This window comes from Fulvia fulva, chromosome 8 (genome assembly GCF_020509005.1).
Source record: "Fulvia fulva chromosome 8, complete sequence".
NCBI classification, from domain to species: Eukaryota; Fungi; Ascomycota; class Dothideomycetes; order Mycosphaerellales; family Mycosphaerellaceae; genus Fulvia; species Fulvia fulva.
Genome location: NC_063019.1, coordinates 935,658 through 1,002,934, shown reverse-complemented (window position 1 = coordinate 1,002,934; position 67,277 = coordinate 935,658). Strand labels below are relative to the sequence as shown.

At 50.6% G+C, this 67,277-nt stretch overlaps 23 protein-coding genes across 23 annotated transcripts; 9 read left to right on the top strand and 14 right to left on the bottom strand.

Annotated features, from left to right (window-relative positions):
- Positions 1-14,336: 14,336 nt before the first annotated feature.
- Positions 14,337-15,235, top strand: CLAFUR5_10953 (Aldo-keto reductase yakc [NADP(+)]; the record flags this gene model as incomplete). Its single annotated transcript, XM_047910101.1, has 5 exons — positions 14,337-14,498; positions 14,550-14,628; positions 14,686-14,724; positions 14,776-14,886; positions 14,940-15,235. 5 exons carry the CDS (start codon positions 14,337-14,339, stop codon positions 15,233-15,235), a joined length of 687 nt encoding a protein of 228 aa, XP_047765083.1.
- A 255-nt stretch (positions 15,236-15,490) lies between these two features.
- CLAFUR5_10952 (Choline/ethanolamine kinase) lies at positions 15,491-16,582 on the top strand (the record flags this gene model as incomplete). Its single annotated transcript, XM_047910100.1, has 1 exon — positions 15,491-16,582. The coding sequence occupies one exon, from the start codon at positions 15,491-15,493 to the stop codon at positions 16,580-16,582; it is 1,092 nt and encodes a 363-aa protein (XP_047765084.1).
- A 1,571-nt stretch (positions 16,583-18,153) lies between these two features.
- On the top strand, positions 18,154-18,900 carry CLAFUR5_10951 (Ubiquitin carboxyl-terminal hydrolase isozyme L3; the record flags this gene model as incomplete). Its single annotated transcript, XM_047910099.1, has 1 exon — positions 18,154-18,900. One exon carries the CDS (start codon positions 18,154-18,156, stop codon positions 18,898-18,900), a length of 747 nt encoding a protein of 248 aa, XP_047765081.1.
- A 1,761-nt stretch (positions 18,901-20,661) lies between these two features.
- CLAFUR5_10950 (uncharacterized protein) lies at positions 20,662-22,008 on the top strand (the record flags this gene model as incomplete). The annotated part of the gene is made up of 3 exons (XM_047910098.1): positions 20,662-21,088; positions 21,166-21,788; positions 21,838-22,008. The coding sequence occupies 3 exons, from the start codon at positions 20,662-20,664 to the stop codon at positions 22,006-22,008; spliced, it is 1,221 nt and encodes a 406-aa protein (XP_047765082.1).
- Positions 22,009-22,569: 561 nt separating this feature from the next.
- CLAFUR5_10949 (O-methyltransferase) lies at positions 22,570-23,775 on the bottom strand (the record flags this gene model as incomplete). The annotated part of the gene is made up of 1 exon (XM_047910097.1): positions 22,570-23,775. One exon carries the CDS (start codon positions 23,773-23,775, stop codon positions 22,570-22,572), a length of 1,206 nt encoding a protein of 401 aa, XP_047765555.1.
- Positions 23,776-24,423: 648 nt separating this feature from the next.
- Positions 24,424-24,885, top strand: CLAFUR5_10948 (uncharacterized protein; the record flags this gene model as incomplete). The annotated part of the gene is made up of 3 exons (XM_047910096.1): positions 24,424-24,501; positions 24,555-24,673; positions 24,720-24,885. 3 exons carry the CDS (start codon positions 24,424-24,426, stop codon positions 24,883-24,885), a joined length of 363 nt encoding a protein of 120 aa, XP_047765554.1.
- A 177-nt stretch (positions 24,886-25,062) lies between these two features.
- Positions 25,063-26,461, bottom strand: CLAFUR5_10947 (uncharacterized protein; the record flags this gene model as incomplete). Its single annotated transcript, XM_047910095.1, has 2 exons — positions 25,063-26,087; positions 26,131-26,461. 2 exons carry the CDS (start codon positions 26,459-26,461, stop codon positions 25,063-25,065), a joined length of 1,356 nt encoding a protein of 451 aa, XP_047765547.1.
- Positions 26,462-27,228: 767 nt separating this feature from the next.
- Positions 27,229-28,370, bottom strand: CLAFUR5_10946 (uncharacterized protein; the record flags this gene model as incomplete). The annotated part of the gene is made up of 3 exons (XM_047910094.1): positions 27,229-27,486; positions 27,540-27,671; positions 27,735-28,370. 3 exons carry the CDS (start codon positions 28,368-28,370, stop codon positions 27,229-27,231), a joined length of 1,026 nt encoding a protein of 341 aa, XP_047765546.1.
- A 2,840-nt stretch (positions 28,371-31,210) lies between these two features.
- On the bottom strand, positions 31,211-31,843 carry CLAFUR5_10945 (uncharacterized protein; the record flags this gene model as incomplete). The annotated part of the gene is made up of 1 exon (XM_047910093.1): positions 31,211-31,843. The coding sequence occupies one exon, from the start codon at positions 31,841-31,843 to the stop codon at positions 31,211-31,213; it is 633 nt and encodes a 210-aa protein (XP_047765549.1).
- A 665-nt stretch (positions 31,844-32,508) lies between these two features.
- On the bottom strand, positions 32,509-33,433 carry CLAFUR5_10944 (uncharacterized protein; the record flags this gene model as incomplete). The annotated part of the gene is made up of 2 exons (XM_047910092.1): positions 32,509-33,151; positions 33,204-33,433. The coding sequence occupies 2 exons, from the start codon at positions 33,431-33,433 to the stop codon at positions 32,509-32,511; spliced, it is 873 nt and encodes a 290-aa protein (XP_047765548.1).
- A 144-nt stretch (positions 33,434-33,577) lies between these two features.
- On the bottom strand, positions 33,578-34,438 carry CLAFUR5_10943 (uncharacterized protein; the record flags this gene model as incomplete). The annotated part of the gene is made up of 2 exons (XM_047910091.1): positions 33,578-34,304; positions 34,353-34,438. 2 exons carry the CDS (start codon positions 34,436-34,438, stop codon positions 33,578-33,580), a joined length of 813 nt encoding a protein of 270 aa, XP_047765551.1.
- Positions 34,439-34,738: 300 nt separating this feature from the next.
- On the bottom strand, positions 34,739-35,353 carry CLAFUR5_10942 (DNA polymerase epsilon subunit C; the record flags this gene model as incomplete). Its single annotated transcript, XM_047910090.1, has 2 exons — positions 34,739-35,046; positions 35,107-35,353. 2 exons carry the CDS (start codon positions 35,351-35,353, stop codon positions 34,739-34,741), a joined length of 555 nt encoding a protein of 184 aa, XP_047765550.1.
- Positions 35,354-35,756: 403 nt separating this feature from the next.
- Positions 35,757-39,180, top strand: CLAFUR5_10941 (putative chloride channel protein; the record flags this gene model as incomplete). The annotated part of the gene is made up of 2 exons (XM_047910089.1): positions 35,757-38,224; positions 38,271-39,180. Coding segments are annotated over 2 exons (3,378 nt in total), but the record flags the coding sequence as incomplete, so codon positions are not given.
- A 3,112-nt stretch (positions 39,181-42,292) lies between these two features.
- Positions 42,293-47,925, bottom strand: CLAFUR5_10940 (uncharacterized protein; the record flags this gene model as incomplete). Its single annotated transcript, XM_047910088.1, has 2 exons — positions 42,293-47,658; positions 47,766-47,925. The coding sequence occupies 2 exons, from the start codon at positions 47,923-47,925 to the stop codon at positions 42,293-42,295; spliced, it is 5,526 nt and encodes a 1,841-aa protein (XP_047765552.1).
- A 544-nt stretch (positions 47,926-48,469) lies between these two features.
- CLAFUR5_10939 (DNA-directed RNA polymerase I subunit RPA12) lies at positions 48,470-48,891 on the top strand (the record flags this gene model as incomplete). Its single annotated transcript, XM_047910087.1, has 2 exons — positions 48,470-48,581; positions 48,635-48,891. The coding sequence occupies 2 exons, from the start codon at positions 48,470-48,472 to the stop codon at positions 48,889-48,891; spliced, it is 369 nt and encodes a 122-aa protein (XP_047765182.1).
- Positions 48,892-48,992: 101 nt separating this feature from the next.
- CLAFUR5_10938 (Deoxyhypusine hydroxylase) lies at positions 48,993-50,037 on the bottom strand (the record flags this gene model as incomplete). Its single annotated transcript, XM_047910086.1, has 2 exons — positions 48,993-49,503; positions 49,559-50,037. 2 exons carry the CDS (start codon positions 50,035-50,037, stop codon positions 48,993-48,995), a joined length of 990 nt encoding a protein of 329 aa, XP_047765183.1.
- Positions 50,038-50,277: 240 nt separating this feature from the next.
- CLAFUR5_10937 (Adaptin ear-binding coat-associated protein 2) lies at positions 50,278-51,018 on the top strand (the record flags this gene model as incomplete). Its single annotated transcript, XM_047910085.1, has 1 exon — positions 50,278-51,018. One exon carries the CDS (start codon positions 50,278-50,280, stop codon positions 51,016-51,018), a length of 741 nt encoding a protein of 246 aa, XP_047765174.1.
- A 772-nt stretch (positions 51,019-51,790) lies between these two features.
- On the top strand, positions 51,791-52,103 carry CLAFUR5_20068 (uncharacterized protein; the record flags this gene model as incomplete). Its single annotated transcript, XM_059462913.1, has 2 exons — positions 51,791-51,797; positions 51,850-52,103. 2 exons carry the CDS (start codon positions 51,791-51,793, stop codon positions 52,101-52,103), a joined length of 261 nt encoding a protein of 86 aa, XP_059319076.1.
- Positions 52,104-52,652: 549 nt separating this feature from the next.
- On the bottom strand, positions 52,653-53,105 carry CLAFUR5_10936 (uncharacterized protein; the record flags this gene model as incomplete). Its single annotated transcript, XM_047910084.1, has 1 exon — positions 52,653-53,105. The coding sequence occupies one exon, from the start codon at positions 53,103-53,105 to the stop codon at positions 52,653-52,655; it is 453 nt and encodes a 150-aa protein (XP_047765175.1).
- A 345-nt stretch (positions 53,106-53,450) lies between these two features.
- Positions 53,451-54,147, bottom strand: CLAFUR5_10935 (uncharacterized protein; the record flags this gene model as incomplete). The annotated part of the gene is made up of 2 exons (XM_047910083.1): positions 53,451-53,611; positions 53,667-54,147. The coding sequence occupies 2 exons, from the start codon at positions 54,145-54,147 to the stop codon at positions 53,451-53,453; spliced, it is 642 nt and encodes a 213-aa protein (XP_047765176.1).
- Positions 54,148-54,489: 342 nt separating this feature from the next.
- On the bottom strand, positions 54,490-54,847 carry CLAFUR5_10934 (uncharacterized protein; the record flags this gene model as incomplete). Its single annotated transcript, XM_047910082.1, has 2 exons — positions 54,490-54,656; positions 54,712-54,847. The coding sequence occupies 2 exons, from the start codon at positions 54,845-54,847 to the stop codon at positions 54,490-54,492; spliced, it is 303 nt and encodes a 100-aa protein (XP_047765177.1).
- Positions 54,848-56,559: 1,712 nt separating this feature from the next.
- On the bottom strand, positions 56,560-58,093 carry CLAFUR5_10933 (O-acetyltransferase PaAT-1; the record flags this gene model as incomplete). Its single annotated transcript, XM_047910081.1, has 2 exons — positions 56,560-56,891; positions 56,947-58,093. 2 exons carry the CDS (start codon positions 58,091-58,093, stop codon positions 56,560-56,562), a joined length of 1,479 nt encoding a protein of 492 aa, XP_047765178.1.
- A 1,280-nt stretch (positions 58,094-59,373) lies between these two features.
- Positions 59,374-60,392, bottom strand: CLAFUR5_10932 (uncharacterized protein; the record flags this gene model as incomplete). Its single annotated transcript, XM_047910080.1, has 2 exons — positions 59,374-60,299; positions 60,350-60,392. The coding sequence occupies 2 exons, from the start codon at positions 60,390-60,392 to the stop codon at positions 59,374-59,376; spliced, it is 969 nt and encodes a 322-aa protein (XP_047765179.1).
- Between the last annotated feature and the right edge of the window lie 6,885 nt (positions 60,393-67,277).

Sequence of the window (67,277 nt, the reverse complement as noted above, 5' to 3'; positions counted from 1 at the left end):
CTAGCCTTAGAGTTAGTCTTGTTTCGTAGAATTAGTTTAGCTAACAGTTTGCTATCTAACTACCTAGTTTCACCCTAAAATCCTTGTCTAGTAAACCCGTTGTCTAGACCAAACTTCGAGGAGGAGTACTGTTTATCTACTCGATCTCGGAAATTATTAAGCTATAGTATACTAGTATACTCTCTTAAGAACGTAACGGTACCGCTATAGCTAACACTAAGTCCGAAGATGAGTAGGAGCTATAGTATAGAAGATGTGTACACCTTAGTAAGGGACTACTAAGAAACCTATATAGACTTACTAACAAGAAAGATCCTATTCCTATTCCTTCTAAACACTAGAATTGCAAGGTCTGCTCCCTTATAAACATAAGGAAGTTCAAAGGACCTACTATAGAGAGAAAAGGGGAGAGGCTGGCCCTTATCTCTATTGACATCTATAGGCCTTCTTAGGGCGCAGTCTCTAGGCTAGGATACAAATATTAGCTTAAGATTGTAGACAACTTCTCTAGGAAGAAGTGGGTAATCCCTTTAAAGGCTAGGAGCGACGCTCCTACAGCCCTACGGGATTAGAAGGTCTAGGTAGAACGGTAGTTAAGGTACTTTCTGTCTACGATCCGTAGTAATAGTATAAAGGAAATTCTCGCCTTACTAAAAGAGTAGGAGAAGGAGTTTAGCACTTAGATAGACATAACTAATGCCTATAACTCTCTTTAGAATAGACCTATAGAAAGGTTAATTCAAGCCTCTAAGAATATAGTCCGGGCTATGCTTAAAGACTCTAGTATACTAGTTAAGTTCTAGCTAGAAGCTTTATAAGTACAGACTATAATCAGAAACAGACTGCCTAATAGTCCGATCATTAATAGTATTGCTCTTTCACTAGAAGAAGCCTTTACTAGCCAAGTACTGTCAGTCGACTATTTCCGCGTCTAGGGATATAAAGCTATAGTCTATATAGACCTAAGAGCCTAACCTTAAGGCTTAAGGAGAGACAAGTTGATAAACCGAGGAAAAGAAGCCGTGTTTATAGGCTACTCAGAAAACACTACAAAACAATAGCTGTTCTAGGATCCCGACATAAAAGCTATAAAAGCGTATAGTCACGTCGACTAGTTTAAGAATAAGAAGGGGGGAGATATAGATCTTAGTATTACCTTCACTAACTAGCCGAGTCGAGCGCTATAGCGTAATCCTATTAGGAGGAAGCCCTTTAGGGCGAAATTTTCCGATAGGGGATTATTAGAAACACCGTTACGAAAGCTAGGAGAAAATATTAAGGCGGTTTTAACACTGTCGAAGGCTAATAACGGTGGATCTATATAGAACCTACCCGAGTCATTAACACTATAGTAACCGCTGTCTATATAACTTCCCCCTCCCCTAAAGGACATTAGGGAATACTAGAAGTTTAGAGATTAGGGTACTCTAATAAAAGAAAAAGAAGATGTCGTTTAGTTCGACCTATCTAAACACCTAGCGCCACCTTAGGTTGTAGGTAACAAGAGGTCAAGGGGGGACGGAGATGATAACTCTAAAGAGTATAAGGCTAAACACTATAAGGCTCTTATCGCCTAGATGTTCTATCTAGACCCTATAATAAGCTAGGTAGAGGAGATTCTAAAGGACGTAGAAGAACATACATTTGCTACTATTAGGCAGGCCATAGCCTATCAGTAGGAAGTACTAATCCTAAAGTCCTATAAGGTAGCCGTAGGAGACCCCGAATAGAGACATATATAGAGAGAGGCAATCGAGAACGAACTTATTGCCTTAGTAAGCAACAATACCTAGGAAGCAGTTGTACCGCTAAAGGGTACGAATCTAATTACTTCTAGGTGGGTCTTTGATATAAAAAGAATAATTAGTAGAGCTATTAAGAAGTTCAAGGCAAGACTAGTTATAAGAGGGTTTTTATAGAAATATAGGGTTGACTTCGAAGAGACCTTTATACCTATTGTTAGACATAATACTCTCCGAGTATTTATAGTAGTAGTGTATAAGAGAGATCTCGAGATGTACCTAGTAGATGTGAATAATGCTTTTACCTAAAGTAGCCTCCTTAAAGACATCTATATAATCCCACCTCTAGGAGTTGAAGCACCTCTAAATATAGTATTTAAGGTCCTACGAAGCCTTTATAGGCTTAAGCAAGCAGCTAGAGACTGGAACAAGCTCTATATTACGAAGCTAGAGAAGATTAGATTTACCTAGTCCTAGGTAGATCTATGCCTACTTATCTATACGGATAGAGACCTTATAGTCCTTACCTATATAGATGACATACCTATTATAGCTCCGAAGCTATTAGATATTCAGTGGTTTAAGGCTAAGCTTAGAAAAGTGTTTAAGATTAAAGATCTTAGTGAACCTACGAAGATCCTTAGAATAAGGATTATAAGAGATAGGTCCTAAGGCACTTTAAAGCTTAATTAAGGACACTATGTCCACGCTAACTTAGCTAAGATAAATATGCCTAGAGAGAAGGCTACGCTAACCTACTCACCTATAGAGAGCTACGAGCACTTAGTACCTACGGCACCTATAGATAAGAGGTATAACAAACAGGATTACTAGAGCTATAATAGTACCTAGATGTAGCTAATAATAATGACAAGGCCCGACTTAGCATTCCCCCTTAGAAGAATTAGCTCATATATTACTAATCCCTCGTAGTAGTATATAAAGGCTTTAAAGAAGCTCTCCCGATACCTACGGTCGTACCTAGACCTAGGTCTTATATATAGGAAGGGAGGGGGCAATCTCTAGGGATACTCGGACTCTAACTACGCTATAGACAAAGTGGATAAAGTCTTAATTCTAGGATACGTGTGGTTTCTTTAGAGATCACCTATATCCTAGATAAGTAGAAAGTAGAAGTCTGTTGTAATATTAATAATAGAAGCTGAGTTTATAGCTATAAACGTAGCCGTAAAGCAGTCACAATTTCTTGCTACTGTCCTTAGGGAAATAGGGTGCCTAGAACTAGTAGGAAAGAGCTCTTTCTAGCCGAGTATAAGGGTAAGCAAGGGCACTATTAACGAGCTAAGGCTAGTTAAGCTTATAGGTAACAACTAAGCCGCTTTGACACTTATTAAAGATGCCTATATATATAAAAGGTCAAAGTATATTAATATTATATATAACTATATTAGACATCTCTAGTGGTAGAAGAAGATTTTAGTAGACTACTACTATATAAAGCACATAGCTACTAATAGGTTAATAAAGCCCCTTAATAGCTAGTAGTTCTAAAACTTTGTAAGGTAGCTCTAGCTTACGTAAAGGGATTATAGGAGACTATGTTGTCAGGGCGAGAGCCTAGCCTATAAGATACAAGGGTGAAAGCGAGAATGCAGGTGCGAAGTGCAGATGCAAAAGGGTATGGTATGATTGCTACACAAAACAAAAGACGAAGAAAGCAAGAGAGGCCTAGGGAAGGCCAGATATTTATACGCGACCCTCGCGAGTACGTGTCCCCGTATCAACAGGGCTAACCCGTGCGAAGCCGCGCTTAGCAGCTTTGCTCAAAACCTTATTCCAACCTGCCCTACGTTCCGAGTCTTCCACGTGCTTCAAGGTTTGGTAGAGGGGTGAATTTGGAGGGCTGGGTCCCGTAGTGAATGTTGCGGGGCATGTGATTCTTGGCGCTCACACACCAAGCTGGACTGTCACTTCTTAACGACTTCTGAGCGCTCTGAGGCTCTTCTGTCCCCACCTTCTGTACACTCTGTGGGGAGACCATGACATATGTGGCCTAAGTAGGAGTGTTGAGAACATATAGGCCGTAGGACAAGTATGTAGGTATAGGTGTATTATATAACTAGATCACGTGACTAGGGTTTACTAGCCTATAGGCTAGTAAACATCCGGACACCTAGTATCTACCTATACTAATACCGGCGATACTGTATATACATACACGCTATCCTATTAGGTCCTTCTTCGTCTTTCGTATAATCCGCCGTCTTCTACTACTACGTAACTCGTACCTATTTAATAGATAGATAGATAGATTTGTCATTCCCCTGTTCTAGGACCCTATCCGGCCTATGCAGGTATATATCTATTGTTATGTACAAAGGGAAACCCGAATAGGTGAAAACCCTTCCCGCCCCCGACTACTCCTTATCTAGATTAGCTTTCCCTCTGAACGTACGTAGTCTATGTCACTACCCCGTTAGCCCCCGCTCCTAGCCGGTCTCGTCGCGCTGCGTCGTGTCCTCTCTTCCTGCACTGCTCCTACTAGGCGGTACTGTTCTAGCCAGCCCTTCTCTAGTATCCAGTTCGTAATACGCCGTAGGTCTTCAGCGTTGTTAAGAAGTGCCCTAATCGTCCGGTTCCTCGCCTTTACCATCCACTCCCCCCTTCCTAGCGACCACCTCGGACAGACGAGGAGTACGTGCCGTACGTTCTGGGAGCGATAGCCGTAGGGGCAGCTAGTATTCGTGTATCCTAGGACCTTCCTCCATAATAGGTACCCCTAGAGGCCGATGTGTTCGCTTCGCAGTTGGGTTGCTATGCTACTCTGTGCCCTCGTAAGGCGGTAGTAGATAAGCTTCGGGGGGTGCTTGACCGCGGATTTTGTAGCTGACCATTCCTTAGGTTGTCCCGCTAGCTAAGGGCGTCCACTATGCCCTACAACCTAGTTGTTCCACCTCTCTTTCTATAGTTGCTCTACAAACGATTTCTTACCTTCCTATTGTGTTGCTAGCTATTCGTCCCTTACCCGGTAGTTCGGCTCGTTTCCGGGTCGAATGCCCTTATACGCTAGTACTGATTCGCGGGCCCTTGCGACTACACTGGCGATGACCTTCTATACTAGGTACTGTGCCGACTTGCCTAAGTAGGAGGTCCGTAGTCCCTAGATGTATAGGTCGATCGGCGGTATAGCGGTCTCGTGCTTAAGCATCCTCGTTAGTGTCGACTTATATGCCCCGGTGACCTTCCTTAGGCATTGGTTTTGGATCTTCGCTAGCGGCGCGACGAGTCCCTTCGATAGGCAGGCCCTCTCGCCTAAGGACCACACTTGGCTACTATAGGTAAGGACTGGCCGTACAATAGCCGTATATAGAAGTCGTGACTACCGGAAGTCCGCCCCCTATGTGGACGCAGTGAGCCTCTGGCATGATGCTATATTCTGTTTAGCTTTCCGTAATATTGCCTGTACGTGCTTCCTCCACCGTAGCGCCGGGTCCACCTATAGTCCGAGGATCCTGAGCTGATTTGCCGGGTTAGTCGTATGCCCCTATATCTGGATAGAAGCTTGCATATTGTGGAACCGTGGCCGGCGCGTAAAGTGTATCAGATTGTACTTTTCTAGGGCAAACCGAGCCCCGTGCCTCCTAGCCTAGTCCTCGCAGATCTTGTGCTTCTCTTCTAGTAGCCTACAGTTCTCCTCAGTCGAGGAAGACTACGCTAGGATGTTTGTGTCGTCTACGAAGCCGCTCGCAGCGGTGTTCTGGGATTCTAGGGCTGGGAGCAGCGTCGCTATAAAGAAGAGGAACAGAATAGGTACTAGCGTTAAGCCTTACGGGATTCTAGTGTGGACTGCTTGAAATAGGCTTCTATACTTGCCGACTAGGATCGACGTACTGCGGTTTTGGAGGTAGGACCGTACGAAGTTGACAAGCCACTTAGGGAGTCCTTTCGACCTTAGGATGTAGAGAAGCCGCGGGTATGATACGTAGTCGAAGGCTCCCGATATGTCTAGGCTAAGTAAGGAAGCCACCTTGTCCCTATTCTTATACCAGATGGCCTTTACCTAAGAGGTGATAAGTTCCATCGCGGATAGCGTCGATCGCTGTAGGCGCGCACCTATCTGGGTGTCCGGGAGTAGGGAGTGTTCCTCTGCCGCCTCGGAGAGTCTCGTTACAACCAGCTTCTCAAGCGCCTTCCTAAGAGTGTTAAGGAGCGCAATTGGGCGGTACGACTTCACCTGCGTATAGTCTTCCTTCTACGGCTTGCGTAGGACCACTGTCGTCGATTGTTTAAAAGCTATCGGGTGGTATCCGGTCTGTAGGCAGGCGTTAAAGATCGCTACAACTACTAGGGCTAGCTGATCTCTACACTTCTTTAGTAGCTCGTTTGGGATCCTATCCGGCCCCGGGGCTTTCTTCGCCGGCAACTTCCTTAGCATAGCGGTAACTTCTCCCTCGGACACCTCCTGTTAGACCGCGATGCTAGGGGCTAGGGGAGTAGAGCTGTTTATGTCGCTTAGATCAGCCTCGACTAGGGGTGGGAAGAACTTGCTAGCTAGTAGACGCGCCTTGGCCTCGGGGTCGCTAACCGGGCCACTAGGCGATTATAGCGCTAGGATAGAGAAGGAGGGGCCCTGTGTAGGGTCCTGTCGGGCCTATTTCGCTAGCTTCTACATCCTCTCTAGCTTGCCGGCGATTTCTTCCACTGTGGCCCTCTAGCCGACTGCTTTCTCCCTCCGTATTATAGCTTTCTTCTGTTGGCATGCCTCCCTATATACGTTCTAGGCCTCCTCGCTATAGCTGCTCGTCTACACCCGGCGGGCTCTCCTTGCTTCTCTTACTACCGTAGTGCACTCCGGCGTCCAGTATAGTTTAGACTATGTCGTTGGTTAGGCAAGCGGAACGTGAAGTAAGGTCGCTTTTCTTATTTCGTCTGTCAACCCCTGGACTGCTTCGTCTATCTCGTCTTTACTGTTGTATTGCTGCTACGCGATCTAGACTAGCCTCTTAGAGTCATCGAGGTACGCCTAGATGTTGGCCCAGTGGGCCTTTCCCCAGTTTGGCTTAGGGGTTCTCGCTAGTGTGCGTTGTATCTGTGTCGCAATAGAGGTCCTGACTAGCATGTGGTCTGACGACGCCTCGAGTTCATGTTCGATCCTACAGTAGGTTACCGTATAGTAGTAGCTATCTGAGATCCAGGAGAGGTCGATCGTGCCTTAGAGTCCCCCTCTCTTCCAGGTGCCTAGGTCCTTCGGGGTATTGAGGGCAATTGCGTTGCTCGCCATCAAGTCGATTACTTCGTCGGCTATAGGGTGCGGCTGTATAAGGCTTTCCTAGGAAGGGTGGTGTATGTTGAAGTCTCCTACTACGATGTGGCACCCTTGTCTCTTGAGCGCACTGTCTAGGTGTCTGCAGACCCCTAGGTCGCGGCTAGACCTCGAGGCTAGCGGTTGTATGTATAGGTTGTGTATCCAGGTGCTACCCACGTGGAGGGAGGTAATATCGCCCCCGCCTTCTTCGTCTACGTAGTACACTACCTCCCAGTCGGATTCTAGTATGTCCTTGCTGACATAGAAGCACGTGCGGGGTCTGCCGTCGCCTCGTAGGCATGTCGTGTAGCCTAGTGACTTGCAGGTCGTTGGTCTCTTATAGTGCGGGTTAATCCATAGCTCCTGGATTGCAAGGACGTAGTGGACGCGCGGGTCCGCCTCGTGTAGGAAATGGTTCTAGACTATATCCTTGCTATGGTTAACGTTATACTAGATGATGCTAAGCGTGTCGAGGCTAGTCATCGGCATCGACAATCATTTCCTCTGTATCGTCCTGTGTCCTACTGCCCTGTACGTCCTAGTCTACGCCTATCGGCTGTGTACTAAAGGGGAGCCGGGCCTGGTTAGATTCCCTCGCCGCAGCTAGTAGAGCACGTGGCCTCCCGTACGCCCTAGGCTGCGCATCCTTTACATCGTTCTCGGCCCTAGGGCGCTTGTGCCCGACCGCCGCTAGTTGGTTCCGGTGTGGGCTAGCCTTACGGTCGCCGTAGAATCTTGGGGCGACGGTTCTGTTTGTGATTGCCTTGTTTTTCGCTAGTTTCCGCTATGGGCATTCCGCACTATACGATAGGTGGTGCCCCGGACAGTTCGCGTACCGTCTCGTAGTCGATGTACAGTCCCTAGACATATAGTCTCCTACACAGTTCGAGCAGGCCTACTTGTTTGTGCACGTGTAGGTTTGGTGTCCATACTGTTAGCATTTGAAGCATTAGAGGACACGAAAGGATGAGGAGTGCTTTTCTACTGTCTTGAGGCTATATTGCCAGACCAGGCCTTGTTCTATCGCTAGATCCGCCGCTTTCGCGTCTTGTAGCTATACTATTAGCGCCGAGGCCTTCTTGCCTTCTGGCCATTTCCTATAGAGCCAAGTCGCCTTCTGGATTAGAGAGTTAAGAGTGACCGGGTTGTCCTCTTAGAGAGCGCGTAGGTGACCCTAGTTAGTTAGGTCAAACTCCTTAGGCATATCGTGGACTAGGATCGTGAATTGTTTCGTTAAGACCTTCGCTGATACCGCAACCTTAGATGCCTACTGTGGCTGTGCCTCTAGGTGCCTCCTAGCAGTAGCAGAGCTAGTATAGATCTATAGAGTGCCGTTAGACTGTTAGTTCACTACGACCACCCCTAGTTAGTTAATTCGTTAGGCGAGCTCCTTGTTCGATAGCTTCGTAACTTCGGCCTGGTCTTCCTTTGCTGCAATGCGGATCGTAACTATATCGTGCGTTAGGCGGGGGCCTAGTATCGATGCCGCGACCGATGCCTAGCTATAGGGGTGTTGATTCCGGGTGGCCTTACTAATCGCCTAGGACGTCGTCCTTATTTCTTATTGCCCTCGGTAATACGACAGTACAAGCGCCGTGCGTAGCTAAGTGATCATTACCTGTAGAGACCGGTAAGGGAGCTGATCGTTAGTTTCTATACTTTTTGCGTCCTCTATAAGTTGCTGCCAGTTGTCTTAGGGGGGCTTCGCCTGTAGGGCCGTAGGCGCCGTTAGTACCGTAGCCTAGGCTACTATTACCTAGGAGTTGCCTAATGTAGCTAGGCACCTCCGCGGCGTTTAGAGCTGAAGAAATAGGGTGAAGAGAGCTTCAAGCTGTCCAGATTGAATAGGGTAGAACTCCCTTAGTCCTAGGGGTAGTGGCCTGCTTTTTATATCGTTAGAATGGCCTTGATAAGAGCTTTCGAATGTGTCGTGTTTTGGCGCAGAGATCGATAATTCCGTCAATGACCTTTTTCGATCTGTGTACCTATTTAATAGTATCTATCGATATCTACGGACCCTTCGAAGGTACGATATCTAGACTAGGTTTTAAATACTAGCTAGAGATCGTAGATAACTTCTTAAGAAAGAAGTAGGTGATCCTACTAAAGAAGAGATCTAACGTACCGTAAGTACTACGATAATAGCGGCTAACTATAGAGAAAGTATATAAATATAGCCTAGAAGCGGTACGGAGCGATAGTATATCTAAGCTACTAATAATCCTAAAAGAGTAGGAGAGGAATTCTAGTATCTAGTACGATACGACGGATCCCTATAACTCTCTATAAAACGGAGTAGTAGAAAGGTTAATCTAAGTATCGGAGAATATAATCCGCGTAATACTCGAAGAATCGGGAATACCGGTAGAATTCTAGCCTAAAGTACTAGAGGTATAGATAGTTATACGAAACCTACTAGCGAACGGGCCGCTACTTAACGGCGTCTAACTATCGCCGGAAGAAGCGTTTACTAGGAAGGGACCGACGGTAGATCACCTAAGAGTATAGGGCTATAGGGTAGTCGTTTACGTAGACCCGAAATCGTATCTATAAGGGCTACGAAAGGATAAGTTAATAAACCGGGGTAAAGAAGCTGTTTTTATTAGGTATAGTTAATCGAAATCGACTAAGTAATAGTTATTCTAGGAGCTAGATATACGAGCTATTAGGTAATATAGCTAGGTAGATTAGTTCGAAAACGAGAAGGGGGGAGATCTAGATTTAGGTCTCTCCTTTACGTACTAATCTAGTAAGGTACCTAAACGAAGGCTAGTCGGTAGACTACCGGCGGTCTCGCGGCTACCGGCGACCTAGCGACTAGTAGATATCCTAATAGTAATCTTACGATCCTCGGTTAGTACAATACCTAAACCGGACGAACTATATAATAGTAACGTAAGTAAGATAGGGTATAAAATACCTACTACTAAAACAACCGAGCCTTCTATAATAGAAAGTTAGGGTATAGAAACACCCTAACTTTCTACTACTAAAGTAGCCGAGTCCTCTATAGAAGAACTAACTCGGCTAACCCCCGTTATCTACGTAGAGACCGAACCCGCTACTTCTAAGGACAAAGGACTAACTGTCTTACGGCCGCTCTATATCTAGCTTCCCGGTAGACTAGCTAATATCGCGGACTATAAGAAGATTAAGGAGATCCCGGAACTAATTATCCGGAGGAAGAGGACTAGAGATCCTAATAATAACTACGGCTAGGACCCCGACTATAAGGCTAAGTATTATAAAGCGATAATAGCCCTCTCCTACCGACTACTATAGGTAAATAATAGACTTTCTAATACCGACGAACGTATATTAATAGCTATAGTAGAGGAGCTATTCGACGAAGTCTAAGAACACGCCTTTACCGTATTCGGACCCGGTATCGCCTAGTAATAGGAAGTACCTACCCTAAAGATATATAAGACGGCGGTAGGGGACCCTAAATAGGGCTACTTATAGAAGGATACTATCGATACCGAGTTACTCTCGTTATTAAGTAATAATACCTAGGAAACGGCTATCGCTCTAAGAGGGGCGAACGTAGTTACCTCTAAGTAGGTCTTTAACGTAAAGAGACTTATTAGCGGAGTAATCGAAGAGTTCAAGGCAAGACTTGTCGTAAGAGGGTTTTTATAGAAGTTTAGCGTTAACTTCAAAAAGATATTCGTACCTATAGTACGCTATAACACCCTAAGGGTCTTTATAGTAGTAGTTTACGAGCGGGATCTCGAGATATACTAGGTCGACGTTAACAATACGTTTACCTAAAGCTACCTAGCCGAAGACATCTATATAAAACCCCTACTAGGAGTCGAAACCCTACCGAATACGGTCCTTAAGGTACTCCGGAGTCTCTACGGCCTAAAGTAGGTAGCTAGAGACTAGAATAAGCTCTATATTACTACGTTAGTCAAAATAGGATTCTACTAGTCCGAGGTAGACCTATGTCTCCTAACTTATACTAAGAGAGACATTATACTACTTATCTATATAGACGACATACCTATTATAGTACTAAGGTTAGCCGACATCTAATAGTTTAAGAAGTAGTTTGCGTAACACTTTAAGATTAAGGATCTCGGGGAACCGGAGAGACTACTAGGACTAAAGATCACCCGCGATAGGCGTAACGGTACCCTAAAACTCGACTAGGGCTATTATATCCGTAAGGCCCTTACTAAAATAGATATAGTAAAAGAAAAGGCAAGCCTAATACTCTCGCTAATAGATGGTTACGATGATCTCCGTCCTATAGCCCCGAACGACGAGAGATATAGTAAGGATAACTACTAGAGCAATAATAGGACCTAGATATAGCTAATAACTATAACGAGACCGGACCTAGCCTTCCCGCTCGGGAGAACTAGTATATATATTGCGGATCTAACTAAGCGGTATATAAAAGTACTAAAGAAGGTCTCGAGGTACCTAAGGTCGATCCCCGACCTAGGGTTAATGTTTAGGCGTAGCGGCGGTATCCTAACCGGATACTCGGACTCCGACTACGCGATAGATCGAGTAGATAGAGTCTTAATCCTAGGATATGTCTAGCTAGTATATAGTACCCCTATATCTTAGATAAGTAAGAAGTAGAAGTCTATAGTAACCTCGGCTATAGAAGTAGAGTTTATAGTAATAAACGCTACTATAAAGCAGTCCTAGTTCCTAGCGGCCGTTCTCCGAGAAATAAAATACCTAGACTTAGTAGGAGACTACTCTTTCTAACTAATAGTCTTAGCTAATAAGAGTACCGTCGACGAACTACGGCTAGTACATCTTATAGGGGACAATTAGGTAGCTCTAACCTTAGTTAAGGACGCCTATATCTACGAAAGATCTAAGTATATTAATGTTACCTATAACTATATTAGGCACCTCTAGTAGTAGAGAAAGATTAAAGTAGAGTACTACTATACTAGGGAGATAGTTATAGATAGTTTAACTAAACTACTAGCCGGTCCCTAGTTCTAGACCCTCGTACGATAGCTATAGCTAGTATAGTAGGAACAATTGTTCCCTACCTTACGACCTAAGTAGGAGTATTATAAATATAGGTCGGTAGGTATATCGTATTAGTCGAGACACTAGTGTAGCGTTAGTACGAGACTACTATAGAGATCGTCGTCGTATAGTAAAACGTAGGTAAAACCGCTAAGGCGTTAGGAAAGGAGTAGGGGCTAGAGATCTAGATTCCCCCTATATAGCTATAAGAGACTACGTCTCTAATCCTAGGGAATAAGAGACCTTTATAACGGAAAGCTATTCTACTATATACCGTCGAATACTATATTAGTCCTTGCTCGTTCCCTATTACCTATCCTAACTTCTATACGTATATACACTATACCTATATAATAGTACCTATCCTATTCCTCTTCTTTATAGCGACGCTACTCCTAGCCCTAGAATCCTAGAACACCGCTACGAGCGGCTTCGTAGACGATACGAATATCCTAGCGTAGTCGTCCTCGACTAAGGAGAACTATAGGCTACTAGAAGAGAAGTATAAGATCTACGAGGACTAGGCTAGGAGATATAGGGCTCGGTTTGCCCTAGAAAAGTACAACCTAATACACTCTACGCGCCGGCCACGGTTCTATAATATATAAGCTTCTATCTAGATATAGGAGTATATAACTAACCCGGTAAATTAGCTTAGGGTCCTCGGACTATAGGTAGACCCGGCGCTACGGTAGAGGAAGTACGTATAGGTAATATTACGGAAAGCTAGATAGAATATAGTATTATACTAGAGGCTTACTACGTCTATATAGGGGGCGGACTTTCGGTAGTTACGACTTCTATATACGGCTATTATACGGCTAGTCCTTACCTATAGTAGCTAAGTATAGTCCTTAGGCGAGAGGGCCTACCTATTAAAGGGACTCGTCGCGCCGTTAGCAAAGATCTAAAACTAATACCTAAGAAAGGTTACCGGGGTATATAAGTCGATACTAATAAGGATACTTAAGTATAAGACCGCTATACCGCCGATCGACCTATATATCTAGGGACTACGGACCTCCTACTTAGGCAAGTCGGCATAGTACCTAGTATAGAAGGTCATCGCTAGTATAGTCGTAAGGGCCCGCGAATTAGTACTAGCGTATAAGGGCATTCGACCCGGAAACGAGCCGAACTACCGGGTAAGGGATAAATAGCTAGTAATATAATAAGAAGGTAGGAAATCGTTTATAGAGTAACTATAGAAAGAGAGGTAGAACAACTAGGGTGTAGGGTATAGTAGACGCCCTTAGCTAGCGAGATAACCTAAGGAATAGTTAGCTACGAAATCCGCGGTTAAGCACCCCCCGAAGCCTATCTACTACCGCCTTACGAGGGTATAGAGTAGTATAGTAACCTAACTACGAAGCAAATATATCGGCCTCTAGGGGTACCTATTATAGAGGAAGGTTCCGGAATATATAAATACTAGCTACCCCTACGGCTATTACTCCTAGAATATACGGTATACACTCCTCGTCTGTCCGAGGTAGTCGCTAGGAAGGGGGGAGTAGATAGTAAAGGCGAGAAACCGGACGATTAGGGTACTTCTTAATAACGTTAAGGACCTACGGCGTATTATAAACTAGATACTAGAGAAGGACTAGCTAGAACAGTATCGCCTAGTAGGAGCAGTGTAGGAAGAGAGGATACGGCGTAGCGCGACGAGACCTACTAGGAGCGGGAGCTAACGGGGTAGTGATATAGACTACGTACGTTTAGAGGGAAAGCTAATCTAGATAAGGAGAAGTCGAGGGCGGGAAGGGTTTTCACCTATTCGGGTTTCCCTTTGTACATAACAATAGATATATACCTGCATAGGCCGAATGGGGTCCTAAAACAGGGGAATGACAAATCTATCTATCTATATTTGATCAACTCACAGAACTGTTTAGGAACTCGCCACATTGCTCTTTACATGTCCGCTTCAGTCACCACGTTTCCGAGTTTTCCAAAAGAGGGCATAGTACCGCTTCCGCTACTGAAGGCTCGCTCAGATTGCGAGCCGCAGACCATAGGATCCAGCAACAGATAGCTTGAGATCCTTCTGCCGATGGTCTGAACCGATGAGATTGGCGGCGGCCGCGTGCGGTTTGGTTCTCCACAATGACCGGCGCCACAATAGGCCATCCGCGCGTTCTCCAACAACTCGGCCCTGGGATACACTACGACGCAAGATCATATGTATTGTTGCAGACTTATGATGCCTTCGACGGGGATAGCGGGGTTTGTGATCGGGTCCATACGTATAAGAACAGCAACATAGTCGTGCAATGAAGTGACTGAACAACAGCGATACAGCATAACGAACAGCAAACATGGTCAAGACACTTCTCTTCAGAGACATCGATGTCCCAGTGCCTGGGTTTGGAGCCATGGGTATCTATCTCCTTCGGCCTGGGTACAATTTGAGCCTCGAAAAAGCTGAGCCTGTGCTGCTGAAGGCCATTGAGTTGGGGTGCACCTTTTGGGACACTGCCGTAAGTCAATCAGCACGTAGTGAGAGGATTTCGCGACTGATAGTGGTCTAGGTTGTTTACCAAGCAGGTGTCAATGAGAAGCTCCTGGGTGGATTCATCCGCAGGCACAACGTGAGGGACAAGGTCTTCAGTAAGTTTAATATTATTGCCACCAGGACTCGTAAAATCAAGCTGACTTTGCTGGTAGTTGCATCAAAGTGCGGCTTTAACTGCTTCGGCGATGGCAGTGTGACGAACTCCGCTCCACGAGACAGATGACCTGATCGACGCTGTCAAGGAGCTCGGCGTCGCCTATGTGCATACAGTCCCCTTGGTCACGGCTGGCTCGTCGATGACTTCCCGTTCAAGAGCCCAGATGACTTTGCTCCAGACGACTTTCGTCGCACCGGTAAGCTCAGCCGAATTATCCGCACACCAGAGTACCATCTGATGTCTCCACAGTCCCAAAGTTCCAAGGCGAGAACTTCTACAAGAACAAAGCCATCGTTGACGAGATCAAGAAAATCGCCGCTGCCAAAGGCTGCACATTGATACAAGTCGCGCTCGCGTGGGTCGCTGCACAAGGCATGATTCCGATTCCTGGGACGACGAAGCCACATCGACTCGAGGAGAACTTCGCCTCCCGCAGTGTCGAGCTGACCGAGGAAGAGAAGAAGGAGATGCGAAGAATTCTTGAGAATGCCAAGCCTGTTGGTAATAGGTACTCTGAGAAGGCGCAGGCTATGTTCGGACACTAGGAGGTCAACTCAAGACTTTGCTGTAGTAGGATTCATTGTTCGAATGGACGTGCAAAAGTTCACGACTGTACGAAGTTGCAATGCATCCTTGCGTGGTATACGGAAACATTGGCAGGCTATACGAGGTACCTTCCGCATTAGGATTGAGTTTATGATTCACAGAGTCTATGCAATGACTGTTCCCAGACACCGCCACAGTAGATATGCATAACAGCACGAACAGATGCTCAACTACGAGACTAGTGGTATCCAATCATGGAACTAACAGCATCCTCAGCTCTCGAGCTGGTCTCCTCCTTCGCAACAGAATGGCCACCGACAAAACTCCAGGACGTTCAACTTCGACGAGTCACAGGCGGCCTCGTCAACACTCTCCATCTCCTGACTCGCTCCTCCAAAGCCAAGCATGAGCCCACGTGTGTCCTCATCCGCCACTTCGGCCTCGAGAACTCCCTAGAAGAGCCGCCAGCAAGCAGCACCACTCTGACAGCGACAGAGCAGGCCCTCGTCTACCAAGAAATGGCACGTAAAGGTTGGGGAGCGAGGATCTATGGAACTTTTCCCGGCGGCAGGCTGGAAGAGTATATTGATTCGCGGCCCCTGACCGCTGCAGAGTCAATAGATCCTGACATCCTCAGAGATATAGCGCGGAGCTATGCTCGGCTGCATTCTCTGGATGTTCCGCTTCGTAAGCGGAGCTTGACGCGGATGGTTGGTGAGTCCAAGGCCCTGGTCTCGAAACGTATGTCGAAAGCAGCATTGTCGCTGGCCGCTCTGCCTTCGTCCAATGGAGGCAAGCTGGATGGCATACTTCGCACCTACAATTGGCACCAAGAGCTGGACTGGCTAGCCCTCCTCTTCGAGAGACACCATTGCAGACCATCCATTGCAATAGGAGACTCCAACTACCTCAACGTCCTGATCAAGAACTTTCCAGATCTTGATTGTCAAGTGATGCTGATCGACTACGAGACTGCCACTCACACTTACCGAGGGATCGATATAGGTGGCCATTTCAATGACAGGATGTATAACTGGGGCCATGCCACTTCCGAGCTCACAGGGTATGATGCGCATGGTGAGGAAGAGAGGAGAAGCTTTTGCGAGAGTTATCTGGCGGAGATGAGGGAGCTGGGACAGGATTTGACGGAGTATGATACGGTGGAGCGTCTTTTGCTTGAGGCTGAGATTGGCATGATGTGGCAGATTGTGTTCACGATCTTGATGTGTGTGGTGTTTGATGAGGAGGTGGAGGGCGATGAGTTGTTTTTAGAGGGGTTGGTGCATGTTGCGGAGACGTATGGACGGGTTAAGGGCGAGTTCCTGAAGAGATATGGTGGTGAGTAGAGGCCAGAAGCAGCGGTGTCGGTATGTGATTGAGCCGCGTCGCGCGTCAGAGTAGCATCTCCGGAAAGTGACGCGCTCCCAGGGCTCTCTGACCGCTTGCCGTCTGCTCTTTGGGCTACCGCTCTTTGTCGCAACAAGACACGCTAATGCGCGCGCCGCTTTTTAACACGGTTCCACTTCTCGAAGGCATTCCGTGCTCATACAACGCATTAGTGTATAGCCTATTCTTGCGCGTGTCGCAGAGCGCATACGACGAGGATGTTCTAGCGAAAGCTGGCTCATGTTCGCTGCAATGGATACGGATGCTCAGTCGAAAGAGGGGGTTCGGGGCGACGGGACTGTGGCGAAATGATCGTGAGCACGAGCCCAAGAGATGCCAGACATGGCGGGAGGAGGCTTCTTATCGAACGAGGAATTGCTTGACTGTGGACATGTTTGCTATGATCGGATGCCGACAGGTACATGAACTAATCTTGAGATAAGGTTTCGTGCGCTGAAGTATTGGCCCGGCCAGATGAAGAGCAGCGCAGAAGAATTCCTGGTGGTGTCTCGGGAATGTCGACTGTGGGACGAACCTGCTGGAGGTGGTCATGTGGGCCATACTTGCCTTCCACGCACGTTTTTGTCGATAGAGTCCGATGCTGACGTCGATCAATGGCAGGCGCTTCATGCGTTGCATGTACTCGACCAAAGCATCCCCTCAACAATGCTGCCGGATCGCCACTATGCAGGGACAGTGAGCTCCGGGCGAAGCTATAGCGCCTTCGTCTGGGTCAAGTCGCCCCAGACATAAGAGATAGTTGAGAATGGCGGTGCATCCTTCATATCATATGCGGCAAGGGCGAAGGTAAGACCACGGGCCCCCGTCACATAGTCTTGTCTCAACAGTCTGCTCTGAAACGCTGCATCTGTATACATTTCGTGCTGAAAATGCTGTGCGCTGGTCCTGGCTGTCTCTCCCACCATGTCGCTGCCGAGTGATGTGTGTACGTCAAACGACGCGGTGCTGATCAACGCAGATGAGGCGAGATGTTGGTATGCAGAACATCAGCAGCCCTGCCGGGGGGATGTGCTGTATACGGCACATATCGGGTCCTAGACAGATCATGAGTTCAGTCCACGTGATTCGCAGGATCGACTGGATGTTGTTACTGTGATATGAGTTGGGCAAGATGTCACCCCCGAGGTGAAAGTGGCGGGGGACCGTGCGTTTGCCCGAGGAGTGAGGACGACCTCACCTCAGACATCTTCGTGATACGATCGACAACAGCCAACCTGACTACACCATCCGTCTGCGAAGTAGTCCTATCACGAACTTGAAGTCAAGTGAATGTTCAGAAGCGGCCTGTGACTGGGCAGCACTTCCTGAGAAAGCAGCGTCGGTGCCTGCTTGCATCGTCCTGGAGCTGCCTTGAAGCTCTCCAGAAGTCAGTGTTTGTATCCACTTCTCTCCTCTTACACCTCACTTCAACCACGCACAAGATCAGTGACAACACAGACGGACTACCAGAACTCATCACAACAGACTACACATACCGAGTCATACTTTCAACGACGACACTACCACCGCGATGTCCGTCGAAACCAGCAAGCGCAACAAGCGCTTCATCCCGCTCGAAAACAACCCAGAAGTCATGACATCCCTCCTCCACAAGCTCGGTCTCTCGCTCAACCTCGCCTTCCACGATGTCTTCTCCATCGATGACCCCGACCTTCTCGCCTTCGTACCACGTCCAGCGCATGCCCTTCTGCTGGTCTTCCCCGTCTCAGACACGTACGAGAAGTTCCGCCGCAGTGAAGACCTCAACAAGCAAGAGTACGAAGGACACGGCCCGGCCGAAGACGTGATCTGGTACAAGCAAACCATCGGCAACGCCTGCGGTCTCATCGGTCTTCTCCACGGCGTCAGCAACGGCACGGCACGACCTTACGTACAAGAGGGAACGGACCTGGACAAACTGATCAAGTCGGCAGTGCCACTGAAGCCGGTCGAGAGGGCGGAGCTGTTGGAGGAGACGGAGGAGTTGGAGAAGGCACACCAGGCTGCTGCTGCGACAGGGGACACGGCACCACCACAGGCAGAGGACAGCATTGATTTGCACTACGTTTGTTTTGTGAAGGGTGGGAATGGACATTTGTGGGAGATGGATGGCAGGCGGAAGGGACCGCTGGATCGAGGCGAGATGCCGGCCGATGAGGATGTACTGGGACCTACGGCGCTGGAGAAGGGTGTGAGGGCTTTCTTGAAGCGGGAGGAGGAGGCTGGAGGTGGAGAGTTGAGGTTCAGTCTGATCGTGCTGGCTGAGGCGTTGGATTGAAGATGCCGGGTGTCATATTATCAGATGGTGTGAGTAGACTGATCATGGCCAAGTCCGTTATGAACAAGACCGCACAACGAGACACTGAGCAAGAGCTGCGAACGAACGACATGGGGACTCTGAATCGTGGGCGACGCGCGACTCCCAGGCCGCCAGGACTCTCCCCCTCGGAAGGAGTTGCATTCTCCCTTCGATCGCCGCGGGAGAGATCTCGGCAGATCCCGTTTGAGTGTATACATTGATTTAAATTCTACCCCTCAGCACCTAACAGCGATGGCCCAATGGTTAGGCGTCCGTCCTTCGAGTCGGAATCTTCAGTGCACACCACTGACCTCCGAGTTCGACCCGGATATGCGACCATTGTAGATTGCAAAGCAGTAACAAAGCAAAAAGACCTTCTGACCTCCCTCAATCCGCCTGACCTCCTATTAAGGAATCTTCATGAACGATTGAAACTTCAGACTCTCTTTCTTCCTCCGCGTCCCGCAGAGTTTCTTTTTGCACGTTTCGCGTACTTGTCAACTCTTTTTGCTCAGCCGTTGTGACAAGGCCTTGAGTCTCCCAATGGTGCGACTGCCGAATTGATATCACCAGCTCACACTTCACCTTAGACAGCGGACGTCTGCTCGATGAACCGCGCTTGACGACCGCCAGCTTCCTTTCACTTTTGCTGCACTATAACCTGGCGACATCGTGCAGTATTCTTCTGGACTCTCGTCGCTGACTCCGCACAGATCGAGTCCCGAGTGCTCCTCAGTATGCCGAGCGCCGTAGGGACACGCTGCACGATTGCCATCTGCATCGGGCCTACGACCAAAGGGTCGCATGCCAGATCTGACGGGACTACACAAACAACACGTGCAGGAAGCTGAGCTCACGATGTGGACTGCGACAGTCCATATCACCAATTCCCTTTATCCCTCAGCAGAGTGGACCGTCCACCATACCATGAACCGAGACTCCATAAGATACATTGCAACACTAGTCACGAGCATCCATCGCCATGGGATGGCTTCAGATGATTCTAGTCTACACAGAGATATCTGGATTCTTCAACGACCTGGAACTCACCCTTTGCGCAAGCTTGATTGTCAGCAGAGACTCAACCACTCTTGTAGAACTTTCGCCGCGGTGTAGACTTCACGCATGTCGGCCCGGAGGGCGATGCAGCCATTTCGACAGGCAAGGCAAAAGCAGGCGAGAGTCCTCGCATCGTAGAGTGGCGCTTGAGGTTTGCGGCACAGATGGCAGATATGGATGTTTTGCACAAAGAGCGGTACTCGAGTTGAGGTTCGATGGGCGGCTGTTGCCGAGGGGAAAGTTCGCCACGCTCCGCAACAACTTTCACTTCATCTGCTGCTCTGCTTGTTCTTCTTTGCCAGACCACCTACCTTAGCCACATGACCATGATTGGTGGTCATCTTTCAGATCTAGTTTCATGTCTAAATCATCGCCATTGAAATTATGGCGCGAATCATGCGTGGTACTCGAGCCCACCGACCTGGAAGTCATGCAATCCGCAAAACATGCCGTTAGGAGAAAGAATTGAAGGGCATGCAGGCTGGCACACTTTCAGACGTTTTCTCGAGACCAAGGCCGAGCGCTTCTTGACTCTCAGGCAGTATACGAGATGATTCGAACGGTTGGGTAACGCACTTTCGGGACTTGGTGCGAAGAATGTCCACTGGAGTTTCTGTGCCTTCGGTTGTAGAGAAAGCCTGGACAGTGACATTCATGTAGCAAGTGCTACCAAAGCTCACGATGCCCGTTCTCGATAGGCGAAGTCTGGACAAGAAGTACTCCGTTGGTATATACGGGATCAAAGTGGGAGGACATGCCAAGCATCAATGCCGAGAGAACAGTCCTTCGCCGGACTTCTACTTTGGAGGGACGGGGAAAACCTCCTGCTCAGGATCCTCTCAAGATGATATTGCCCACACCTCACAAGATCGAGTCGCGCGTCCGCCCTTCTCGATCATGGCATCGAAAAATGCAACGGGCCGCCTTGTGGAAGCACTGAATCAGCTCCAGCGTGTTGAGCGCGCCGCTGAAGAGGAACTGGCTGCAGTCAATCTCGCGCGCAGCGCGGATCTCGATGCCATCAAAGAGCGAACCAGGCAGATTGGTCTCGCGTTGGCCGACGAGGCGATCAGTGACGACGCGCTGTACAAGCTCACAAGGCCATATGGTAATTTACTTGCGCCCTCTTCCTGCCTCACTCTCTCGCTATCACATGTATCACATGCACTTCCTAACCTGTCATAGTCCTGCGCAGATTACCCGCGCTCAAAGAGAGCCAAGACATCCCCGATGAGCGGGATGCTCCCACCACTACGACCGCACCAACACCACCAGAGCTTGCGCCTGTGCCGCTTCCCGACAACCTCCCGAAGAGCGCTGTTGTTTCGATCGACCACGCTACGCAGCAAAGCTACCTCACACTCTGCCCGACTTTCGTCAAGTCTCCCGACGAAGAATGGATCGAGCTTCGATGCAGTTTCTGTGGCATAAATGCCAATGATATGACTCGCCAGCTTCTGCGTGGCATAAGGGCATTCCAGATCCATGCTGATCGAGCGCACTCCCACAAAAGGTCACGCAGGGAGCTTTTCAAGACTTTCAAGTACCGAACTGTGCCAGTCGAGGAAGTTCAGGCAATCATTGACAAGGGATACACGGGCATTTACCCCGTTGAGGTTGTCGCTGTGCGGAAGTCCCAGGCTCAAGCGGCTACTAGTGAGCCTCAGAATTCCGTTGCCGGCACTCCTGAGACTGTCCCGTCTAGCTGGGAGGCGGAGAAAAAGCGCCCCACTTACGAAGATGGCTACGAATGCATCGTCAAACATCCCGACGGGTTCTACCACGAGCTAGCATGCTTCGAGTGCAACGTATGGATCCCGGGTCGATCTTCGAAGCACGCTTACTGACGCGCAATAGGGTAATACTAAGAATGATCGCAAGAAGAACAAGACGTTCGTAAAAGGCGTAAAAGGCCTATACGACCACCTTCAGCGGGGCCATCCTGCAGTCGCCATTCCCGAGACACCATTAGAAGTGCTTCTCCGCTGTTCCGTCCGCCAATCATCGGTGCAAGACCTGCTGGACTGAAGGCTGGTGACCCCGATATACCCCAAGGTTAGTCACCCACGCGAAAGCTGCATGTTGCTCTGCAAATTGTTCAGCCCACGAACCGTTTACTCAACACCGGTTCGTGTATCCATTGACATCCGATAAGCTCACATATCCACAGTCAAGCACATCCTCGTTCAGAAGAAGCCTGCTCCTCGCAAGACTGCCGCCTCTCGGGCTCCTGCCCACGATCCTCCCGACACAGTCCCAACAGCCGGGGCAACGGCTCTCGACCCACCCGCTCGCAACGACCCATATGAACGCCAGCCAGCTCGCGCCAGGACAGCTTCGTCGTCTCCGCTCTACAACCCGCGGAAGCGTAGGACGGCGGAAATCAACGCCATGTATGAGCAGGGAACACGCTCGAGAAGTAGGAGCATGTCGGACAGTGAGGCGCGCGTCGGCGCGTCTCGCTTCAACGGGAGGTGATCACCGAGTAAACACACAGTAAGCAGGCGGAGGGCCTAGTAGCGCGTCGACTTTGCGGAATGCTACTCTTACACGAGATAGATGCTGGCTACCTTCGCACATCAGACAGCTTCAGCGTATCCGGCGCACCTCGATCAAGCTTTCTCCACTTTGCTCCAACTGGAAGATGCGTTCGATCTTGAGTCCCGGGACAACTTCCACAAACTCGTGCCATTCCGACCTCGTCCGTTCCTTGCCGGAGAAGCCGTGCAGCATTACCATATCGAAAGAAGCCGCATGATTGGCACACCCGACATCTGGCAAAACAAACTCATTGATCAATAAACGGCAACGTCCAACCTCCATTGCATCGCGCAGGTGTGCCAGAATTATGATGCATTGCTGGTCCGGCCAGTCGTGCAGGACGTATCGCATGTAGTACGCTGCAGCGCGATGGAACTGTTCTGGCTGTGCTTGGAAGAAGTCGTGCTCGTGTGCTTCAAAATCATTCTCCCATTCAGCGGGGACCTGTACGATGACTTCTGGACGTTCTTGCAGGACCAATCGACCTTTAAGACCAATTTGTTGCTGCCGCATCGCAAGCTCGACCAAGTCATGCCCTCTGCCGCCACCAACATCAATGAGCATGATACTCTGGTCATCCGGTTGGCTCAGCTCGTGGACCGGGTACACCTCCAGCCAGGACTTTTTAGCGAATCTGGCGGTTTCCATGAACACATTGAAGGTCTTAGCGGTGTCGGGACGTTTGTTCAAGAACTGCCAGAACGGAACGCCAAGCGCATAAGCACACAGCCCTGCCTCCTCATTGTCAGGCTCGCGATACCCATTGCCTGCGAAGTAATCCGCCATCCTTGCGCTTGTGAGTGCGTAGACGTCGTAGGAGTACGTCAAACATCCCGAAAGTCCAGCACTCTGGCAGATGAGGCTACACAGAGCATTCGAAGTGAAAGTGTCCTGTCCAGTCTCTTTCACGACTCCAATCGATGCTAGGAAGCGGAGAACACGTCTTACGAGCGATGCGTCTGCTCCACACTTCGAAGCTACCTGGTTCACATGAGCACCAGCTGTACCTGCATCATGTAAGGCTCTCAGCCAGCCCGCCCGGATCGCAGTAACTGTTGCCGGAAGATGAAAGGTGGTGAAGTCGAGATCTGCGACCTGGTCCACTGGTGTTTGCAACGTGCGCGTGAGAATCTTCGATTTCCCCACCAGATTCGCTCGATATGTTGCATCGATTGCAAGTTCATCGTGGAGCTCTTCGGCCAGTTGAGCGGCTATTGTGAGCAGTGCGTGCAGTTCCTTCTTTCGAGCTTCCATGGTGACGTTTCTGGGCACGCTCTCGGCTGTATCGTGTTCGTCAAGGAGATGGGATGAGGTTGAACACTACGAGCATGGGTCATTATGCGAGGTGGATACTGATCTTTTCTTAGCATCTCGTGCAGGAGTAGCCGCAGCCATGCTGCCGAATACACAAGCGATATTCTTGGCACGCCAGTACCCTTGCGTCGTAGACTTCACTGCATCATAAGTAGACGACTAGCCATGTCCACCATGCTGTGGCTCCTAAGATAACAACACAGTGAGCATCGAGCAAGATGCCAGTGAGACATAAACGCCAGCGCAGGCACAACACCTTTCACAAGTCGTCCCGTCAGAATGTGCATGATGAGAGAATGTGCACATCTGGATCATGAGCAGCACATGGACATGTCTTCTACTTCGCAGAGCAGTAGCAGCTGCTGTACAGCTCACATTCTCTCTCGTTCCCACTTGCTTCATTGGGCTTCATAGCCGTGATGTCAGTCACGTACCTTCCCCTCCACGGCAAAAGGAATATGGTTCCTTCTCTCCGAATCGGGAAGGAAGCCACATATATACACCACACTTGAGCACCACACAATTTTGACAGCAGAGCAATCACAGTGGAGCTTTCAACAACACCGCTAGACAAACAACAGCAGCATCATGTCTTCAGTTCTCAAGGACCTTGAAAAACCGCACATCGTTGCAATTTTGTATCCAGCTTCTGGCAAGCTTGACAGGGTGAGGATCTACTGCATCACCATATCGAGATGCCAAGCTAACGACCATGATAGCTGAAGGAATTGAGGGTCGACCACATCAACGCGACCCACAAGAATGAGGACTATACACCGCGTTATCTAATGACCGAGCAGCTTGATACAAAGGAGCCAGCGCTGCACATGTTTGAGACGTATCGCCTTCCTTTCCCTTAGCACCATGGTGATCGACGTTGACAGTACCACAGATACACCATCCCGCGACGGCGCAGACAAGCACACCAAAACTGAGAACTTCAAGACGCTAATGTCAGAGTGTGAAAAGGAGGGTGTGATGGGCAAGGAGCCATACCTCGTGTTCACGAAGACTGTTGGTGGCTATGACTGGGACCGTCAGAAGGTCTAGTCGTTGGGCAATGCTGATCGTCTTCTGTAAGTGAAACTTACATGTCATGCAAAACCTGGAAATCCAGCAGCTCGATGTATTCATCGGCTTGTGCGGACGGACAACGTGATCATACTTTGATCTAACTCACCTCCCAAGCCTCTTGCAAGGTCACTCTATCGCTCCACTCCCTCTGATCTACGCAAATCCGCCCAATCCCAGAAGATCCATATAGAAGGGCACCTTCTTCTCACGAGACTTATACTGCTGTGGCTCTTGCTGGTGCGGCCACATGTCCAGCCCATCCGCAAAGATGTCCAGCATATCCTCACAATCACGCACTGACGGGTCCTGCCACGCAGCTGCGCATTGCATGCGTTCTCGGACATCATCAGTCAGTCCAACATCGCTCAACGAAACGATCTTCTCAACCAACCAGGTCTGACCTGTCTCTTCGAAGAAAGTGTTCTCAAGACCCATGAGCCACCACGGCACCTTACGGGATGTATTGCGTGTGGCTGACCACTGACTGGCGTTCTCCTCCCAGAACGATGAGGTAAATATCGATCTGACCCATGACATGGGCAGTCGAGTCACCTTGGAGATCCCTGGGTGATGCACAGTACGTGCCCCAAAAGCCCAGCCATTGGCATTGTAGTGCTTTTGCATGAGTGGACAAGGCCATGATAATAACATCGGTACTCTCACAGCATCCTTACCATTGATGTTGCATTCAGCAGGCTTACCATCGATGATAAGCTCTCTTCTTCGGTACTCCTCCTGAAAATGGCTACAAGGTGAGAAGGCTGCTGCTATGCCGCTGGAGAGGATCCCCCCAAAGATCTCACTGGTAAATTCGTAGCCAGCTTCAGAAAAGGTGGCGTTTTTGTAAAAGCACTCAACGCAGCGGTGACCATTCACGGCCATGTGGACCGCGTGGGCCAGTTCGTGCAGTAGCACCTCTGCCAGACGGAAGTGATGCCGCGCCCACTGGGAAGGTGACTCCAGCTCCTCGAAGTAGACCGGGCTGATACATATCAGCGAGCGCGTACCTCGAGGGAAGCGTTGGTGAAGATTTGGTAGTAGAGGACCCTCAAGCGCTGCGGTTTGACCACTCCCGCACGCAAGAGGATCGTCGAAGAAGAATTGGACCATGTCGGTCATGTTAGCAATGAGTCGCCCAGCCCTTGAGCGCATGAGTGACTTTCCCGCGGTGATCTGATCTTGGATACTTGAGGAGAGTTTTGAGTTCATGGTAGTACTTACCATCGGTGTGTCTTTTCAATACCCTTTCAAGTTGATCCACTTCCGACCAAGAGACCTGACGGCCCTTCACTAATGCCTTCTTGGACTTCGCAGTTTTGCCATCCAAGAAGATGTCCCCTTCCGACATGGTAAGCAAGTACTTGGTAGCAGCATCGGTGAGCAATGCCCTAGAAGCCAGGCGTAAAGCAGGTGCTGCTCTCGCATAGTCTTCGTCCGAGACGTTCTTGGGGCGGAAGATTGGATTGATGTTGTTGTCGAGGTCGCAGATCACCGAGGGATCGATAACATCTTGGAAGTGGAGGAAAGCAGAACAACAGTAATCTTTGCACATGTTCGGTAGGTGATTGGTCCATCAAATGGTTCCTTGGGTGGTTGGCCAGGTGGTTCGTAAGCTGTCCTGCAGCAAGCGTCAAATCACTGTCCAGCAGTGTTGTGAGTAGAACTTCTGTCTGTGGGATCGATGGGTGAAGATCGAAACGCAGGAGTAACCAATGGAAGATGTCAGAGTACAAAGCAGACCATCTCCAACGAAGGGCCTTTGTCAGTCTGTTGGGACAAAGCATACGTACCTTTGTTGCCAAACCAGGTGGCCGCCGTGGTATGAAGTGCGATGGGTACCAGACCCTGTGCGAAAGGCTCCGAGCACCGTTGGCCTAAGCAGTGTTGTAGAGAGAGACGCGTCGTGCAACGCAGCAAGAACTTTTGTATTACAACAATGTAGTAAAGGAACGAAGCTATCCCACCCACGCCGAACAACCCAACCACGCGCAAGTCGCCCATCAAGTCGAAAGGGCGCGACATTGCTGTCGCGCCACCATGTCCTGCAGAGTTAGCCCAATGCATGACGCGCTTTAGCCATCTTCACCTACCTCATGTTCGCCAATGAGAGTCTCCCAGCCGGGAGTCCTTTCCCATGTTTCTTGCCCGCAAGTGCTCGCAAAAAGTATCGCCCCCCAAACGCCTCAAGTCTCAATCTTCCATCCCATTACCATCCTTTCACCCAAAGTTTGCTCATGCTCATGCTCATGCTCATGCTCATGCTCATGCTCATGCTCATGCTCAAGCTCTGCTCAAGCTGTCCCGCCGCCTTACCAATGCTCAAGAAGAAGATGAAGAAGAGGCTTCTCCCAACTTACCAGCACGACGCACAGCGCGATGGATCCGAGTGTTCTGCACCACAGCCTCAGCACGCACCACATCCTCCGCAACGAGCTTCGCCTGGTATGCACGGCCATCCATGAAGCGCTCGTACGCGAAGCCGCCCAGGGTGATGCCGCCGTGAAGCTCCTCCTCGGTGGTGACCATGTGGGGGCGGAAGTACTCCATGTAGTGGTACACATGGTTCATGCTTGGTTGCTGCGAAGAGAGTTAGCGATGATTGTGAAGGTATACCGTGATGGATTTCATACCATGGTGTTCAATACGAGGAGAGGCTTGTCAGGGTCCATGTCCTTGTAGTAGACCTTGATGACGTGCTTATCCTCCTCCCAGAGCTCTGGGCCGATCTCGAGGGAGCGGTAGCCAGGAGTACAGAAATGCGCCTATAAGCAGAGAGGTGTTAGTCATGTTCGAGAAGCTTGTGAGGGTGGCTTTTGATAACGTACCCAGTAGACGCTTGAACGGACTGGTGGCTTCAGGAGCTGAGAGGTGGTGATCCACACGCGAAACTCCCACAGACCACTATCACCACGAGCGTGACGCGTGACGATGAAGCCAAGGTTGCGAGCAGTCGTGCAATGGTTCGTCAGGAGGTTGTTGAAGTAGAAGGGCTCAAGATCCGTCTTCTCACGCTCCGCTTTAGGGTCCCATACAGCCTGGTGCAGCAACTTCTGAAGCTTGAGACTCGAGTGTATGTTGACTCCGAATCTGCGGTTGACGCGCTGCGACAAGATGAGAGTTTGTATGTCGAGGTTCTCAAGGATCATCTCCAAGAGCTCAGGGAGGTTGAGCACCCGAAAGACGACCTCGCGACCACGCTTGGTGAATGCAGGAAACAGACCAGGATGGAAGTACATCTTCTTGACTGGCAGTGGGTGAAGGAGGTCGAACTCCTCGTCGGTGGGTGGCGGAGGTCCCATCATCTCGTCGTCGTAGTCGAAGTCGGTGGTGTAGGTCTTGTAGCAGGGTGTGCGAGACATCGGCGGGTAGCCAATCATGCCGGCTGGGAACATCAGCGGTGCGGTCTGCAGTACGGCCTGCGGCTGCGGCGGCTGCGGTGCGAAGACATCGTCGGTCTCCATCTTGCTTCGTGCTGGGTAGTGTGCTGCCATCAGATGTTAGCTTGCGCAAAGTGCTGGCAGAAGCCTGATGCTCGCCTTGTCAAATGCGGTGTGTATGCTGTCAGTGAATCCTGGCAGCCAGGAGAAGGATATGGGTGTGTAGCTAGGCTATTGGTGTAAATGATGTCCTGCCTAGCGATGTGTTTGGAGCGAAAGAGGTGGTGTGTGAAGTTTGCAAGAACCGGAGAGAAGCTGGCGGAAATGAAAGTGGGCGCCGAGCTCGCCATGGTGATGCGGGACAACTATTGTTGCGCGTAGGCCAGCTGCAAGGACGTTACAGATTCCACGAAGCGAGGCCTAGTGCCAACGGTCGCCCATATGTGCAACAGCAGCACATGGCCATCAGCACATATCTGCAGACATAGACTGCGCACAACCATACGTTCAACTTGCTACATTGTCCACATGCATATGAGGAACTGTGCATTGGTTGACACCGCGAGAAGTCGCCGCCAGTTGCATCTTCAGCATACTGCCACCAATGGTGATGTCGACCACTCGACTGGACAACCCCAGACGATGGAACACCACAGCTGGCACCCAAGAGATTCGATAGATCGCTGTCCTTGCTTCGTGCCAAAAAAGGGTTGCACAGCTTCCTGGTAGAAAGTTGGAGCCTCGAGGACTGCGGTGAAAGTGCTGGCAAAACCTATCGTGGCTGGCATCTGGATTGATCATTTCCCAGCGAAGCGTCGAGCAGCCCAAAGACATCTCATCCACCACTTACGCATGTGCTCGCTGTGTACTTGAATAGAGTACCGCCGCCTGCGAAGCATAACCTCGGTGCTGTGCACCTCACCCCATGAGTCCTACCTGTACCATGATGTGCTACGCCTCCATCACCACAGTCTGCAGCACGAACTCGATCCGGACTGCTTTTGTAGCATGGACAGGAACTGTTTGCCATGCCAGAAGTTGTCGATGTCCCTCATGTCTTCTCTTCGCTTCTCCCTTGGCATGCCAGTATTCCTGGCTCTTTCGACTCTGCGTCCCGGCAAGCCCTGCAGCGTACATTCCTGTCCACGCAAAGCTTGTGTCGAATCGTCCATGCACGCTCATCGACTTGAACGCATGTTTATGCTGCTCAAGGAGCAGATGCGACGAGCAACGTCTGCACGTCGAGCATCTGTCGTCTGCTTTCACGTTTCGGGAAGACCCACTTTCGAGGTCAAAGCGTCCCGAGAACTTCACCTTCCTGAACTGTTTCTTCTGTTCAACATTGGCAGCACGTCCCATCACGAGAGACTGCGCTATACTTCTCTCGACCGCCACCATCATTGGAGCAAGATGTCTATCTACCCGAACGTGAACGACCCAGCCACATGCACTTGCAACACACGAAAAAGGAACGATGGAAGGCCACATAGCATTGCTTCTACCTGGTAGTCCGCTTGTCATGACACTGAAGGCATTCGGCTCAACAGGGAGACCGCCATCACTAGCAAGCTAGACAGCCTCAGCGCTCTGATCCTGATTCCCTTATCGCGCTCTTTTCTGGTCTACTGCCCATCTTCACCCTCCTCACCCTGACCCCACGGACACTTATCCTCAGCACCCGGCCACAGCGTCTTGCACAGTTCCCTTGCACATTCCCACTCGTCGTCCCTTGCTCCGTCCGAGCTATTCCCGTCAGCGCGTTGACTCTTCACGCAACGACATCGACCTACCTGATCACGATGGCCTTCCCGACCAACTGGTAAGCCCTTAGCACGATCGCAGACACGACTGTGTCGTACTCCTTGCGCGCTGTCTTGCAAAATTTGAAGCTGGTCGCGTCAGGCATGAGAATGAAGGCCTCGTGGGAGTCGTCACGACCATCAGGTGTATCGCTCTGTCATCAAGCCTTGGTAGTTCTTCCTCATCGTCGTGATCATGGCAAAGTGCGACGTCGGTCGCGGAGATGATGCGACTGGCATCGGCGAGGAGTTGGGGCCAGGCATTCTTGAGGGATGTGGCGGAGGGGATTTGCCAGTAGTGAGTGTAGCCTATGGTGTTCTTGGGTGTGGGGCTTGAAAGATGGAGGTGTGTCTGTGATGGAGAGTATGAGCAGACTGTGAGTCGACTACGAGCTCTTATACGGCATGTCTGGGACTGCGATTCTCCCATACTGGAGATGACCTGGCATTCCATTCGCTGCTGCCTCATTGAGGTGCCTGGTGATGTCGCACAGGCGTGCACTCACGCAAGGGGGTCAGTCTTCGGACAGGCAGCCACTCGAAGTTGTCGCGAAGCCCCATTCCGTACCAACAATATCTTCAGGCCACGATGAAAGCGACGTTCAGCAGCAGTTCCCCAGCCGGAGATCGACAACAGAAGCTGCAATAAGCCAGGTCGGGTGACGTTGCTTCCAGGAACAAAGTACTCCCCTTCCGCATCAGGATAATCCGGCACACTCTCGAGAGTTTTGTACCGTACAGGCAAGTGCCCTACTAGGTACGAGCTATGGAGCCCGGATCTGGTGGATTACGAGAACACAAACCTCAGTGATCACTGGAAGATGATTGGCACTCACTACAGACCGCCATCCACTGTATGTATGAGCAGTAATACCGTCTTCCATTGCCACAAGGTACATTCAGCTCTTGCGTGGTCAATCTTACAATCATTCAGATTGCTACCATCCACTTCTCGGCATCTTCACCACTGTCGACTTGCTGGCATCCTCACCTGGCATGCAACAGTCGTCAATCTGTCAGTGGTAGTCATCGACAGACTCCCTAGAGTCCTCCAGGCTCCTTGTCTCCCTCGCTTTCAGCCTCTCAGCCTTTCAAGGTTCAAGCCTTCCCGAAAACCGATATCCCTCAGCGCAGCCGAACCGCGTCAAACATCTCTGCAGCCGTCATCATCTGGCCCTCCCTCAGCTCCTCTCTCCGAGTAGTATTCATGAGCTCTATACCACCACTCATAGCGCCATTGACCTTGAAATCCCTCCGCACGAGCTTCTTCTCCATGGCGCCATACAACCCGCCCTGCATGACGTACATACGCCTCCAGCTCTCGTGACCAGTGCTGATGTTCTTCTTCGGTCTCAAGAGACAAAACTCGACCACATATGCAATAGCGTGCTCGGTGTGTAGCTGATCGTCAATGAAACCCCTAGGCGCACAGTGAATGTCAAGGTATGACCGATGATTAACGGGCTTGCCGTGGGATTTGGCAAAGTGGACTGGGATGGAGTTGTGGTGGTACCACGTGAACTCGGCCTTTTGAAGCTGAGTCCCGCGTCTCGTAAAGAAGTCGTTGATCCCGTCGGTCCCGAAGCGCTCGCCGTTGGCGGTGGCGAGCTTGAAGAACAGAGCCTGCTGCAGGAGACTCGAGCCGCCGATAGTGCCTTGGAACTGCTTGTTGACCCGCTGGCTGAGGAGGAGAGTCTTGGCATCGAGGCGGTAGAGGATGTTTTCGAGAAGTTCGGGTGTCTCGATGACGGCGTACATGGCGGCTGTTGAGGCTGGTGTAGGTGGGGGTGTGATGGGAGAATCTTACGAGTCTGTTGCTACTGGATCTGTCGATGTCTGCGATGGTAGGGTGGGCTCTTCCTGGGGAATTTGTTTGACAGGCTTCGTGGTACTGCGTTTCTTCGCCGTAGCCTTGGAACCGCGCTTCTTGGGCGCCATGGTCGGAGTTGTGGTGATGACGACGGTGGATTCGAGGAAAGCTGGACAAGAACGGAAGAATGTCAAAGTAACATGCAACTAGAGTGCCGGGAGATCAAGGCAGAAAAATCCAAGACGATGAGGTCATAGATGACACTAAAGCGCCGAATGTCATGTGCCGTGTTTGTGGAGTGAATATGGAGATACTAGAGCTTGTCGTGCCACCTCATTCACCATCGACTCGCTTTACGACCCAACAAAGCGGGTCGCTGGCTTCGCTGTTCCTACTTTACGGAGCATGAGATCCCAAGCCGCTCGCAAAATCACTGAGTGGTCCCAGGTCCGCTGTTCACTCTCATCCCTCGAGAGCACTTTCCCGCAACTTGTTCCCCAGCCTCCCCAATCGGTCTACGACATCATCTGGGTGCGTCTCGTGCTTCCAGGAGATTGTTGATCCGCTTCTGGCAGTATGGACTTGATAAAGAGCCCAGCCATGCGCGAAACTCTCAAACCTCCCAGATCCAGTGCTTGGCCGGTCCGTCTTCTAGCATGTACTCTTTCCATAGCTCCCCACCGAGTCTGTCCACTACATCAGGATACCGGGTGCTGCGCTCGTTGTTGCTATGAACGAACTCCGCGAATGCACCGGAAATGTCAGCAAAGAACGAGAGATCCGGGTTGAAGCCGTCGGCCTCCGTCGCGAGCGTCAGCTCCTCTACCATGAGCATCCGTAGTGGACAGCCGTATTCCGTATGATCAAGGACGTGCTTTATGGTCGTGAGGCACGCAGTGTGATGCTGAAGTGAGTGAAGAAGCTCCAGCATAATCAAGTCCTGGAACTCGGAAAGCGTGTACTTGTCACCCACCAACCAGCAATCAGTGAGAAGGCGACATAGCTGGTCCTTGTCCCCATAGCCGTCGAAGTTTTCTGGCATATCTCGCTTGGCCAGCCAGAAAAGCAGGATCTTGAGGGCACAATAATCGCCTTCCAACCCCAGGTGGATAAGGGCGCCATGGCTCTCTGCTCGGCGGTTCTCGACTCGGCCTGCAAGGATTCCGGTGCTAGAGTCGAAAGCGCTCACGGGCAAGTGATATGCTGTGGGGTCGTTGTTGAGGTAGACTTTGACGAGTTGCGCCAGCTTCAAGTTCCTGCGAGGTGAGGTTAGAGCGAACCCTAAACATGTCAGATGGTTGTTAATACCCAATGACAGTGTCGACACCTCCGAACTCCATCTTCGAAAGACGGAAGGTGTTGTAGTGTTGAGTAATGCTCTGGTGTGGTGTGGTATTGTATCTAGCTGTGACCGTGTATATGCGATGGCAGTATTGGCGTACGGTTGGTGGTGGTCTGCTGGTTGTGGATGCGAGAACGACTGTCAGTGGTTGGCTCAAGAGTTGCAAAGACCTGTCATCTTGATCCACAACTAGCATGTGATAGCCAGCTTCACTCTGCCTTATTCAGTTTGCCCTCACCTCAACCACCCTGGCCCCACGGATTCGTCCCTGTCTCGTCGTATCCCATCCGGCTCCCTCTCCTCCATCTGCTTATGCCTCTCAGCTTCCGAGCTCCTCCATTCACTGCTCACGCATCTTCTCCCAGATCCAGTGACCCTTTGGGTCGCTATCAGACACCATATACTTCCTCCAACCCTGGCCCTCACACTTGATCCTGCTCTTGAACCCATCGCCGTGATACGTCTCACACTCATCCCTTGCCTCAGGGAACTCTACCAGAAAGTCTTCCACATCCTCGAAGGTCCTAAGTTTGTGATAATCCAGGCCCATCTCGTGTCGAAACTTCCAGCAGAAGTCGTCGAGCAGCAGAGCGCGTAGCGGTGAAGACTGGTCGGTGGGAGTGTTGTGGAAGGCAAACTTGATGTCGTCGACCTGGACTGATCCTCCTTCGAGGATTCGGAGGAGCTCCAGCATGGCGGCGTCCTGGAGCTCTGGCATTTGGTGGGTTCCTCCCAGACACCAGACTTCTGTCAGGATGGTACAGGCCTTTTCGTGCTTCATCTCGCTGATGTCGTTCATGGGTAGTCGCTCTTTGATGCAGTAGTAGAGGAGCATCTCTACGGCTTCGATAGTTCCGGCGATGAAGATCTCGATGGCTTCGCTGAGATCGTCGTCTTGACCTATATCGCGGCCTTCACACACGAACTGCTCAGACCTGGCTGCCTCGATTGCGTTGGCGAAGAATGTTGAAGCTGACTTGAGGATACTGCTTTGCAAGTAGTAAGATTTGTGCTTGACCATGCTGTCATCGAAGACGCGGATCTCAAGCATTCGATCTTTCTTGCCGCTGTCAAGGTCAGATGAGACGATGTGAGGATGGTGCCACCTGACGCACCTGAAGAGCTTGTCGGTTTGACCACCCATGTTCTTAGCCGCAGTCATGTGTCTGTAGCGTAGATGGGTGACATCTGACAGTGACATGCAAAGGTCGATGTGGTGTATGTGAGTGCGTCACGAGAAAGATGTATTTCTGTGATGTTGATGCGAACCTCTTTTTGAATGAAACTATTTCAAGTGAGCCATGCGCAGCTTTGGCGAGTCCGTTTGCACTCACTTCAGCATGAAATCCAGACCACCAACGCCTCGCTAATCCCACACCAAAACCCCGCTCGCGCCTCACGGCGTCGCCTCCATCAACTCCCTCTGCAACTGCCACGACGCTGAATCCCTCCTCTTCCTCGGCGTCCGCAACGCCCCATCACACGAGCTGACACAACGCTCCTACTGCTCCATCTCCGCCTCACTCCTCCCCACCACAACCTGCGGCGAATGTCCACTCGTCTGTGGTGCCGGCGCAGGTCTCTCCGGCTCATCGTCCACATCCATCACGTCAGCCCCATTCGTCGCCTGCGCCTCTTTCGCGCCAAGATGACCATCCAAGGTCGCTTGCCCATTCTGTGCCACGGCTGCTCCGCCATGCGCGGGCTCAGGCTTCGCGGCTTGTTTCTGCTTGAATTGTTTGTAGGTCATGGTTTTGGGGACGACGTCGGTGAGGAACTCGAGGTTTTCGACGCGGGCTACTGCGTTGGCTATGCGGTCACATCAGTACCCACCATCCTTCGCAGTCATGTAGCATGGCTTGAACTTACCAACATCGCGATATTGAATGTTCCGCCGAGGTTTCTGTGCGTTCTCGGTCCTGACTTGGTTGAAAGAGTGCTCGACGAGATGGCGTAGGAACATTTCGGTCGCGACTGTGATTACGAAGGCGGCATTGTTGCTGCAGGCGCTGATGTCCGGGTCGACGGCGATGATTTTCTTGACGCGGGCGAGGGGCAGACTGGCGGTGCCTGTGATCTCTTCGGGAGGCGCGATGGGTGTGTTGTTGTACGGCATCGTGGCGACTTGATCGTGTTGAAGGGACAGGATGTGTTGCTGCTGGTATGGTGTATCGACGGTAGAACTCCACTACACGCATGTCATGTTCAAGACGCGAACGAGGAAGACGCGCCCGTCGGTTGATTCTCGGAATCGGAGCTCCAAAGGCTGAGGAGACAAGACGTCCATGGACCACAGCTTCCACAATCTCACAAAGACAACTGTCACCTAATCACCCCACCACAGCAATGATCGCCCTGCTCTACATCTACGAGACCCACGAAATGCAATGAACCGCCGCACCTCCACCCTCTCCCTCCACACTCCCTCCCACTCCCGCACCCGCACCCGCGACCGCCGCGAAAGCTATGCCACCTCCGTAACATCCTCGCAACGCAAACCCCTCCACCGCCGCCAGTCCACCCTATCGCAGAACGAGACTGGTCTTCAGAGTCATGTCAGCCCCGCCGATGCCATCGCGGCCGAAGAGATCGCCGAGATCAAACGATATGAGGACTTCACCACCATAGATTGGGTCCAGGACGCCGCACGCGAGAATCAACGCCGCAAGGTCCGTCGGCAGGAACGAGCGAATTTCTTCGATGCAGAAGGCAAGCTCGGTTGGAGGAGGAAGGTGTGGGAGGCTTACGATGCTGGGCAGGGCTGGATTGTCATTACGTTGATAGGTGCTGCGATAGGTCTGAACGCGGCTATTCTGAATATCGTGACGGAGTGGCTGAGTGATGTAAAACTTGGGTATTGTACCACTGCCTTCTACCTTAATGAGAGCTTTTGTTGTTGGGGAGCGGAAAGTGGGTGTGAGGAGTGGCATCGGTGGAGTAGTTGGAGTGGGATTAACTATGTGCTGTACATTGCGTTCAGTACAGGGTTTGCATTTGTGAGCGCGAGGCTGGTGAAAAGTTTCGCGCCATATGCGGCGGGGAGTGGAATCAGTGAGATCAAGTGTATCATTGCGGGATTCGTGATGAAGGGCTTTCTCGGCTTTTGGACGCTGATGATCAAGAGCATTGGACTACCGCTGGCGATTGCGAGTGGGTTGAGTGTTGGTAAGGAGGGGCCGAGCGTGCACTATGCGGTGTGCACGGGAAATGTTGTCAGTAGGATGTTCGACAAGTATCGACGAAATGCTGCGAAGACGAGGGAAATACTGTCGGCTTGCGCGGCTGCTGGTGTGGCTGTTGCGTTTGGAAGTCCGATTGGAGGTGTGCTGTTCAGTCTGGAGGAGATGAGCAACTACTTCCCGTTAAAGACGATGTGGAGGTCCTACTTCTGCGCTCTGGTTGCGACGGCAGTGCTGGCTGGCATGAATCCTTTTCGAACTGGACAGCTGGTCATGTTCACTGTACGATATGACCGGAGCTGGCACTTTTTCGAGATACCCTTCTACATTATCATTGGAGCTTTCGGCGGAATGTACGGAGCTTTCGTCATGAAGTGGAATCTACGAGCGCAGGCATTCCGGAAACGTTATCTTACCAAGTATGCGATCCTAGAAGCGACACTCCTCGCCCTCGGCACGGCAATCGTCTGCTATCCGAACATGTTTCTACGGATCGACATGACCGAGAGTATGGAGATTCTCTTCCTGGAGTGCGAAGGCACACACGACTACGACAAGCTATGCGACAAGTCGAATCGCTGGCACATGGTTCTATCCCTAGCAATAGCCACAGTCTTGCGGATCTTCCTCGTCATCATCTCATATGGATGTAATGTGCCTGCTGGCATCTTTGTTCCCTCGATGGCTATCGGTGCCTCCTTCGGACGCATGGTTGGCATCCTGGTACAAGCACTCCACGAATCCTTCCCAGACGCTGCGTTCTTCGCAGCCTGCAAGCCCGACGTGCCTTGCATTACGCCGGGAACATATGCATTCCTTGGTGCTGGCGCAGCACTTTCGGGTATCATGCACCTGACAGTATCGGTCGTGGTCATCATGTTCGAGCTTACCGGCGCCTTGACATACATCTTGCCGACCATGATTGTGGTTGGCGTGACGAAAGGGCTGAGCGAGATCTTTGGTAAAGGCGGCATTGCGGATCGCATGATCTGGTTCAATGGCTTCCCTTTTCTGGATAACAAGGAAGAGCATACCTTTGGCGTTCCAGTTTCGCAGACCATGACTGCCGATCCGACAGTGCTACCAGCAAGTGGCTTGACTTTGAGCCAAGTCGAACGAGTCACTGCAGAAACGAAATACCAAGGTTTTCCGATCGTTGAAGATCTCGAGTCGAGTATGCTCCTCGGATACATTGGACGGACTGAGCTGAGGTATGCGATCGATCGCGCCAAGCAAGCCCAGCCCTTGTCACCGCAAGCGAAATGTCACTTTGCACCACAAGAGGCACCTCGAACAGCAGTGCCGCCCTCAGCGATTACCGCGGCAGTCTCTTTCGATGAATTGGACGCAACCGCTGGCGCCATGAACGTCGACTTCAGCAAATTCGTCGACCCAGTGCCTCTAGTCGTACATCCACGCCTACCGCTCGAAACAGCAATGGAACTGTTCAAGAAGCTCGGTCCCCGAGTCATCTTGATCGAGCACCGAGGGCGCGTCACTGGTCTGGTCACCGTAAAGGACTGTCTCAAGTACCAGTTCCAAGCAGAAGCTCACGAAAATCCACGAGATGACAGTGGCCAGCAAGCCACGCAAGAGAAGCTCTGGGATATAATTCGGGGGTCTGCAACCTGGATTGGTGGCAAGATTGGGCGAGCGAGTGGTGGCAGATTAAGGCTAGGTGATCATCATAGCCATTCGAGCTCGCCGCCGGATAGTGCTGATATACGACAATCTGATGGGTTGGATGAAGAAGGGAGGGGCCCTGCCGCTGGCGGCGTGGAGTTGCAGGATAGAAGGGAGGTGCTTTCGTAGGATGGCTTTTGGAGATGGGATACAGTACGTTCATGACTTCAGCCGCCTCAGCTTTCTGAAGCGATCAACTCGATGTACCGTTGGTATGCGAATGCGGCAGTATGTTAATGTGTACCTGGACGATCTCGCCCAGCCTGAAGAGGGACAGCAGATCACTGCTGAGATGTTTCACGCGAAGGGCAACGCTGTACGTACCGCACCTACAGCAGGCGGTACGCACTCCGGCAATCGGACTGGCTCTGGAAAGGACTTTGTGGCACCACGAACTCTTAGATGGTTCACGCGAGGCTGGACGTTGCAGGAGCTCATTGCCTCCTCGCATGTAAAGTTCTATTGCAAGACTGAGAAGTCTATCGGCGCTTTGTCTGACCTTGTTCTGCCCGTTTCCCAGGTGACGGGCATACATGTCAGCTTATTGAAGCATCAACGCCTTCTAGCTTCCTTCAGCATAGCACAGCGAATGAATTGGGCATCGAAGCGGGTCACTACTCGAGTAGAAGATCGAGCTTATTCCTTGCTCGGTATTTTCAATGTCAACATGCCTGTCATCTACGGCGAAGGAGCTAAGGCCTTCCAACGTCTGCAGGAAGAAATCCTACGCGCCTACTCAGACCATACTATATTCGCTTGGCGACCTAGCGGGCCCGAAGAAACTCGGTCTTATCGTCAAGATCTGCTCGCTTCTTCACCCGCCGACTTCCACCATCCGAGTTTCAAATGCTTGAGGAAGACACCGCGCGGAAGCTCACAAAGAGAGTATGAGATCACAGCGAGAAATGTCACTTTCGACCTGCCGGTACTTGACGTCCCAGTGGCTCGGCGAGGTAGTAAATCACACCCTACCCACACCGTGGCAATGCTCAATTGCGGTCATGAAGATCGGCTGACTTCCCACATCACGCTTGTACTCTATAAGAACTCAACAGGCGACTATTCCCGTGCCTCTTTGCATGAGTGCGACATATATGATGCCGGGCTGCTTTATACTCGGCGGAGGATCGTTGTCGCGCGTTCCTGTAGAGAGGTCGAGCTTCAAGGGCATGGGTCAGATACGCCTCAGCCTGGCAGTGCGTCTCTTCTTCGCTGCAAAGGCTCTATCACCCTGGAAATAGCGGATGCAGAAGGAGAAGTCACCGATTCAGCTTTGGCGTGCGGAACCTCCTGGGATGGTGTAAGTAAGTGCATTCACATGCCGCACCATTACAATGCAGAGATCAAGTCTGCGCTCACCACTGGTGGAACCTGCCTACAGTCTTCAGCGGATCTGTCACAATTCAACTGAGAGAGCATCGGGGCAGTCTACGCAGGTTCACAGTGCGAGCCTTCTACACAGTCAAAAAAAAACTCAGTACTCACACGATCCTCGGACAGACTCCCAGGTCGATCATCGATGTACGCTCTGATTCAGAACAGACCGGTATCTCACCCTTTCACACGCTGGCTGGTCGATTTTGCAAGAGTATGGCCATACTGGATGGACCTACCGTAGTAGTCGCTACATACGCCACCAAGGACGTGCTCGGCGGGAAGTGGAGAGTGATTGAGTTCGAGGCCGTACGGTGGCCCCTTGTTCCCAAGACGAAGTTTCGGAAAGCAGTCAGTATTTATGACGCTTATCGAACGTATCTACATTCGACGTTATGCCAAGACCGGACCCAACACCTCAAGGACAGCATAAGCAGGATAGCTCAAGGAGATCGCACGCGGGATATGATGTAGTACAGAGCCTTTGAAACCCAAAGCATGGACGATCTCCACGCTTGTGTCGGCATCAATTAGTGCGTCGCAAAGCCTCGCACACTCTTCTGCATGTTTCTTACCTCTTTACTCTTTAACAAGATCAACATCAGACGAGGGCTGGACACGAGCTCGGCAGTCTCATCACGGCAAAACTTCACCAGATCCTCCGTGCCAAGCTAGATTCTATTAAGCAAGCTGCGGCTATTTTCGACATATGAAGTGATTGAATGGCTTTCAGCGCCTTCCTCTGACCACACATTAATGCAGTCTCCCAACGCAACGAGTTGGCCCTCGGCCCTGTTTTTAGGTCATTCGACACTCCTTGATGCCTATCACCTTGTCCCTCGTGTTAATTCGGTCATTACACCTTCATATAGTACGTTTAAAACAACGAGGAGCAAGTCTGACTTGTATGCTCAACAGCAAATGTATACAGCCGCGACTTCGAGCCACGAGCTGCACAAATGCATTATTGGGGCAAAACGATCGATCTTGGCCTACAGTCCTGGGCATAGTTTTTACAACCCCTGTATTTACGCTAACCCCTTCCGGCTATCCATGTCCATCTCAGAAGGTGTTGCTACCTTCAATCTCACTATCAAGAATGGGTCAAGCTCACACCTGAGGACATACAACGTATATGCAAGAGTATGCGAGAACGCTGCGAGGCAGTAATAGCCAACAATGGAGGACACACCAGGTGGTGAGCTACGCCAAGCAGTGGATACATCCTTCCTAATGAGGAAAGGTGAAAGAACAGGGGCTGTAAAAACTATGCCCAGGACTGTAGCAAACTCCCACCTGTATCACTGTGCATTGATACTTGTGCAGTTCATCCAACCTGATACGCCATCATTGTCTCGCAACGAGTGACGCGCTACCACTAACCCAAGACCGATTGCTGGAGACACTGTTTCTTGTTCGATATAAAGCGCTTGTAGACTGACATGACAGTACTTCAGAAGTTACTATAACTCTTTAGAAGAGCGACAAAAGTTAGTTGGTTAATGTGCCCATGACTTGGAACGCTGAGTGGCAATTTATAGCTTTCCTAGCAAATATGTGGTCACGCGCATCACATGAGTGCCAAGACCGAAGCACAATTTAGATTCATGCGTTCTTTTTGCATGCGCTTTGGAACTCAGGTGCTGCGAGGGAGTAAGGAACTTCAGGTCCATTCATACAACGAAGAGAATAGACAAAAGGGGTTTCGTAGGAGCAATGTCTACCTTCCTCGATGACCGCCAATTCAAGCGCGGGCTGCTGCCCGGATGCATTTAGATATGACCAAGGCGTGCATCGACACCTACTCATAACCACAAAGTTGACATACACATAACCGCCATCGCAACTTGAACCCAATCAGCCAAACAAAAAGGCTCGAACCCATCCACACGAGCAAAAAGAAATCCCAGCGCATTACATGCTAGGATATCCTTAAGGTCAGAACTTCACATATGTGAAGTTCACCTATTCTCAACAACCAAGCTAAGCTCAAGGGCACAGAACGACTAGCTCGAATTACAATCAAATATTGATCTCGCACATGTTATGCGGTCGTCTCCGGTGAGACCAGAAATCAATATTTGAAGGGTGGTGAATTGTTGCGCCAGTCAGCTCTTACGATTGAGACAATCGGGCCTAGTTTCTGGCTTCACCACGGTGCTTACTTGTGATTGGCTTGCTTGGTCGTTGATGTGAGCAAACAAATGCTAATGGATTATGTAGGCTGTTTGCGGGAGGGCCCGTGATGGCGGTTGAGGACGACGATTGCTGGGAGGGTGTCCCGCGCAGGGAGAGCAAGTGACGGACAACAGTGAAGTAGATGGATCTATAGAGTTGCAAACCACCATGTACCAGCGGATGTTATATTGACCCGAGGCATGGGTGCGGCGCCATTGCCTCTCGACCACCTGCCACTGAGCATCACGCCACCAAGCTCACTCTCCTTCTATCCTGGAGCTGCAACAAAAGCAGGATCACACATGATCCTTGTAACACCTACCGGCTGGTCAAACGTCCATGGATTGTCCATCGCGAAAGTGACACCTGTTGTTGATCGTCCCTCAAGTATGTCACTCTGTGGAAGGTCTCACCGCAGCGGTTCGGAGTGTATCTGTGGAGTCACATAGCAATCATCCGTTCCTATGAAAGGGCGGCTGTGACAGAATTGTTCATTTCATATAAGTTACATCAAGCATTCCTGGGGTACCTTCGAAGCAATCGCTCATCTCTTCCTCGGGACTATCACCATCTCACCAGCGCCAACGCTGGCTATAACAATACAATGGTCACAATATGCAACCTGAAGGTGCATCTCATGCTCAATCCCAACCATCTTCACCATCGCTATCCTTCTTAGCGACGCTCGACTTCCGCGGGCGTCCTCTCTTCTTCGGCGGCCCATTCGATCCGCCATCGACCGACTTTCTCTTCTTGCCACGCGAAGGACCTGCAGAAGGACTCTTCGCCGAGCTGCCCTCACTACGAGCATCGTCATCGTCCTCCATCAGGATGTCCTCATCATCGTTGTCGGAGCCAACCTTGACTTCAGTGTCCACCGAGAAGAGCTCCACGAAGTTGGTGCACTTAGCACGCAGCGCGGCTTCCTCGTTCGGCAAATTCATGATTCGACTGATAGCCTTTTGGTATGCCTCTGTGAGAGCAGGAGCGTTTGTCGCACGCCCAGCCAGCTTCTGTTCCTTTTTGGAGTCGTCCTTGTCAGCCTTCTTGGTTGTCTTCGGCTTGCCCATGTACTTCTGTGCGTTCCAGAGTTTGCGGAGGTAGGTGCGAGTCTCCCAAAGCAGAGACAAGACTTGTGCCGATACTGCGAGGCGTTGAAGACGAGCTGCATCAAGAGTCTGAAGGTGCCTAGAATCGTCCATGGCGGGCGCCATATTGTCAGAAGTATTCTCCATGGTCTGGGAGGTTGGTATCGGGATGTGTAGCTGCAAGACCTCACTCTCGATGGCTTGCGCCACAGATGTGCCGGTGCTGGCGAAGAGCTTCTCCAAGCACGACAGCAGATGGGTCAGATCTGCAGGCAAGTCATACTCGAAGAAGGCGAAATTCTCAGCGCAAAAGCGCACAAACTGAAGATGCGTTGAGACACCACTTGCGTCGAGCTTGAGCTTGGATGGCTCGAAGTCCAGAGTAGCACACAAGTTCGTGAAGAGCTTGGCGCGGACCTTTGCCTTGCCAGTCTTCAAGACGTCCCAGAAGAAGTGGAGTTTCGAAATCGGAGGCTGGCCAGTACAACCGTCAACGTCTTGCGTCACCGCCTTCTGGTAGTCGAAAGCCTTCTCAACCGCTTTGACCAGTCCCTTCTCGAAGACATTCTCGTACTTGCCATATTGCTCGCGGTGGGCCAAGAATGCTAATTTGGCGATGGCAGGGACCGTACAGGTCTCCAGTGCAACAAGACTAGGGCCGCTGTCACCTGGATGTGCCATACCACGCTTGTTGATAGACACCACGATGCGTGCCGCAGCCAAAGCAACGTCGCTTGATGTTGCAAGGGCAATGCGCAGGAATTGCGGCAGAAAGCGTTGCGAAAGTGAAGCTGATGCCAATTCGTAGTCAGCTGCTTGATATGTGCCACCCAGACGCTGCGTTCCGCTCTCTACACCAGCCGCTAATGCTTCGCTCTCTTGGACTTCCTCACCACTAGTGAAGAAGCCTTGGAGACTGTCGAGTAGCACATGCTCAAGGGAAGGTATGTGATCTTTGAACACCGCTTCGATCGAGTTGGTGACATCTGCCCGGAGGAAGTGCTTGGGATGCGCCTGGCAAATTTCGCAGATGCTCTCGATGGCTGCCTCGCGGATCGGGAGTGGCTGCTTTGAGCTGGTGAAATAACAGACAACGTCCACCAGTAAAGCGGCAGCACTATTACCCTTGTACCACGTGAACGTTGTTCTGAGATAGTTCAGCTCAGACTCGAAGTCGCAAGCCTTGCCGAATTGTCCAATGATGGTCAGCAACTTGCTGTACTTCGAGAGAGGCTTCTCGTCATTGGGGATGACAGTATTGCCTCGACGCAAATCATCCAACTGCTTCAATGCTGACTTGACGAGATTGGTCAAGCGTTGGTCTTGCTGGTTGAGCACTGTGTGAATCGTCCACAGACAAGGTGCCACGACAGTCAGCTCAGACCTTGGGAGCCGGCCGAGGTTGTTCAACAGCGACTTCGTCAGGCCGTCAAGTTTGACACGATTGATGCCTGACACTACCGGTAGAGTATGACGTAGGATCATAAGAGCGTTGTGATACACGTCCAGTTCGTCATGAGTGGTAAGGACTTGGACGTACGGAGCAAGGTGTTCGAGCTGAGTCGCGGTGAAGAGTCGAGGGGCAGTCCTGGCGAAGACGTTGAGAGCTCGCAGGACAGCACCCTTAGGTGGCTCACCTGGTATGTCGTTACCGTCAAGAATGCCATCGAAGAGTGCACCGATGAGGGTCTTGCAGATGCGGGCGTTCTGGGCAGCTTGCTTAGAGTTGGTGAGCAAGGTCTTGATCAGGACCTCCAGAACCGTGGCGATGTTATCACCAAGCTCGACGGTCTGAATGATCAAGGCAGCATGCGCCCGAAGCTGAAGAAGTCCGTCGACAGAGTTGTCGCCCTCTGGCTTGACATTTTTGAAAGCGAGGAACCAGACCTCCTCAATAGTGGATTTCGCCACCTCGGCCACACTCTCATCGGCATCGTTAATGCGCGTGATGAGGGCATTGGAAATTGCTGCACGAATCTTGTTGTTGTTGTACCGTAGGTAGACTTCCTTGAGGAAAGCCATCGCTCGCTTCCGTACACCCACAGCCGAGTCGTTTGTTCTTGGGATGACCTTCTCGTATATTTTGAGTTCAAGAGCGGGACGGAGTGCGACACACTTTTGAGTTAACAGGAGAGCACTGTCGCGGACCAGTGATGAGGGGTCGCTGAAGAGGCGGACGATCTGAGCAATGATTGTCTGGTGGCGGTCCAGTACAGAAGGATCCTTTTCCAGCAGTGTGGTCACGCTCTTCAAGCTGCGACTTCTGACGGTCGGCTGCTCGCTGTTCATCGAGGCAAGCACTGTGTTGAACATGCGACCGAACGCTCTGCACAACCTCGAGTTCGCAGCGACGACTCTGCCTGCAAGTTTGCCTTGTGGTGTCGTAAGGTTTCGGAACATTGCATTCTCTTCCAGCCAGTGCTCATCTGCGATCATCTGACGAAGCTTGGACTGTAAGTCTTTCGCCGTCCTGGGAGTGCTGTTGCTTTCGTCGTCACCTGAGGCGCCCTTGGCTTCGCATACGAGCTCCGCCCATTGCACCAAATGATAGCCGCGTGCGCTCTGAAGTCCGAGGTCGCTGCCGTTGGTGTCGCGTGTGTCGATGTATTCAACGAGCACTCTGTAGGGACCATCAGAGGCCGTGAGGTGAGCGTAGTCCAAGTCTCCGCTTTCGCTCCGCTTCGCCAGATCCGCAAGCTGCCTCGCGACAGCATCCTCAGCCTCGTGTCCTTCACCGGCTCTTGCAGTGCTGGCTTGAACGTCCAGGATACCGCATCCAATGACACCGATTAGTTCTAGAGCCAGAGTCCTCGCTGGCGCGGGCTTCTTCGGGTTGTCCGCGATCTCGAGTAGCTGCGACACAAGTACTCTGAGAAGTAGTTCTGCAGCGGGATAGTCGGTCGTGCCCAGTACGTTGAGGAAGTCTTCAGTAAAGATGTCGAGCAGTCTGCGGAAGGGTTCATCGGCGGCCTTGGAGGTGGACAGAGCGCGCTCGACAAGACTGCGGACGATGAATCCAGCGTTCGCCCTCGCACTTCCAATGAGCGGCTTGTAGAGGGACCTGAGATCAGTAGGGTGCCTCTTTGACTTCGCAGAGCGAGCTTTCTTTTTTCTGGCTACCCGGATGGCATCGTCGGAATCGTCGGCGTCATCTTCATCTTCGTCCTCCAGGTCGTTGTTTCTGGCGGTGACGGTCGCGCTCGCCTGCACCAAGCGCATGAACAATGCAGATACCAATTGAATAGGTTTCGCGTTGGGTACGGCGAACTGTCGAGCACTTTGCTTGGTAGCGGGCAGCTTCTCTAAAGACAGCAGAATTTCGCTGAGGATAGAGTTGCGCTGGCTGGTGTACTTGGTGAAGATGCGGGCGATGACATCCATTGCCGACAGTCGCACCTTTTCGAACGCCTGAATACCCAGTGCAGAGTCTCTTTCCACAGCTGCATTACTGGCGAAGATCAGAGTCTTGCACAGGTACTCCACACTCGAGATCTCACTCTCGTCGACATCGGTCTTAACAAAGAGATCACCAACGAGCTTCAGGGATCGGCTCGTCGCGCCAAGCAATGTTTTGACCTGAGCGCGGTTGTCTGATGCGATGTCGAAGCGAGGGTTTCGTTCGCCATTCTTCTCGCCTTTGACTCTGTCGATGGGCCGTAATTCGATCAGAGGCATAAGACCGGTCTCCACGACAGTGCGAAGGCCGTCCAACACAGCTTGTAGGAAGTCTTCGGACTGCAGCTCCTTGCGATGCGAGCCAGCAGTCATGATACGCATCAAAGTGCGAGAAGCTACCAGACCACTCTGTGTAGCTGTGATGCGTCCCAGCCATTCATGAACATCGTGGTCCGTCCAGTCGCTCCCGATGTTAAGTGATACAGTTTGAAGAGTGTTCAACAAACTTTCGCAAAGTCTCTCCACTCTGACCAGATGGTCGACATCGATGTCATCCAACCTTCCAGCGTTGATGACAGCTGATACGGCGGCATCTAGTCTAGTTTGAGGATCGAATTGGAGTATAGGCGCAGACTGATCATCCTGATCTCGCATCGCGAACAGTCTGCTTCGATAGTTGGAAGCTTCTCCAGAGGTATCCGGTTGCATCCTGTCTTCGTCCTCGAAAATGTCTGCTAGCAAGTCCTGAAGGTCTTTCACAGCCACGTCAGATTTGTGGCGCTGGTCGGCAGTAAGTGTACGGCTTTGTAGGACGGCACCTTGGGTCTTCGACGGCGAGATCTCGCGGACCTTCTGGTATTCTGCCCGCTGAGCAGGAGTAAGCTGTGCTGCCTGTACGTAGGCTTGAGGGGTGCCTTGCGAGCCTGTAGGAACGGCTTGCTGACTGCTGATCGAGCCATTGTACTCGGATGGCGCTAATGACGACCGAGGAAGGATCTGGACTGGTGCGAACTGGGCAAGCCTGGGCTGCGAAGGTGCTTGAGCGAGCTTCTGCTCGGAATGTGTCTGTCTGTTTGGCTTCGCAACCTTGGGCTGTAGAGGCGTCTGGTGGGTGATCTGCTTGTTGTGTTGCACGGCTTGCTTGTTGATCTGCTGGCTGCTCTTCGCGACAGGCTTCTCCTCGGGAGGCGGCGATTCGGGTACGAGGTATCTGTACTGCACTTGCGACGTATCGTACACCATCTTCGCAAACGTGCTCAGCTTTGGCTGCACTGGTGTTGGCTGGACAGCAGGCCCTTCGGCAAAGCGTTTCGTCGCCTTGAACTTGAACTGCGTCAACGTCTCGGCGTCCAGTAGTCGCTTCACGTCGTCAAGTGTCTTCTGGCATCGCTTCGAGGCGTCTTCGGCGCTTTGTGCTCCAGCACTCAGTACTTCGAGCTCGCGTTGTGTTGTCTTGATGTGGTCGAAGTCGAGGAAGTCGGTCGGTGCGGTGGTAGGCATGGATAGAGGTGCTGATATGAGATCTGGTATGGGCATGTCAGTAGCTGCAGACACAAGTCACAAACGCAGGTGTTGGCTGGGGCACGGCACGCGGGTTGGGGTGGGGAACAGTGAGGATGAAGTCACTAACCGGGATTGAAGGGGACAATGCTGCTGAACGGACTGTACGGGAGCGCCTCATTCACCGTCGGGACGCGCAGCTTGCGCATCTGGGACGATGGATCTCGTGGGTGTCCATTTGACTGAGCAGCCTGGCCGTGGCCGTTCTGCAGGTATGGGTTGTCCATCATGGCGATTGCTGTACAAGATCAAGTACACAGATTCTGCTATCGGCTCTGCTTCAGTCGTGGTCAGTTTCCATATCGCGCGACTGCACCTGGTGACAGTCCTTCGTTTGCAATGTCGATCGTCTGGAAGGCCGCATGCGGAGATATGTGTCTAGGATCCGCGTCGCGTGTCGCGTTCTGTTGGAACTGCGCTGATGTAGTCACTCGAGTCCAGCAATCACTGCGCAGTACGTATCTCCCCAATTGGCGCCCTCCTCTTTCAATGCGACAGCCGTAAAGGTGTACGTGCACGAGATGGAGAACCCTTCGGAGCAGAGCTCGCGTCCAGAAGTGGAAGTGGCAGAATGCACGCGGCACGTTTCACCGCCCGCATCGGTCGCACTTTCCCTGCGCCGATCACCTGCAATCCCGGGCACATCAGCCGCGTTCCCGTGTCGCGACTTCCTCCAGAACTTTTCCAGCTTCACATTCGAGCGCAACATCTTCACTGTCGCGAACCACCTCACGTGTGCTATACACCTCTAGGCAGCAACCTATCACATGTAAGATGGCTGCCATTGGCTCGCTAGTCTTTTGCATGGACTGTGGTAACCTCCTCGAGTCGAACACTGGACGCAAAGCGTATATCAGTTGCGATGTCTGTGGTGCTCAGAACAAAGGTAAGATCTATATCATCATTCAATGCTATACATACGTCTAACAGCACCCAAAGACACATCCTCAAAAGTCGTAACATCTCACTCCAAACCTTCAGCATTCCCTTCCGCCCTCCGGACACGCCTTCGCTCAGATGTACAGGAGATCTCAGAAGCCGACCGCCAAACCGAAGTCATCATCAAGCACACCTGTGAGAACTGTGGCAACGACGAAGTCAAGTTCTACACGATGCAACTACGATCTGCCGACGAAGGAAGCACTGTGTTTTATACATGTCTGAAGTGCAATCATAAGTGGAACACTAACAACTGAGCCACCCTCGACCGTTCCAATGGATCTGGTATCTATCAATTTCCGTTTCCATGCCGCGCCAAAACGCCGCGGCTATGCATCTTATGCCTCATGTGGTATCTTTATGCAGCAGCTGGAACTGGCACTGTGGCGTACTCGGCCTCGCCCGACTTCTCGAACTCGGCCATGTCGAGCGCGACGATAATGCTGTCCCTTACCACCTGGTCCGGATCATTCAAGAACGTTTTCAGGGTATCATCGACACCCTCCTCATCTCCGAGACTGCCAAGCGCTTCGGCAGCCTCATGTCGAACCATGCTCGCCTCCTTCGTATCGCTAAGGCACTCTGTCAAGCTTGGTATCGATGCAGGGTGGCCGAGCTGCCCGAAGACGAACGCAATCTCATGGCGGAACAGGGCAGATGGATCTTTGAAGCCAGCGGCAAGCGCATGGACTGCAGGTACGGCGGTGGGCAGATCAGGTGGTGAGGCCAAGTCGCGCAGTGCGAACATGGCTCGATACCGCTTGAAGAGTGGAAGGGCAGTGTCGAGGAGTGTTCTTTCGAGCTCAGGGATCGATGGCTTGTCCGCGGCTTGGGCCATGGGAGGGGCAGGATCGATGGACACGAAGTCGCTGGTGCAGATGGTCAGTACGTGGTCTATAGCGACATCGATTAGAGTCTACGAACCTCTGCTTCAACTTCTCCTCTTTCCTCGCACTCGAGTGCTCCCATTCTATCCTCTCAATCGCGATCTCACAAGTCTCTTTCACCACGTCGACCTCGCTCTTGTCATCCATCCTCTCTCTCAGCAGTGCAAGGCTGCCTTGATCTCCTAGCGCACCGATAGCCTCCGCCGCTTCGTGTCTCACCATAGCATCCTCCTGCCTGTCCTCGATGACGGCCCTCAGGAATGGAATCGCCTCTTCCTTTCCACTTTGGCCAAGGCAGTATGCCAACTCATGCTTCAACAGTGCAGACGGTGATGTGAGCGCAGCAGCTATCGCTTCAATCGCAGGAACCGTCTGTTCCGTCGCTGGCTCGAGTGCGGCGAGATGCTTGAGAGAAAAGAGGGCCCGGAAACGCGCTGCTAAGTTCGCGGACTCGTTAGTAAGGACATTTCGTAGTTGAGGCACAGTATCGTCCACTTCGATCTTGGAGGGAGACATCGCAGCGGGAGGGTGTGTGTAGTGAAGATGGCAACAGAGAATTGTGGCAGAAGCGCGTGTAGACCGTGATGATGCCCCGCCAAATTTCTTAATCAGATCGTACCAGGTTTTGGAGGGTCAGACCCTGCATGCGGCTTCGGTAGAATATCGGTCTGCCGATCTGACGCGTTTCACAACAGCTTCAACATCGAACAAGTCTCTGGCATTGCACAATCACTACACATCTCCATTTCCTTGACCATGACCTCCACCGACCCCGCTACCGGCCTCCCCCTCCCCGAAACCGCAATCCAACGCGTCCTCTTCACGTCCCCCACTGTCCACATCTACGGCATCCCACCCATAACCAGCACCAAGGGCTTCTCCGCCTCAACCTGGACCACAGGCGGCGCTCAGCAGATCTTCACAGCCCGCTTACGAATACTCGAGACCTCGATAGAAGGGCGTATAAAAGTCGACATAGTGCTCGAGGATCCTAACACAGGAGACCTCTTCGCAGCAGCACCCTATACAAGTCCCGCAGTAGTGCAGCAAGCAAATGATTCGTCCCGCTTCTTCGCTGTAAGGGTGGTGGGAGAGAGAGGGATGAAGGCGACCTTGGGGATTGGGTTTGAAGAACGGGGTGAGGCGTTTGACTTTGGCATTGCGTTGACGGATGCGAGGAAGGTGTTGGGGCTGGAGCAGAATGCTGCGGCCAATGCTATGAGGGGGACATCAACGAAAGTGAAAGAGGAGACTGAGATGAAGCAGGACTTCAGTTTGAAGGAGGGTGAGACGATTAGCGTACAGCTTCCGGGGAAGGGGAGGAGGCAGCCTCCTCCTGCAACGAATAATGGGAATGACAGCGCTGCGCTGTTCTCGATTGCGCCGCCGCCTCCTGCTGGGAAGGTGCATCATGATGAAGCGCCGACGGCCACGGCTGACGGAAAGTCGGCGCAGGAGCTTGGCTTTGATGATGGAGAGTTTGGGGAGTTCCAGTGAGGAGGGCTATTCTGATGGCTCCAGCCAATTAAGCACGAACGACGAACCCCCGTCGCGGACCATGTGTCATGAAAGTTGAAGGTGAAGGACATGATCTCGTTTGCGTGACAGATTCATGGTGTCGAAATCCCGACAGCACTCCAAGGTACGGGCAAGGCGATGACGATTATCGAACAGGAAATGTAGCACGACGATCAGGCCGATAGTCAACTACGCGCAAAACTATGGAGCGTGCAATGTCCCCGTCTGTGTGGAACTAATGACACTCCAGATCCTCGACGAACCATCCTCGTGCAATGCAGCTACGCACGATAGCCACCGGAGTCCGGCACCGAACCCAGGAATGCGACCCAATGCGAGCCCAAACATCAAGGTATTCCTTCTACAGCACAGGTCTGCCTTTCAAGATTGTCTTGTAGTTTGTCTTGGAGATGTCTTGATCCTACCGCGTCGCCATCCTATTGCCCCGATACCTTAGTGTTGATGCTGCATACCACATTTCAGCGCATTGGCCGGCACAATTTATGCAAAAGCTAGAGTGAAGGCATTAATCAGCTGCTGACACAGACGCTGAATCCAGGGGGTCAATCTGGAACTCTTCACCGTTGCACCACGCTGAGACAATGCGGAGGCTTGGCCCGCGCCCGCTGTACAAGAGAGCGCTAATGGTGAATACCCATTTCTGAGAGAATCATCAGATGCCATAGCCCTTTACCACTGGCCATAGTCTACGAAACCCTCCACCAAGATACCAAGACCACAACAACCAACAATGAACTGTACGTCCATCACGTACCGAGCCTAGGAGCTGGAGCTGATGCTACGCTGCAGTCCTGCACGCCATTGTTGCCATGCTCAACATAGCTGTCATCAGCAACGCTGCTGTGGTCAGCTATCCTCTCGAGAAAAGACCCCGCAGCAGGGAGCGAGCATACCGGACTGGTGCAAGTTGCCGACTTTCCGTTGTGGGATCTGTACGGATAAGTACAGTGATTGTCTCAAGGCCGGTTGTTGAAGATGGTCGGGCTGAAATAGGGACGTGGAGGGTACAGGCCCGATGTTCATGGGGTGGACATGCTCAATAGCGACCGCGCCGATGTGGGACGCGGTTGAAGAGGTTCTTTGCGGAGACAGACATGAAGGAGCAGTTGTTGGATAGGCAGACCACGAGCGTTGTGACGAGCTGATGCTGCTGATTACACACTGTTCCATCAGATGAACTCGGAGAAACTTTGGTCTGAGTGGCGCTCGAAGGCCAAGTCACCGCAACACGTTCCCACTCCTCATCTTGGCTTCACCGTGGAGTCTGTGTTCAGGCTTGGCCTTCTAGCTCTTCTCCAGTGTGGTTCACGACTTGCTCCCGCGTCTGCTATGCATCTGGTATGACGCCCGCGAGTCCCTCGGTTGCTTCGGTACCCTTCTTCGGGCAGCCACAGGTCCGCTCCGGGTGGTCCACCCACATGTAGTTCCAGCACTCATTGTCTCTGGTATGATCGTGCTGGAAAAACCGGTCATGAAGCTTCACCCACCGCAGCCATTTCTCAGTTCGAAAAGCTACAACACATTAGCATCCGCGTCCGACTTTCGAAATATGTTGACTTACCGCCTCTCTCACAAAGCCGCGCAAATATCTTCTATGGCTCAGCGGTGCTGACGACTCCGCCCTCTGCAGTACTGAGTGCGACTCTGATGGCATCAACGCGCGCCAGGACGACATTTTTCTCAGTCAAATGTCGGGCGATGCGGAAGATGACTTCTTGTGCCCAGAATACTTCTATGCCATTTTCAATTCGGTTTAAACGAGTAGCGTCGTAAGTGGCGGTGCTGATCAACCTGGACTTTCCCGACTCGAGTCTTTCTAGGAACTGGCGCATAAGGGTGGGGCTCTTGGAAGTGAAGTTCGAGTTCCGCCGGTAAGCGCCATTGGCTTCGGCGTGTGTCTGTCTGCTAGCCAGCAACAGCCCGGGGGCGGCGCGTTTTTGCTTGTCGATGTCGACTGTGTGGTCGGTGACGGCGAGGTCGTAGATTGTGTTACGAAGCTCCGCAGGCAGCGCGAGCAGGTGACACTTCTTGGTGGTGGTGGCCATGTTGGTCTTGTTGTGATGGTATCGAAGTTGGAGTCTGGAGTGGAAGGGAAGAGAAAGCGAAATATGTTTTCTAATGGCAAGGTGGACCCTGGCAAATCTGAATCGCGCGCGGGGAAAGACTTTTGGCATGTGACAGAACTTGGAGCTGAATTCAAGCAAACGCTTCAATTCGACCGCGAGATCTTTTGCGAGTGCTGCCTGTAGTCACTATGGATCTGACTGGTTCACTTAGTCGCTCTACCTCAGGAGCCAAGACTGCACTCTCTTGCATGTTATCGAGCGATTAGCATCCTCCCACGACTCTGACTTGGAGCTTCCGTCCGTCGGCGAGGTTCTCATATCTACCTAATGCTCCGCTATCATAGGGCAGTCGCAAACATAATCAACATTCGTCATCCAGAAGGTGCTCCAACACTTGAAATCGCTTTCGTGCGCGAATTCAAAGAATCGAGCCTGGTCCTTCGCATTCTGGAGAAGTATGTCGTAGTGCTCGAGCCTACGCGAGGCTTCCAACACACTCTTAGTCTAAACTTCAGCAGGGTGTCTTAAGGTTGATCTTACTTGCTGACTCGAGTCTGTGCAACATTGTCTGCCAGGGTGTGGCGCTACAGTGTGTCTCACCGGCGACATCCTCGAAGATGATCTTAAGCACGCCAGGGCTCAACCTGGAGACCTGCTTCCCACATAGGGATATCGCCATCAGGAACAGATCCATCTGCGCGAAGAATGCCGAGGCTAATCGCTCATATCGGAGGCGGTTCCCGCCCTGTGAGTCAAAGACAACCGCGCTGACAAATTTGAGCTTGCTGGAGTCCAGAGCTGCCAAGAATGTCTCGATCCTCGACGTGGACTTGCTCCTGAACTCGCTTTTGCGCCAGTAAGCACCCGCAGCCTCCGAGTTGACCTGCTTGCAGCAAAGTAGGGGAGGCGGGACGCGGTAGTTGTGGTCGAGGTCGACAATGCCGGTGAACACGAGGTCATAGATGTTGTTGCGCAGTTCCGGAGATAGTCTCAGCAGGCGAGACTGGTTAGTGGCAGCCATGTTGGGCGGTAGATATTGCAAGTGAGATGTCGTGTGTGTTGTGAAGCAGTTTCAGAAACACGTGGAAGAGAAGCGAGGGGTTCTCGCTGCAGGTTCGAGCTTTAGCTTTGACATGTGACGGAAACGGCAGGGGTTGCTGACCTCCCTGCAAACCCTGCGTCGCGCTTGCCTTACTCGTCGCAGCCGCCTCAACGAGGTATTATTTTACTTGCATCCTTTAGGTGATTCTTACAGCAATGGTGCTGCTTGGTGTTTGCAGCCTCATCCTCCTTCCGACCGCCCTTCCGTCGCTCAAGAATTGATGTACGCGTCTACTTTCTTCGCGCAGGTACAATCTCTGCCTTACTCCTCTTTGATCCGCGGGCACTTGCAACGATCCCGAGTACCCCATTCGATGTTCCAGCACTTGGACGGAAATTCGTGCGCATGATCGAAAAATCGCGACTGCCTTGCGATCATTTCCAACCAGCCATTCTCGTCCAGGCCACGATCACGGAGTTGCGCAGGTGCTGTAGCATGTTAGTATAATATGCAACAGAGCTGAAACCAGACTATGCCACATACATAGTTTAAGGATGCTGCTGTGGAATGATTCCCAGGGAGCGCTGCTGGCATCGAAGTTGTTGTCGGCGGTCTCGAAACTTGCCATGAGTGCAGAGTCCTGTGGCATCGGTCCACTGCGGCCGGATTCGCATTCCATGTAGATGAACAGCCTCGTCTGCGCATTGTGTGCCGATAACACTAGTCTGACATCGGGTGATATGTTGGCAAGGTCCGACTCGTGGCGGTCGTCAAGGATCACGCGGTTGATGAGGGCCAGCTTTTCCGCCGGAATCTTGCCAAGCGCTTTTCTGATACTTGAGAAGGTGGTGCTGCGGAAGGTGATGAGCCGCAGATAGGTACCATGTGTCTCGGCGTATGTCTGCTTGCAGGCCATGATGATGCCGGGAGCTGTATTTGTACTGTCCAGGGAGACTGTGTTGTCGGTGAAGGTGAGCTCGAAGATCCAGTTGCGTAGCTCCGCAGGGAGTTCCAGGAGATTACACCCGTTCGTGGTGGCCATCATGTATCTGTGGAGGTACGTGATGTTATGTGATGGTAGTTTTGGTAGAAGGATCTGTGTGAAACAAGCGCGAAGTAGAAAAGAAGTGGCAGGGATTGAGTTTCAAGGTTTGACATGTGACGCGTTAAGCGAAGGCAGCAAACGGGCGATTGCCGCACCTCGAATCGCTACAAAAGTGGCAGGAGCGCTCGACAAGAGTTCTTCCATGGCCGAGTACCTAGGTACAATATGGCCAACACAAGACTCTTCGTTATCCAGCTCCTTTCTCTCAAATACCATGACTCCCCACCGCTTCACTCTCCCTCCTTCACCGGACACCCACACCGATACCCCGGCACAACACACCACTCCGCACCCCAACACTTTTCACGATCCAAATGCTCATACTCAAAGAAGTGCGACTGATCCGCCACAGTCTTCACCAATTTGCCCATCTCACGCGAGCACTGCTTGAGTTGTCCAACCTGATTACCTCTGTCCCTGTCCGACGTGCTTCCTTCTTTCACGCCCAGACCTGATCCTTCGCGCTTGCCCAGTAACTTCCCAAACTCCTGCCAGGGCGTACTACTCGTAACAACCTCCCCATCGGCACTCACGAACGGCGCCTTCATCTTGAGACCTGCTGGGAGTATGATCCCAGTGTTGCGCAGCCAGTTCTCTGCCCAGAAAAGGTTCCATTGGGCCATGAAAGCCGAGTACGCGATTCCAGTAAGCTTGCGAAGCGCTGATCCAGACATAGCGGTAGTACCCCTACCGTATGTGACGGTCGAGATTAGTCCGAGTCTCGTTGGTCCAACGCGTGCGAGGAAGTCCGGAATCATACGAATGTCCCTGCTCTTGAACTCGGACAATGTCCAGTATGCGCCCTGGGCTTCCGAGTTGATCTGTTTGCAGGTGAGAAGGAGGGGCGGTGTTGTGGTGGAGGCGCCGAGTTCGACGACGGTGTCGGTAAAGGCGAGGTCCCAGACGCGGTTGCGTAGTTCTGCTGGGAGTAGAAGTAGGTGGCATTTCTTGGCGGTTGCGGCCTCGTTTGGTGGACGCTGTTTGCGGAAAAGTGCTTTTAGTCGCTGCATTGTTGTGGTCGGTGGTTTGATGGAGTTGGCGAGGAATGACTGTTGTTCGCGATCGAAATACCGGCGCGGTCTGAAGCTCGGACAGTGAATGTGAGCGGAATCCTTGTCCGCAACTTTCTCCTTCACCGGGACGCTTTCACGTGTCAGCGTTGATGTTTCCTCTCCCGGCTAGATCGTTCACGTTAGCGAGTCGCCACCCGAGGGATTGTTCAGATCCTTTGTGTTCATCGTATGTATTCCACACTGTATCTATAACTACAATACTTTCCTGTTAAGTTACGACAACGACCTGACCTTTTTATACATCCAACTCGATACCTTCACACTCGGCGCGTCGAAAGTTTTCGTTCCGATCTCTGCAGCGTACAGAAAGATCGGTATGCTGATCGCCGCGCAAAACAAGAAGTTTGGCTCCAGACCACTAGGTCCACCGTCAGGTAAAGGCCACCAGGGTAAGTCGTGCCACTTGTTATGTAGGCGACCGAACCGCACAAAAGATGCGAGATCCGTGGGTGACTTGACGCCTGTCAGGAAGAACAGGCGCTCTGACAGGATGCCGATCAGGGGCCCGTGGACCAGGTATAGAGCGTAGGAGTGGCGGCCGAGGTCCATAAACTGTCAGCGTACGTTCCATGAAGTTACAAACAGCAAAGAATTACTCACACTGCGCTGGTGCTGTCTCGAAGATCCACTTGGCCCACGGAATGTTGTTGATCGCCACGACCGTTAAGAAGGCCGCCCAGAAGATGTAGAACCACCTGTAAGTAGGCATGTCCGTGATCTCGGTATACGCCTTCGGAATCAACTTCGAAAGCGTTATCCATCCAGGGCAAGTGCCCAGAATCTCTTCGGGCTTTTGCCAGTCTGCAGATGGCTGCCCTCCCAGAAACATACCACAAACCAGGAAAATATGGGCTATTATCTGTGTAGCTCTCTTGTTCTTCCTGAAGTACCGCGTGAGTCCATTCCACGGCAGGTCCACCGGATCGCCCTCCTCCGCAAGTAAGTCGAATTCTCCTAGCAGCATACCAGCAAAGAAGCAAGCATACCACGCTCCAGGCGAGAGAATTTCCAGATAGTATGTCATCCCCACCGTCAGCAAGATCCTCCCTCGATTCGCCACCTGATGCATGGTGAACAGCCACACGAAAATGAACATCGACCCCCTCAACTCCACCGGAATCGTCCAACTGTGGAAATTATACCACGAAAACAGCAACTTCTCCCTGAAGAAGAACATGAAATACATCATGTCCCTAAACCAGTTGAATGTCTCCCACACAATATTCGTCTGCTGACTGCCCCATGGCATTTCAATCCCAAAAATGTGCCAGCTCGCCATCAGAATGCCCGTACTCCAGATCACCGGCAAGAACAATCGTCCCGGTCGTCGAAACATGGCTGAATTGACTGCATCGATGAATTCCGGCTTCTTTCCCTCGTGAAGGAGCTTGATCAAACGTCTTGGCACGACGTACCCGCTCACGATGAAGAACAGTCCCACAGAATAATGTCCGCCCGTAAACGGAATGCGAATAAATGGCAGCGTCACAAAGTGATCATTGCGTTTATTAAATCCCAAGTCCGCGTTATAGCAAAGTTCCATACCGGGGTGGACGTAGACCGACAAATGCATGAAGCAAACCGTGAGCGCGGCAACGCCACGTAGCCCGTCCAGCCATGAAGTCGAACTCCCACGACGTTCGCTCGCGACTTTGCGGCGTGTTAGAATCTCCGGACGCAGGAAGTCCACAAGAGTCCAGAAGATGTGTGGGAGGGAGAGGTTGAGCTTGTTGTATTGGAGATCCATTTTCTCGAGGGGGCCGGGGAGCCAGGTTCCGCCACTGCTGGCACTGGAATTGGGCGATTCCAACAGGCCGGTCATTGCTTAGCACAGCAGTCCTATCGCTGTGCGCACGCTATGGCGGTCGATGGTTCAATGGCCGGGGCTGATGGTGAGTGTAGATCTGTTGTTGATGATGATGTGAAGAAACGCGAGAAGGAGACGTTGACCAAGAAGTGCGGTATTACCCAGCGCCACAGGATCGTCTCCAGCAAGCAGGAACAGATCGAATAAAAGTCTAAATTGCAAAGCCTCGGCGGGGCGTCGACGCGTACAGTCCTGGGCATAGTTTTTACAACCCCTGTATTTACGCTAACCACTTCCGGCTATCCATGTCCATCTCAGAAGGTGTTGCTACCTTCAATCTCACTATCAAGAATGGGCCAAGCTCACACCTAAGGACATACAACGTATATGCAAGAGTATGCGAGAACGCTGCGAGGCAGTAATAGCCAACAATGGAGGACACACCAGGTGGTGAGCTACGCTAAGCAGTGGATACATCCATCCTAATGAGGAAAGATAGAAGAACAGGGGTTGTAGAAACTATGCCCAGGACTGTACGCAAGCCAATTGGCTGCCGCCGCGGCTGAGCTCCCGTCTTGGAACAACGACTTCCCGGCTGGGAAGCGCAATGCGGAGTAGTCAGCAACTTCATGTGTCACCAAAAGGGACACCTCAGACATGGACCGCACGATACTATATAGACATCTCGCGTGGTGAATTGCACCATGCATGTTCTGTAAACTGTATCGTCCCCTACTTCATCCCCATCAATGCGCAAACCTAAAATCCAACCTCTTCGCCCCCTCATCCTTCGAATTCTGTACATAATCCACCTTCTCCTCCCCGCTCAGCTTCGCCCAACCCTCTTCCCTTCTCGCATTCCTCTTGATATAGTAATACTTCACGCCCACAAACAGCACAATGTTGAAACAACATATTCCGAGTAAGATGCGATTACCTCTAACATAATACGGCCGATCATCGTCGCGATAGATATTCACTCCAATAATATTGCCCGTCTGGACAAACATATTATACAACGCCGCCGAAACCGCACGCGTATGGACGGAGTTAGCCTGCGCGAGTTCCAGGACACGACGATGGCGTGGCAGTACGGGTAGGATAGGAGGCCAGTGAGGAGAGCGTAGCGCACCCAGTCGCTGGCATTGCTGCCTAGGGCGACGAGGGCAGCGAGCCTGTCAAAACGACGATTAGAACATCTCTCTCTGTCTCAGAATGTCTCAGGGGAATCGGGTTCCAGTCGGGGCAAAATACCATGGGAATATCCAGATGTTGGAGGTACTGGAGACGAAAGCGCGTTCGCCCAGCCGCTCGGAGATCCAGGAGATGATGAGGAGGTTTACGCCGAAGAGGGATTGGGAGGGGATTGTGAGGAGGTTGGCGTTGAAAGTGCTGAAGCCCATTTGGCGGAGGATGTAGGAGAGGTAGTTTTGTGGTGGGGAGGGTGGGATGTAGTTGGTGAGTCCGACGAGGTAGAGCGGCCAGAGGTCGTAGTCCTTGATGGCGCTCCAGAGTCGTGCAAGGCCGACGGCTTGGCGGTTGTTCATGTCGCCCTTACTGGGATCGTCGCGGAGTAGGCGGTTGACTAGGATTTTCTCCTCGCGCTCGGTGAACCAGCCGTTCTTGCCGCGGAGCCAGCCTTTGGTTTGGCAGATGCTTGCGGACATAAGACCCCATGATGCGAGTCCGATACAGGCTGTAATGGAGCCTTCGATGAAAAACAGCCATTGCCAGCCGGACCAGCCTTGAAGACCTCGCATTTGCAGGATACCGGCCGCCAGCAGTGATCCGAGGATGTTGCAAGTACTCAGGACTGTCCAGGACCAAGACAGCCGGATTGGCAGTTCCTTGCTCTTGTACCAGTAAGTAATGTAGAGGACAGTGTCGGGTATGAAGCCTCCCATCAAGAGACCTAGTATGCAGCGACAAGCATAGTACCCGGCTTTGTTGGTCAAGCCAGCTTGTGCGGCAGACGTTATAGACCAACCAAAGATGATGAAGGGGATCCTAATGTCTGGTCCAAGTTTCTTCGAGATCAGGCCTGACGGTAGCTCAGCGGCGAGGAACGACACAAGGAAGATCGTTTGGCCGTAGTTGAAGTCGTTCGTAGTCATGCCCAGCTCTTTTAACATGTCGTCACTGATGGCTGTAGCATGTTAGTGGAATTTAGTTGTATGGCGTAGATGAATGGCATACCTCGGTTGACGTTACGTCTGTTCAGATCCAGAGCCAGAAACATAAGCAGGGAAGTGGTCTGGCAGAAGCACGATATCGACGCGGTGTCACGTGACCGAATTCAGGGTCCGACACCTCAACTTTCAGAACAGCTTCGTAGACACTTCTATAGCATCGACATCACTACCACTTTTCTAGTGACCTACGTAGGGAGAAGTATAGCCTTATATAGGCTCTCTTTACGGGGCGTAGATATAGGCTACGGGCAGAGCGGGTAAACTAATCCCGAGGCGGATAGAGTAACACCTTAACCGCGCGTAGGCGGGTAACCTACGACGGATACTAGGGGCCTACAGGACGACACCGACGGATACGGTAGAGATAGAGACCGGAACACCCCCGATAGCCTAATATATAAGGGGAATAAGAACCTAGTACGCCGTAAAGATAAGTAACTATCTAGTATAGACTACTATCTAAGAGGTAAAGAGGAAGATCGCGAACCGCTAGTAGAGAAGACCCGGATATAGGACAAGCTAAAAGGAGGACGACCTTAAGACCTTCGTAGCCGTATAAGTAAGTACTAAATAGTAGGAGCGGAAAGTAGAGGAGTAGAGAGTCCGCTAGGCCTATAGGAGTAAGGTAAAGACCTAGAGCCTCGTAGAATAAGTAGTAAGCTACCTATAGAAGTAGGAATAGAAAAAGAGACCCTCTAAGATAATAGGTCTAATAGTACTTCGAACCTTCTAGAGACATAACTACTCACTATATAAGGACCTTACTAGGGCTAAAGTAAGTATACCGATCTAAATTAGGTCCGAATATATCGGGTTAAGGGCCTACCTATTTAGAAGACACGTACTAGACATCGAGAGCTTAGCTTACTAATATAGCTACCTATTATAAAACCCGGAGTATATACTACTACGGTACCCGTAGTAGGTAAGCGGTAGGGATACGTAGAAATATTAAGTAGAGAGAAGGGACTATAAGTCCCTTATTAAAGACAAAGATAATATCCGCCGGATTATACGGTAGATACTACGACAAGGTTTCTTCTAACAATTTAGCCTAGTAAAGGAGACGGAAGAGTAGATAGATAAGAGGCGGAAGCTAGAGGGATTATAGATAGGGTAGTTATTAGGGTAGGCCTATAATACTAGCGTACCCTTAATAAGGAAAGCGTAAGGTATAGGGACGAGAGATAGGACCTATAGGAGAGAGGAGGGTTTTTTACCGATATAGTTTCCCCTTTATATATAGTGTAGATGACTAACTACCCTAGTAAGCAAGGGCGCGCCTAGTGACCTTAGGATAGCTTACGCGTAGGTGTATATACTTGCCGGTCCGCGGGCCGTAAAATATATATAGTAATCCTAAAAGTTAATAAATCTAAAATTTTTAGATTCCCGTTTTTTCGCCTTATAGAGAGATTCTTCGTAAATCCTTACCTTCCTACTAAGGTTACCTCCTAGCTATATATGTCTTAGTAGTACCCCTATATACCCCTACTACGTAATTAACCGTTAAAGGTTAACGAGATTTGACGCGTAAATTTCAGGGTCGAAAGGGGCCCTCGACTCGTTAATAATAGTAAATAAGATAGCATAGCTACATAGGCTATAGGGCACTATAACAGCTTAATAAAATATCTATCTTTCTATATAGGCTCTCTTCGACAATATACTTAAGTCGCTAATCTATTTGTTATTAGCGTACTAGTCGCTATCGCTATTACTAAGCTAAGAAGCTATTATAGTAAACGCTAAGAGGTTATTAATTAACCTATAATATAGTCACTATATCGTTCTAGTATAGCTTACTAGTAGATACTAGTATTCGGAAGCTCTAGTCTAGTAGTAAGCGGTTATTAGTAATCGTTAGGCCTATATCGCTAGTATCTAGCTCTAATAGCCTAGTTAACGAGTACTATCTAGTAGAGACCTCTAGTAAGCCCTAGTAACTCTACGTTATTAAGCTATACGTAGTACGCGGATTAGCTACGCTAGACCTATTATTATTAACTTTACTAATAACTAGTCTACTATTACACACCCCCTAGTATATCTATCTCTTAAGGTCGAGCTAGAGATATCTCCTATAAGAGCTAAACGAAACACAATAATAAACGAAGGGGCGATAGCGTCGTAAAAGTAAAGAGCGCCCTCGAAGGGTAGTAAATAAAGGGAGACGCGCGGAGTAACGACGCGCCCGGGAGAAATAGAATACGGAGACTATCTACTATAACGACTATAACAACTATAAGCTACTAACTAGAAGAACTAGTATACGAAACACGATATAGATACGGTAGGATATACCGCGATTATATACGAAATTATAGCTACCCTCGTAAGCGCTAATCTACCCTACGAACGCGTAATCCGTAGCCTCCTCGAGAGCTTAGCTAAAGCGATCTAGGAGCTACTACAGGCAACGAAGGCGCTAGCGCTAGTAAAGGAAGTAATAAACGCGGACCTCCTACGGGAGATCTAGGCGCTAGAAAGAGCTAGGCCGGCGATATATACCTAAGCGGCTATAGTAGCCGTAGAGTAACTAACGTATCGCGTTAAGCTAGTTTAGCGCGAGGTTACGATATATATAGACATCCCTAAAGAAAGAGAGCGGGTAGCGGTACTATCGTACTAACGCCTCGTAGAGTAGGCGCGCTAGGCTAGTAAATAAGACATTATTATAGCCTAGAAGCTAAAGAGTAGAGACGTACGCTATACTCTCGTAACTATAGCGGGGAGACCGACGCTACTATAGAGCGTAGCCTAGGCGGTCGAGGTACTAAACGCGAGGAGCGTAGCGCCGGTCGCGCTAGTATACTAGGCTCTTATATACGGTGTCCGAGTTAATACCTTCCTAGTAGACACTAGCCCGGTAGCGATAGGAGAGGCTATCGTAAAAGACAACTAGGCTACTATCCTAGGCCTCGTTATTACCCGGGCGTACTAGCTAAAGAAGCCGGAACAAATAGAGCGGAAATACTCGTCGCTTATACTCGCGTTTAAGTATAATAGTTAGAGGACTACGGAATACTAGAAGAGACTCGAGCTGACCGATTTTCGCCTTTATATCGCTAAATACGACACATTCGAAAGCTCTTATCAAGGCTATTCTAACGATCTATAAAGTAGGCTACTACCTCTAGAATTAAGGGAGTTCTACCTTATTTAATTTAGATAGCTTAAAGTTCTCTTCACCCTATTTCTTTAGCTCTAAACGCCGCGGAGGTGCCTAGCTATATTAGGCAACTCCTAGGTAATAGTAGCCTAGGCTACGGCACTACCGGCGCCTACGGCTCTATAGGCGAAGCTCCCCTAAGACAACTAGTAGTAACTTATAGAGGACGAAAAAAGTATAGAAACTAACGATTAGCTCCTATACCGGTCTCTATAGGTAATAATTACTTAGCTACGTACGGCGCTTATACTATCGTATTACCGAGGGCAATAAGAAATAAGGACGACGTCTTAGGCGATTAATAAGGCCACCCGGAATTAACACCCCTATAGCTAGGTATTGGTCGCGGCATTAATACTAGGCCCCCGCCTAACGTACGATATAGTTACGATCCGTATTATAGTAAAGGAAGACTAGGCCGAAGTTACGAAGCTATCTAATAAGGAGCTCGCCTAACGAATTAATTAACTAGGGGTGGTCGTAGTGAACTAATAGTCTAACGGTACTCTATAGATCTATACTAGCTCTACTACTACTAGGAGGTACCTAGAGGTATAGCTATAGTAGGTATCTAAGGTTACGGCATTAGCGAAGGTCTTAACGAAGCAATTTACGATCCTAGTCTACGACATACCTAAGGAGTTCGACCTAACTAACTAAGGTCACCTACGTACTCTCTAAGAGGACAACCCGGTCACTCTTAACTCTCTAATCTAGAAGGCGACTTGGCTCTATAGGAAATGGCTAGAAGGTAAGAAGGCCTCGGCGCTAATAGTATAGCTATAAGACGCGAAAGCGGCAGATCTAGCGATAGAACAAGGCCTGATCTAGTAATATAGCCTTAAGATAGTAGAAAAGCACTCCTTATCCTTTCGTGTCCTCTAATACTTTAAATACTAATAGTATAGACACTAAACCTATACGTATATAAACAAGTAGGCCTACTCGAACTATATAGGAGACTATATATCTAGGGACTATATATTGGCTACGAGACGGTATACGAACTGTCCGGGGCACTACCTATCGTATAGCGCGGAATGCCTATAGCGGAAACTAGTAAGAAACAAGGCAATTACAAACAGAACCGTCGCCCTAAGATTCTACGGCGAGCGTAAGGCTAGTCTATACCGGAACTAGCTAGCGGCGGTCGGGTATAAGCGCCCTAGGGCCGAGAATAATATAAAGGATACGTAACCTAGGGCGTACGGGAGGCTACGTACTCTACTAGCTACGACGAGGGAATCTGACTAGGCCCGGCTCCCCTTTAGTATATAGCCGATAGGCGTAGACTAGGACGTATAAGGTAGTAGGACATAGGACATTATAGAGGAAATGATTATCGATAACGATAACTAGCCTCGATACGCTTAGTATTATCTAGTATAACGTTAACTATAGCAAGGATATAGTCTAGAACCATTTCCTATACGAGGCGGACCCGTACGTCTACTACGTCCTAGTAATCTAGGAGCTATAGATTAACCCGTACTATAAGAGACTAAAGACCTACAAGTTACTAGGCTATACGATATGCCTACGAAGCGACGGTAGACCCCGTACGTACTTCTATATTAGCAAGGACATACTAGAATCTAAATAGGAGGTAGTATACTACGTAGACGAAGAAGGCGGGGGCAATATTACCTCCCTCTACGTAGGTAGTACCTAGATATACAACTTATATATATAACCGCTAGCCTCGAGGTCTAGCCGCGACCTTAGGGTCTATAGACACCTAGATAGTACGCTTAAGAGACAAGGGTACTATATCGTAGTAGGAGACTTTAATATATACTACCCTTCCTAGGAAAGCCTTATATAGCCGTACCCTATAGCCGACGAAGTACTCGACTTAATAGCGAGTAACGTAATTGCCCTTAATACCCTAAAGGAACTAGGTACCTAGAAGAAAGGGGGACTCTAAGATACGATCGACCTCTCCTAGATCTTAGATAGCTACTACTATATAGTAACCTACTATAGAATCGAATATAAACTCGAGGCGTCGTTAGACTATATACTTATTAGGACCTCTATTACGATATAGATATAATATATACTAGTAAGAACCCCTAAGCTAAACTAGGGAACGGCCTACTAGGCTAATATTTTCTCGATAACTCCGAGAGGCTAGTCTAGATCGCGTAGTAGTAATATAATAGTAAAGACGAGATCGACGAGGTAGTCTAAGGGTTAATAGACGAAATAAGAAAAGCGACCTTACTTTACGTTCCGCTTATCTAACTAACGATATAGTCTAAACTATACTAGACGCCGAAGTGTACTACGGTAGTAAGAGAAGTAAGGAGAGCCCGCCGGGTATAGACGAGTAGCTATAGCGAGGAGGCCTAGAACGTATATAGGGAGGTATAGTAATAGAAGAAAGCTAGAATACGGAGGGAGAAAGCAGTCGGCTAGAGAGCTATAGTAGAAGAAATCGCCGATAAGCTAGCGAGGATATAGAAGCTAGTAAAATAGGCCCGATAGGACCCTATATAGGGCCCCTCCTTCTCTATCCTAGCGCTATAATCGCCTAGTAGCCCGGTTAACGGCCCCGAGGCTAAGGCGCGTCTACTAGCTAGTAAGTTCTTCCCGCCCTAGTCGAGGCTAATCTAAGCAATATAAATAGCTCTACTCTCCTAGCCCCTAGTATCGCGGTCTAATAGAATATATCCGAGGGAGAAGTTACCTCTATACTTAGAAAGTTACCGGCGAAGAAAGCCCCGGGGCCGGATAGGATCCTAAACGAGCTACTAAAGAAGTATAGAGATTAACTAGCCCTAGTAGTCGTAGCGATCTTTAACGCCTACCTATAGACCGGATACTACCTAATAGTATTTAAACAATCGACGACAGTAGTCCTACGAAAGCCGTAAAAGGAAGACTATACGTAGGTAAAGTCGTACCGCCTAATTGCGCTCCTTAATACTCTTAGGAAGGCGCTTAAGAAGCTAGTTATAACGAGACTCTCCGAGGCGGTAGAGGAATACTTCCTACTCCCGGACACCTAGATAGGTACGCGCCTATAGTGATCGACGCTATCCGCGATAGAACTTATTACCTCTTAGGTAAAGGCTATCTAGTATAAGAATAGGGACAAGGTAGCATCCTTACTTAGTCTAGACATATCGGGAGCCTTCGACTACGTATTATACCCGCGGCTACTCTATATCCTAAGGTCGAAAGGACTCCCTAAGTAGCTTATTAACTTTATACGGTCCTACCTCTAAAACCGTAGTACGTCGATCCTAGTCGGTTAGTATTAAAGCCTATTTTAAGTAGTCTATACTAGAATCCCGTAAGGCTTAACGCTAGTACCTATCCTATTCCTCTTCTTTATAGCGACGCTACTCCTAGCCCTAGAATCCTAGAATACCGCTACGAGCGGCTTCGTAGACGATACGAACATCCTAGCGTAGTCGTGCTCGACTAAGGAGAACTATAGGCTACTAGAAGAGGAGTATAAGATCTACGAGGACTAGGCTAGGAGGTATAGGGCTTAGTTTGCCCTAGAAAAGTACAATCTAATACACTTTACGCGCCGGCTACGGTCCTATAATATATAAGCTTCTATCTAGATATAGGGGTACACGACTAACCCGGTAAATTAGCTTAGGATCCTTAGACTATAGGTAGACCCGGCGCTATAGTAGAGGAAGTACGTATAGGTAATATTACGGAAAGCTAAATATAATATAGTATTATACTAGAGGCTTACTACGTCTATATAGAGGGCGGACTTTCGGTAGGTACGACT